Source organism: Lepidochelys olivacea, assembly GCF_965140295.1.
Source record: "Lepidochelys olivacea isolate rLepOli2 genome assembly, chromosome: 14".
Taxonomy (NCBI): Eukaryota; Metazoa; Chordata; order Testudines; family Cheloniidae; genus Lepidochelys; species Lepidochelys olivacea.
Window position 1 is genome coordinate 37,947,669 of NC_140424.1, and position 70,011 is coordinate 38,017,679.

The 70,011-nt window shown below is 49.6% G+C and overlaps 3 protein-coding genes across 3 annotated transcripts in view; 1 reads left to right on the plus strand and 2 right to left on the minus strand.

The window, feature by feature from the left end:
- Positions 1-26,511: 26,511 nt before the first annotated feature.
- Positions 26,512-36,969, minus strand: LOC311530865 (uncharacterized protein). Its single transcript, XM_084647847.1, has 5 exons — positions 36,728-36,969; positions 35,634-35,773; positions 32,782-32,908; positions 31,666-31,779; positions 26,512-31,296 (listed from the first exon to the last, which is right to left on the minus strand). Exons 2-5 carry the CDS (start codon positions 35,739-35,741, stop codon positions 30,179-30,181), a joined length of 1,467 nt encoding a protein of 488 aa, XP_084503973.1. The 5' UTR covers positions 35,742-35,773; positions 36,728-36,969; the 3' UTR covers positions 26,512-30,178.
- A 5,732-nt stretch (positions 36,970-42,701) lies between these two features.
- TRIM41 (tripartite motif containing 41) lies at positions 42,702-56,348 on the plus strand. Its single transcript, XM_084647776.1, has 6 exons — positions 42,702-43,579; positions 46,556-46,651; positions 48,807-49,037; positions 49,867-49,889; positions 51,828-51,955; positions 54,418-56,348. Exons 1-6 carry the CDS (start codon positions 42,704-42,706, stop codon positions 54,933-54,935), a joined length of 1,872 nt encoding a protein of 623 aa, XP_084503902.1. The 5' UTR covers positions 42,702-42,703; the 3' UTR covers positions 54,936-56,348.
- A 7,654-nt stretch (positions 56,349-64,002) lies between these two features.
- The window catches only part of RACK1 (receptor for activated C kinase 1), a 7,994-nt gene continuing 1,985 nt past the window's right edge, over positions 64,003-70,011 (minus strand). Inside the window, exons 2-8 of the mRNA XM_084647940.1 lie at positions 69,802-69,973; positions 68,406-68,553; positions 67,473-67,568; positions 66,880-66,990; positions 65,682-65,822; positions 64,943-65,053; positions 64,003-64,136 (exon numbers count right to left, since the gene is read on the minus strand). Coding sequence (XP_084504066.1) covers positions 64,071-64,136; positions 64,943-65,053; positions 65,682-65,822; positions 66,880-66,990; positions 67,473-67,568; positions 68,406-68,553; positions 69,802-69,973 — 845 coding nt within the window. The 3' untranslated portion in view covers positions 64,003-64,070. The remainder of the gene's footprint in view (positions 64,137-64,942; positions 65,054-65,681; positions 65,823-66,879; positions 66,991-67,472; positions 67,569-68,405; positions 68,554-69,801; positions 69,974-70,011) is intronic.

The window sequence follows — 70,011 nt, forward strand, 5'->3', positions numbered from 1 at the left end:
CATTGTACAGTTGATGACCCTTGATGGCCATCAAACAGGCTAGGCAGTGCTGATGGCAGTCAGTCTGGGGGTGTCACCCAGAAACACAGCACAAGTTGGAAATACAGCTATACCCTACACATCTATAACTCACACTACAAAGGTGATACAAACATATAAAGAAGATGATCATACTTGGCAAATTCTAACATTTTCACAGATACCTCACATGGCATATCCGCTCAGATTCCTTGCAATTTTATAATATTGGCATCAACACTATCATATAAAGTGCCCCCCATATTCCATACAGCATCACAAATGGAAAATCTCGTTTCATCAAAACCAGAAAAATAGCATTCCTCTGGGAAACTGGACATTTCCCACTGGGAAATCCCCAAGCGGGGGAAAGCTAGTGGGAATCTACTTTCCAACTTGATTTCCAGCTGGAAAAAGTTGGGAAACAGTCAGAAAATGTGAGAAAATAGGATTCTCTTACTCTCCCCTTCTTTTTCTAATAGTCCCATGGGAAAGTGGAATTTTCCACTGGGAAAACTTCCCAAAGGACATATGCCCCTGAAAATTCCTCTGAGAACTCAATACAGGGGTAGCTGTGTGAATTCTATGGCCTATATAAAGCAGGAGATCAGACTAGATGATCAAATGGTCCCTTCTAGCCTTAAAATCTAGGAAACAAATTCCCATTTTCCAAACAGGTCTCGTAACTTCACCGCTAGCTAGGCCTGGCTAATGGATGTGGCCCTTTAGCCCAAGCGGGAGGTGCTTATGCTTTTGGATAGAGGTCAGGGGGTTCAGTCCTCACAGATGCTCAAATTCCCTACAGAGCTTTAAAAATTCCAATCTCTGTGTCCGCATGTACCATTGCTGCTCAGAAACCGAACTTGAGACTTCTGGAGCTAAAAGCAAGAATTGGTACGGCCTGATCTAAAGGAGAAAAGGGGGCTGCATTTGATAGTAAAGTTTTATTTATAAAAGTTTTAATAAACGATGAATAGCTGTTAGAAGCATGTAACAGACATGATTAGTATGTGCTATAGGTGCATCGATTGAAGGTTATAAGCATGTCCGTAGGAGTCAATATCAATGGTTATAAGCAATCTGTTGACCTGTCTAAATGGGGGGGGGGGGTCGCATACTTCTTTGCTTCTGTAGGCTGAGTTTATTGCACATACCAGAGACCTCTTGCCTCCCTCCAGTTCACTCTCCTTTCCCCTCTATTTCAGCGACTCCCTGTAACTTTCCTCCCTTCCCCGGTTAGTCTTTGTTCTGTCCTGGAGATGAGTCATTTGGGGTAGCAACATGTTAAACTCCACTGGGAGAAGGAGCAGGGATGTTGTTATGCTGGAAGGTGTTGGGGGTGCCATCAACCTGTTGTTTGGTCTATAGACATTTGCAGAGGTGGTTGAAGCTGTGGCTAGGTGAATCAGATGGAAGGGGCTCCCCGTGTCCCCTATTTTTCCCTTTCTTGTTTTCTGATTTTGTTCCCCCAAAATCAATAGGATTGTGACCACTGACATCTAGAACATTCCCATGTATGTTGGAATTGATCAGCTGCGGTGTTCAGACGTTACCACATTATGAAAGATAAACGGAGAAATGTAGTTGAGTGTCAGGCTTTTGAACGCCCAGCCAACGATTGAGTGACCATTTCTTGAAATGCTCTGTTAATCCTGTATTAATCTGTAATAAATGTCACCATGATAAAAAGTGTAACCAGGCAATCTCCATTTCCGCCAAGGCTACAGTGAACTCAAAACATCTATATCCCATCTAGCCAATAGAGGGGGACAGAGAGCCACTTTTTGTGAGCGAGGGGTACAATTGCATGAGAGCCAGTCTCAATTTCAAGGAATATTTCTTACTGTAACCCTTCTGCCAGGTGGAGTCAGCAGCAGCCACGACTGGGTTCTATACCTAGGGGTTCCTTTCCATCAATCCAACACAGAACCGGCTCGAGCCCCCACCCAGTAACCTGGGGCAATTACACACCACCCCTGGGCATTTCCAAGAAGCAGAACTTCCCCTCTTGCAAGCACAGAGTCTGAGCGTAGAAAAGAAACTTTTCATAAAAGGAGGGAAGTCACCCGGCATTAATTAGGGAAAACACCGCAAACAGGATTCATAAACATAAAACCGTAGGCAAAAGACATTGGGTAGTGTCCTTTTGCCTCAGGTTCTTAAATCCATCAACCAAAAGTTCCTTTAATGCGCCCCTCCCATCTCCTTCCACCACACCCCATTCATAGTTGTTGTCCTTAATCAGTGAAGATCCAAAGTTCAGAGGTCATCTTCAGGAGCTCTGGGGGGTGGTCTGCCAACCTGGGGCGGGGGGAGCACCTTGCTTTGAAATCTGATCTTTTGTGTGTTTTTACCGTATACTATACAGATTTCATGGGAGAGACCAGCGTTTCTCAAAGCCTTCAGAGCTGGGTGGGCAGAGAGTGGCAGCTGCTGACCAAGGGCCCATCTCTGCGGGCAGCCATGCAGAAGTGAGGGTGGCTATACCACACCCACTCCACTACAATAACCTTGTGACCCCCCCACAGCCCTTTTTTGGGTCAGGACCACCACAATTACAACACCATGACATTTCACGTTTAAATGGTTGAAATCGTGACGTTTACTATTTTTAAAATCCTATGGCCATGAAATTGATCAAAATGGATCATGAATTTGGTAGGGCCCTAGTTATCAATGATTTTAGCTCTGTTGGTGTGTAACGACTCCCCATTGAATATTACTCAGCTTTGTTATTACATAGTAGAGAAAGGAAAGGGCAAATGATGTCTCTTACCTGACCTTTTATTCCAGTGGGCTTTGGCTTAGCACCCATGTCCCCTGCGTAGTGAGTGCCATTTAGTTGAGGGTGAGGCCTTCAATCAGGGTATGCCAAGCACAGTTCTGCTGCCCTTGATTCACACAACAGGAAGAACAACCCTTTCGTGCCCCTGCCCCCAGTAAGAAAGTGACTTGTGATCCAACACCAGCCAAAAGTGATCATTCGGGCAAAGCAGTACCATCATGCCGAGCACCTAGGCAGGGTGGGTGTGCCCATGCAAACAAGGTCGGCTCCTGAAGTCCTCTTCCCCAGCTCAGCACTAGATGTCAGGGGAGAGCTCATTTCAGGCCCTGCTTAGATTACCAGTAATTATTCACAAATGGCTGGATTTGCAAAATTGCTCAGCACCCAACTTCTTCCATTTAGGCACCTAATAGGAAGTGCGAAGTTATTCAAAAGTTCTCAGCAGCCAACAAAGAAAGGCCTTTGTTGTTGTTGTTGAACCTTCTGTATTGCTTGGTGGAAGGGACCTGACCAATGAAATTCCTGTTTGTCTCCAAGTTTCCTCTGCGGTGTGTAAGATATTCTATTCCTTTGGGTTCTTATACTGACCCACCACCATGGTGTCCTGGCCTGAGAATCTCCTCATTTCTCAATCTAAGGGAAGCATAGTGTCCCGTATTCATAAAATCATCTGTGTAGGATTTTAGACCACTCCATCCTATCAAAATTAGACACCAGATAAAGGAATTTCGTTTTTGGGTCATCAGTAACTCTGCTTGCCTTGGTTGCCAGCCATTAAAAGGTCGTTGGGTCTTCCATTGTCTCTCCAGCTCCCTGAAAGTGGGGGTGCCACCAGCACCCAAACCATGTCCCTGCCCCCCCATGCCACCCCTTCCCCAGAGGCCTTGCCACCAGCATGCTTCTCTCCGCCCCCTCTCTCCAATCGCTCACCCTTACGGCCCCATAAAAGTGGGACCCAACCACTTTTAAAAGTGATGGGGCCATGCCCTCTGCCCCCCCCCCCCCGCCCCCATGTTCTAGCACAACTGCTGAGCAGTTTTCAAACTTTTTGAGCTGAGTCCCCCCACCCACCCCTGTGAGTTACAGTTTTTGGTTGTGCCCCCACCCACAATCCCTGACAGGCTGGGTGGCCTGCTGAGGTGAGTTGGCGGTGAAGGTGACGCTCCCCCCCCCGGGCTCTGCCGCATGGAGCTGGCTCAAGCCCTGCACCCTCCCCACCCCCCAAATATAGAAGTCAAACTGCGCCTATGAAAAAACTAAAGTTTTCCAGTGCCTATGTAGCCCCTGGCTATGGGCAAATGCATACAAGCACCACAGTCACTGAGGAGGGTTGAACAAAGGACCTTCAGCACTGAAAATACAGCCCGTGCTACTGTTAATAAGTAGCAGGTGTGGCAAATTGCCAGTATGATTATCATAGAATTATAGAATATCAGGGTTGAAAGGGACCTCAGGAGGTCATCTAGTCCAACCCCCTGCTCAAAGCAGGACTAATCCCCAACTAAATCATCAAAGCCAGGGCTTTGTCAAGCTGACCTTAAAAACTTCGAAGGAAGGAGATTCCACCACCTCCCTAGGTAACGCATTCCAGTGTTTCACCACCCTTCTAGTGAAAAAGTTTTTCCTAATATCCAACCTAAACCTCCCCCACTGCAACTTCAGACCATTACTCCTTGTCCTGTCCCCTTCTACCACTGAGAATAGTCTAGAACCATCCTCTCTGGAACCACCTCTCAGGCAGTTGAAAGCAGCTATCAAATCCCCCCTCATTCTTCTCTTCTGCAGACTAAACAATCCCAGTTCCCTCAGCCTCTCCTCATAACTCGTGTGTTCCAGTCCCCTAATCATTTTTGTTGCCCTCCGCTGGACGTTCCCTGTGTCAGGATCCTGAACTTGACCATCTCATGGTCACTGCCAGGTTCCCATCCACTTTTGCTTCCCCTACTAATTGTTCCCGGTTTGTGAGCTGCAGGCCAAGAAGAGCTCTGCCCCTAGTTGGTTCCTCCAGCACTTGCACCAGGAAATTGTCCCCTACACTTTCCAAAAACTTCCTGAATTGTCTGTGCACCACTGTATTGCTCTCCCAGCAGATATCAGGGTGATTGAAGTCTCCCATGAGAACCAGAGCCTGCGATCTAGTAATTTCCGTGAGTTGCCGGAAGAAAGCCTCATCCACCTCATCCCCCTGGTCCAGTGGTCTATAGCAGACTCCCACCACGACATCACCCTTGTTGCTCACACAGAAACTCTCAGGTTTTTCTGCAGTTTCATACTTGAGCTCTGAGCAGTCATAGTGCTCTCTTACATACAGTGCAACTCCCCCACCTTTTCTGCCCTGCCTGTCCTTCCTGAACAGTTTATACCCATCCATGACAGTACTCCAGTCATGTGAGTTATCCCACCAAGTCTCTGTTATTCCAGTCACATCATAATTCTTTGATTGTGCCAGGACTTCCAGTTCTCCCTGCTTGTTTCCCAGGCTTCTTGCATTTGTGTATAGGTTGTCATAAATATAAAGGGAAGGGTAAACCCCTTTAAAATCCCTCCTGGCCAGAGGAAAAATCCTCTCACCTGTAAAGGATTAAGAAGCTAAAGGTAACCTCGCTGGCACCTGATGAAAATGACCAATGAGGAGACAAGATACTTTCAAAAGCTGGGAGGAGGGAGAAAAACAAAGGGTCTGTGTCTGTCTGTATGCTGCTTTTGCCGGGGATAGAACAGGAATGGAGTCTTAGAACTTTTAGTAAGTAATCTAGCTAGGTATGTGTTAGATTATGATTTCTTTAAATGGCTGAGAAAGGCACTGTGCTGAATAGAATGACTATTCCTGTCTGTGTGTCTTTTTTGTAACTTAAGGTTTTGCCTAGAGGGATTCTCTATGTTTTGAATCTAATTACCCTGTAAAGTATCTACCATCCTGATTTTACAGAGGGGATTTCTTTACTTCTATTAAAAGTCTTCTTGTAAGAAAACTGAATGGTTTTTCATTGTTCTAAGATCCAAGGGTTTGGGTCTATGGTCTCCTATGCAAACTGGTGAGGATTTTTACCAAACCTTTCCCAGGAAGTGGGGTGCAAGGGTTGGGAGGATTTTGGGGGGGAAAGACGTGTCCAAACTACATTTCCCAGTAAACCCAGTTAAAGTTTGGTGGTGGCAGTGGAAATTCCAAGGACAAAGGATAAAATTAATTTGTACCTTGGGGAAGTTTAACCTAAGCTGGTGAAAGTAAGTTTAGGAGGTTTTCATGCAGGTCCCCACATCTGTACCCTAGAGTTCAGAGTGGGGAGGAAACTTGACATAGGCACTTGAGACAACTCGCTGATCATCCCTTTTTCTCAGTATGAGGCAGGAGCCCTGCCCTCTCGTGCGCTCCGGCTCGTGCTTCCTCCCGGTATTCCACTTCCCCACTTACCTCAGGGCTTTGGTCTCCTTCCCCCGGTGAACCTAGTTTAAAGCCCTCCTCACTAGGTTAGCCAGCCTGCTCGCAAAGATGCTCTTCCCTCTCTTCGTTAGGTGGAGCCCGTCTCTGCCTAGCACTCCTCCTTCTTGGAACACCATCCCATGGGCAAAGAATCCAAAGCCTTCTCTCTGACACCACCTGCGTAGCCATTCGTTGACTTCCATGATCTCTACTCAGGCCTTTTCCTTCCACGGGGAGGATGGACGAGAACACCACTTGCACCTCAAATTCCTTTATCCTTCTTCGCAGAGCCACGTAGTCTGCAGTGCTCTGCTCAAGGTCATTCTTGGCAGTATCATTGGTGCCCACGTGGAGAAGCAGGAAGGGGTAGCGATCTGAGGGCTTGATGGGTCTCGGCAGTCTCTCCGTCACATCATGAATCCTAGCTCCTGGCAAGCAGCAGACTTCTCGGTTTTCCCAGTCGGGGCAGCAGATAGATGACTCAGTCCCCCTGAGGAGAGAGTCCCCGACCACCACCACCCGCTCCAAAACTTACTCGCTTCACCCAACGTGGGGCTCGAACCCACGACCCTGAGATTAAGAGTCTCATGCTCTACCGACTGAGCTAGCCGGGCTCATGATGGGTGTTATGCTTCCTCTTCTTGGGGGAGGTTCAGGGCGCAGTTTCCTGCCCCTGAACTAGGGTATCTACTGTTCCACTAGTAACCCAGAGAAGGGTAGTGGAGAGGGAGGGACCCCAGCCCACCCTCTACTCCGGGTCCCAACCCAAGGGCCCTAGGGATAATGGTAAACCACTTGAACTAGTGCTTCCTTCCCCTGGGCTACTTCCGTCTCCTGCTCTTCAGCTTGTGGGGCTTCCTGCCCTATCTCTCTGTACAAGCCGGGTGTCTCTTTACCTAGGGTCTTGGTCTTTTAGCCAGCCACGGCACTTCTCCAAACTCTCCTCTACTTCAACTCCTCCAAACTGCACTCTGCTCCAACTTCTTTCTCTGGCTGATGGAAGCAGGGGGGTTTTATCAGGTGACTAGCTTCAGGTGCTCTAATTGGCTTCAGGTGCTTTTAGTTAATCTATAGAAACCTTTCTTCCCCCCTACTGGGTATAAGGCTTCTCCTCATCCTGGGACTATATCACTCTCCTGCTGCCTTCTGGCCATGCTGTATCACACAGGCTACTAGGGCTGGGTTGCAGATGATATTTAGATGCCTAAAGATGCAGCTAGGAGTCCAGTGGGCTTTCCAAAGTGCCCAGGGGCCTAACACCAGTTGATTTCTAGGTCCTTAAGTATCTTTAAAATCTGGACCTTAGTTGCTAAGGACACGTCTATGTAGGGTTAGCAGATAGCAACTGTGAAAAAACAGGATGGGGGTGTGGGCCTGTACAAGAAAAAGTCCCAAAAAACGGGTCTGTCCCTTGAGAAACGGGATGGATGGTCACCCTACGTCTATACAGAGAAATTGACTGGAATCGCTCGTCTGGAATCACTTCCTGCGTGGAAACTCTGTTTTGGGAATAAGAGAACCATTTTGTGTGTCTGGATGTGAAATTCATTTTTTTGTTTGTTTGTTTGTTTTTATGTAAAACTGAAACCAATAAAACAGCATGTTAGGATATAGACATTCAGGCCTGTCTGTAAAGGCCTACACTCTAAGAATTTAGGTGTATTCTTATCACTTGGCTAGTTCTAGTGGTATAAAAGAAAGAATCAAAATCACTGCCTGCGGGTGGAAGGGCCTTCTCTTACTGTGACAGTCTGAGGCCCTGTGCTCAGGCGAAGGCCTTTGGCTAAGCAGCAGAGGCAGCCATAAGCCGGGAAGCGACCGGTCACCTCCTCACATTCCAACCTCCTCACATTGAAAGAAGGTGCTATTGGGCTGTTAAGAATACAATCCTCTCCTGATAGTGCCTATCACCTCCAGAGAAAGGGAAGTGCCTAGAAAATGTAAAAGGAAACTTAATTTGATAGCATCCCGTCTGGCAAGAACTCACTTATCAATAGCTGGGATGGGAAATCCTCACTTCTGTATTGTTTTGTCATTATAGTTCCCACTTTGCTATTGTTTGTCTGTATAATCTCTGTCTGGTTCTATGATTGTTTCTGTCTGCTGTATAATTAATTTTGCTGGGTGTAAACTAATTAAGGTGGTGGGATATAATTGGTTACATAATCATGTTACAATATGTTAGGATTAGTTAGTTAAATTTCGGTAAAATGATTGGTTGAGGTATAGCTAAGCAGAACTCAAGTTTTATTATATAGTCTGCAGTCAATCAGGAAGTGAGTTGCTGTGTGTGTGTGGGGGGGGATGGGAACAGGGAATGGGGCTGGGGAAATTGGAATCATGTTTGGCTAAGGGCAGGAATGGGAACAGGGACACAGGTGTAAGGCTCTGTGGTGTCAGAGCTAGGAAGAGGGACACTAAGGAAGGAAACTGGAATCATGCTTGCTGGAAGTTCACCTCAATAAACATTGAATTGTTTGCACCTTTGGACTTCGGGTATTGTGGCTCTCTATTCATGCGAGAAGGACCAGGGAAGTAAGTGCGTGAAGAAATAAGCCTCCTTACACAGCACATAAAGGTAAATGAGTTACAGCTTGTGTATGATTCTGAATCCAACACACTGCAGAGGTTCGCCAACAGAATTATACAGTTTTACAACTCATCAAAGCTGCAAGACCAGCCGATACAAAACCAAACGGTACCACGTAGACGTAACACAGTAGGGTGGGTGTTACAACCATAAAATACAAGACACTCTTAAACAGGAAAACCAGAGAAGGAGGGGACTAGGGAGGGTACGTGGAATGGAGGTCAGGCATTCTTTCAGTAGTCTCAATGGTTTTTTAACCAAATGTATCCCAAAATCGAGTCCAAATGTCTTCAAATTCATGTAATTGAGCTGGTGATGTTGTCTGCCAACCGTGGGTGCCGACCTCAGGGCATACTGTTAAAAACAAGGCAGATACCCCAAGCTGGCAGTGTATTCTATAATTAGATTTCACCAAGCCGATAACAAATGTGAACTTCTGGATCGCTATAAAAGTCTTACCATGGTGTCACAGACAGTCCCATTAGACTGTCTAGACCAGCAGTTCTCAAACTGTGGGTTGGGACCCCAAAGTGGGTCATGACCCCATTTTAATGGGGTTACCAAGGCTGGCTTAGGCTTGCTGGGGCCCAGGGCTAAAGCCAAAGCCCAAAGCTGCGGGCTTCAGCCCTGGGAAGCAGGGCTAAGGTTACAGGCCCCCTGCCTAGGGCTGAAGCCCTTGGGCTTCAGCTTTGGGCCCCCAGCCTGGGGCAGTGGAGATTTGGCTTTTCTCCCCACCCCACACCCAGGGTGGTGGGGCTAGGGCGAGCTAAGGTTTTGGTCCCCACTCCTGGGGTCCTGTAGTAATTTTTGTTGTCAGAAGGGGGTTGCAATGCAATGAAGTTTGACAACCCTTGATCTAGACTATGTTGCTACCCAGACAAACTGGACTTAGTAATAAATGGTCACTTATACCAAAAATCATACCTTATTTGGGTTGCTTCCAGTCCCAAGAGACCAGTCACTTACCCCAGATCTCACACTTACCCCAGATCTCACACCAAAGATGACACTGGTAGCCAATCCTGTAATAAACTATCTAAAGATTTATTAACGAGGAAAAAGGAATAGGTTATGCTATGCAATGTCTGTGCTTAACCCAAGAAAATTTAGCACAAGGGGTGACCTTGGTAAATGCTGTGCAAAGTGCACAAGACCCTGACAATGCTTTAAAGAAAACCAATGAGGGGACAAACGGGGACAAAAGAGAATGGTGAGGGGACAAACGTGATGTAAAACTTGGTAGCAGTAAATGAAAATCTCTATTGAAAAGGGCTTGATGACTCTCTATGTTTCTGTTAGGACTGTGGGGCACTTAAATAAGATAAAAGTTATGATGGGATATCTTGGTTTGTTTTCAAGAAGCTGTATGTCTTTTGAAGAAAAATAGTTTGTAAGAACCCAGCTATTGTGCCTTTGGGAAGAGACCTATTTACAGCAAAAATCTGGAATGCATGTAGAAGAATCTGGGGGGCAGGTGGGGGACAAAACAAAACAAAAACCCCAAATGTGTTTAAAATAAAGTAAAAAAGCTCCTATATTCCGTATAAAACAGGGATGTTTGAGACATAGGTTTGAGTACAGTAGAGTTTTGGGATGGTATAAAAAACTCTGAGCTTTTTGGAGACTGGTTTCAGAGTAGCAGCCGTGTTAGTCTATATTCGCAAAAAGAAGAGGAGTACTTGTGGCACCTTAGAGACTAACCAATTTATTTGAGGGTTTAAGCTTTCATGAGCTACAGCATCCAGTGAAGTGAGCTGTAGCTCACGAAAGCTTATGCTCAAATGAATTGGTTAGTCTCTAGGGTGTCACAAGTCCTCCTCTTCTTTTTGCGAATACAGATTAACACGGCTGCTACTCTGAAACCTGGCAAATAAATTGGTTAGTCTCTAAGGTGCCACAAGTCCTCCTTTTCTTTTTGGAGACTGTTTGATAACAGAAACTATCTTGAATTGACCAGAAAGGCTGCTGCTGGACTGCAAGAGGAGGTATGTGCTGTTTGTTTTTTAACTCTGAAAATATATATTATATAATGTTACTGTGTCCAGACTGTCCTTACTAATAATGATACATGTCTTCATTACAGTGTGAGCTGTTTAGCATGGAAATAGCAACTTCAAGCTGTATTTCACCAGGACAAGGTAACACCCCATTTTAACTATAGAGTGCTTAATACTGTTTAACAAACAAAAACCAAATAAGTATTTAATAGCTTGTATAGGTGTTTCGTGCATTTGGGGAATAATACTAACTAAAATTTTGCTTGTTCTTTAACCCAAAGACCCCAGAACACATGGAGGAAAACAGAATAACCATGTGCCAGCATCCCTTTACCTTATGGGGGAAGGTACATTTCTGCACTTTGCTTTTATATGTGTGTGTTTTAAAACAAGTCTTTAAAAAAGCTGTTTTTGATGTTTAAACTGTTATTTGTGATTGAGGGCATATGCAGTAAATAGGTGTGGGTTGCTTGAAAAGCATTTTATTGTTTAAAAATACTATGTTTTTTAAGGGTGTGTGTGTGTGTGTGTGTTTAAAACGGTTAAAATAGTTGGGTTTGATGTTTAAATTGTTGTTTTTGATTTAGGGGTATATGCAGGAGATAGGTATGGGGGGGTGTTTAAAGTATTTTGTTGCAAACTGTTTGGTTTTGACTATTTTAAACTACTGGGGTATTTCCTCTGGAAAATGTGGTGTTTTTAAAATGGGTTTAAAAAAAAATTAAACCTGTTTGTGATTTAGGGGTATATGCAAGACATAGTTGTGGCGTGGGGTTTTAAAGGTATTTTATTTCACACTTTGTTTTGGGGTGCATGGTGAAAACATGTGCTTGTATTAAAAATGTCTGTCTAGGTTTTGGAGAAACACTAGTGGTAGAAATGAATCAAAACATGGGGTGGTACAGCCTGAAATGGATTTTGGTGAGAGAGATTGTAAAGCAGAGGAGGAATGTTCAGGGAGAGATGGGGGCAGAGAGAGAGCTCCACACAGCCTTGCTCTGCTACCCGCTCTGCCCCGGCTGCACCCCTAGCCGCAGCCCCGACTCATGGCCCCTGCCCAGCTGCAGCCCTGCTCCCTGCCCCAGATCCACCCCCAGCTGCTCCCCCAGCCTTGGCCCCCTTATCGCTGTCCACACCACCCACTCTGCGAGCTGCAGCCCTGCTCCCAGCCCCAGCTCCGGTGTGTGGGGGGTGTTGTGTGCAGACAGAGGTAATGGGGGGCTCGACACTGAAAAGTTTGGGGACCACTTTGTAGAGTTCAGTTTTGTGGTTTTGGTGAATTTTGTAAAATATTTATTTGCTGCTCAATTGGAACATCTGTGTTTTCCTAATCAGGCCTGGGCAGCTCTCCTGACGATGCCATAGTCAGAGCTAGAGGGACACCTCCAGCAGAACCGCCAAAGAACCAGGAATGTGTTCTGAGACCTTCACCAACAACGCCAATGCAAAACAGCAGAAGGGCGCAGACGAAGCATCGGGTCAGTCCAAAGCTCCGATACGTCGGGCTGAAGGACAAAACACAAGACTCCGGAAAAAAGCAACAACGCAAGCACAAGTCCAGCTCCTCCGCGGTCGACACCACACCAAGCCCTGAGAAAACGGTGAGTGAAAACACACACCTTCACAAACCCGGAGCGTGAGCGTGTGAATAAAAATCCAAGGACTGAAAGCTCCTGCGATGCAGAGGTCTCTCCTTATGCAGTATCCAAAAATTGTTATGAACTGTTCTTCTACCTCAATAAGTCTAGGCACAGCTTTTGGGTATTTGGAAAAAATTTGGGAAAAACATGACGCTTCGTTGCTGATGGCCACTGTGTCCTCAGGGGTTCTCAAGGAAAGGACAATGGGAAACTACATCAAAAATTCAAAAGCTCTTGTGGGTGACTTTGAAAAACACTTCCGTTTTCCAGAGGGTGGTTCTGAGCAGATGCAACTAGCAGTGGAAAGGGGCACGGGCAAAGGGGGCATCCTTGAGGATACACATCAGCTGAGGGGTAAGGAAACAGTGGGGGTCAACGTTTGGGGGATCAATGGACGGCCGACAGAAGGGCCAGGGTCATTGTAAACATTTTTTAAAAGACTAAAGAGGTGAAAAAAAACAAAAAGAAATGATCCCTAGTGGAGACCCTCAAATTGTCGTGTCTGAGGAGGGGGAGATGGAATCCAGCCCCAGGCTCCTGCAGGGTGGTGGTGACTCTTACACAGAGTCTGATTTAGAAGATTCCCCAGAAGGCTCTCTGGACGGGTCCCCCTCTACTTCTGACAAGCCTCACGGTGGCCCCTTGGAGTCTGACTCTCCAATAGCATCGGATGTAGAAAGCACACCAGATGGTTCCATAGAGGAACCCACAAATAACCCTGCAAATGCAGATGAAGACCCCCGAACAGATGTTAGTCCTGGGGGAATTCTGTGCCACTGTGCAATGCAGAATTTGCACAGAATTAATGTTCTGCCCAGAATTTCCTTTTCCCGGGCAGAACTTCTGCTACAGGGCTTCTGGCCACCACTAGGAGCCGCTGGACGTGGCAGAGCCAAGATCCCCAGCTCACAAATAGAAGACACTGCTGTGGGGAGGGGGACTGAGCTGGAGGGTTCCTGGCATGCCCTGAAGGAAGGACGTGGAGTGCAGTAAACTACATATATGCTCAAAACCCAGCATCAGGCTGTTTCTCCCACTGGATCCCTGGGTTCTGAGTGAAGAGGGGATGCAGGTGTCTGGGCCTGGGAGGGCCCTGTGGCTGGGCTCAGGGGGTGGGGGGGAAGGTGTCTAGGTAGGGGGGCGCCTCATGGCTGGGCTCTTGAGGGGAGGGGGTGTGGTGGGTGTCTGGGCTGGGGGGCCCCATGGCTGGGCTCAGAGGGAGGAGGTGTGGGTGTCTGGCTAGAGAGGGCCCTGCAGCTGGGCTCTAGGGGAGAGGGGGCAGGGGTGTCTGGGCTGGGGGGCACCCCATAACTGGGCTTTAGGGGTGGAGGGGGTAGAGAGGACTGGGTTGACGTAGGGGTTTCTTTAACTCTGTACTGCTGATGGAATCTTTTTTGTTGTCTGTATTGTTGACATACTTGTTGACAGGTATTTTGAAATAAACTACCAAAATAAATGAAATAGGCATGATTATATTGTGTTATTTTGACAGATAAAATATGCAGAATTTTAAAATATTGTGTGCAGAATCTTTTATTTTTTGGCACAGAATTCCCCCAGGAGAAATCAGATGCGTATATGGCACGAGTGAGAAGTTGACCACAGGAACTACCTAGATTTAGGGGGTTGGTATATTGTGAAGAATTTTGTTGTGTCAATCTCGAGTGAATACATTCAACCCGGCAGGTCGCTGAAGCTGTACACAGTTAGTTCTCGTTCACGTTAATGCTACTGATCACAACTGTCAACCAGTGCAGTTCTGTGCTACAGTCACAGGACGGGGCTTCAAAAATATACCCATGGCCAGCTACAAAGGAAGGAAGATGGGGAGTGGGAAGAAATACAGTTGAGGCAACAGTGAAGCTGGGTCTTTCTGAAGGAATCAGTGCTAAATAGACAGTGGCCCTGGCGCTACAAAGACCCACACACGTGGTTAACTTTATACACTTTGAATAATCCCATGGCCGTCAGTGAAGCTCTCATTGTGCAAATTGAGCATATGCTTAACTCTTTGCAGGATCTCAGCCAATATTATTAAATTAGCATGCAATCCTGCAACCACTTACACGGGTGTTCAACTTTGCTACCATGAAGACCCGTGGCATGTGCATAAGTATTTGCAGGCTTGGGGCCCAAGGTACCAAGTGCTACACCGGGTAATGTGTATTCTGGATCAGGCCTTTATTCATTATATTTTATGTTATATTATTATACTCATTCAGTAGCCTTTTTTTTAAAAAAACAACAACATATTTTATTTCCACTTTGTTAATTTATTTGTTTTTGCTACTTTATTTAATTTAGTTTATCAAGTTGGTTGGCCATTAAAAAAAATTGGTGGGGAAAAAAAAATCAAAATTGTTGCCCTTTCACCAGCTTTGAAAGGGAACAATTTAAAATACTAAAAAATGGTTTTCATTTCATGAAAACAGGCTTTTTTCGGTAAACCAAAGCGTTTCGTACCCCTTTCATTAATGCCTATGATACTAAAGGTTGAAAAAATAAATGGCAAATGAATAAAAACTGGAAAAAAATCAACCTTTTTGCATTTTTTATCCATTTTTCACAGCAGTCCACTTTGCAATTAAAAACCTTTGTTCAAAAATGTTTCTGCCCATTCAAGTGTTATCCTTGTTTTACTTTATTGTTCCCTGTTATGTAATATATTTATATTTTATTTTCCTTAATGACATTATGTTATCTGCTATGCTGTGCATCTGTTAAACCCCAGGATCAGCATCCACAGGATCAGCATCCAAATAATCTGATCTAACTGCATCCAATCACAGAGGCCACAGTTTATTCAGCTGTGGTCACGCTCCTGTCAAAATAGAATGTCTGACAGCTCCCTACTCTGCTTCTTTTCCCTTTAAAGTCACTGGAAAGCCTCTCAGGAGCGTCAATGGTGCAAGATGAAGCCCTCGGTGGGGGCAGATCTGGGTGCTACCAGTTGCTGAATGGCTTTCAATTTCACCTGTCACCTGAGCTGAGAAAGGCAATGAATTAGAGCTCCCTACAGTTCGTCTCCTCTCACACCGGGCGGGGTGGTAAAATAGACACAGTGTGAATCTGGTACTGGGGGGGGGAACTCCCTGAAAGTGACAAGACGCTGAAACTCTCCTCCTGTCCTTAGAGGACTAGAACAGAGTGGGGGACAGTGATCTCAGCAAGGGGGCGGGGGAACAGGATAATGATCAGAGGGAATGGGAAGGTGGCTGAAGCGACTTAAAAGAAGGTGCTCATTTCTCAGACTTTCCCCACTGTAATGACACGTGTTTTTTCTCCACTGATCAAAGCCTAGGGGCTATTCTCCCCAGATCAAAACAGGGCCCTAATTTTAAATGCACGGTTTTGTATGCAGGGGGCTCATCTAGAAAAAATTCTTTAGGGAAAGGGGGGAAAAAAGAGACTGCGCCCAACGTGGGGCTCGAACCCACGACCCTGAGATTAAGAGTCTCATGCTCTACCGACTGAGCTAGCCGGGCACTTGTTATAAGACATGGGTTTTAGCAGGAACTACTCAGAAAGCGCTGTGTCATGTCTCTTGATTTGCTGCAGACTGGAGTTTGCCTTTTCTCCCAACTGACCGCCTGGAAAACACGCCTGGACACAAGACCCTCTCCAGGATTCACCCTAGACTCTTAATCTAGTTCCTTCCGTATTTGCAGTTTGCTAAAGAAGGCATGAAAGTTGCGTTCCCGCTGGTATGCAGGCCACATTTCAGGCGCTTTATAAAACATCCTGACTCAGTCCTGGCAGAAAACCCAACAAGAAGGCAGGATCTGGCAGGACCCAGGCACAATAACTGGGGAAACAGCGGGGGAAACCCCCTGAAAAGTGCACACGGGTGTGCATCTGAACGCCTGAGAATTCAATGCCTGGCTGTACAGGGAAGGATTTAGTCAAGAACAGGGTGAAGATGGATGGGGCTAACACAGTGCAAACCCATGGAGTGATTCAGTCATAGTCCAGAATTACCTTGTTCCTGTTTGCAAGGGTGTTAAACTACACAAGAGGGGCCTTAGTCCAGAATAAGAATGTCCACACATTCTTAGGAAGGAATAGCTGCTCCTGACTGACACCGCATGTAGACAAACTCTAACTGGAGTGGGGAGAACACATGGGTCTTGGTGCAGGAAAAAATAAATGTTGAACTCACATGGACCCACGACAGGGAAAATAATGGTGAAAACACGTGGATCCCAGTGCAGGGGAAATAATGGTGAAAATACACTGATCCCAGTACATGGGAAATAATGGTGAAAACACATGGATCCCAGTGCAGGGGAAATAATGGTGAAAACACGTGGATCCCAGTGCAGGGGAAATAATGGTGAAAATACACTGATCCCAGTACATGGGAAATAATGGTGAAAACACGTGGATCCCACAGTGCAGGGGAAATAATGGTGAAAACACATGGATCTGAGTGTAGAGGAAATAATGGTGAAAACACATGAATCCCAGTGCAGGGGAAATAATGGAGAAAACATGTGGATCCCAGTGCAGGGGAAATAATGGTGAAAATACACTGATCCCAGTACATGGAAAATAATGGTGAAAACACATGGATCCCAGTGCAGGGGAAATAATGGTGAAAACACGTGGATCCCAGTGCAGGGGAAATAATGGTGAAAACACATGGATCCCCCTGTAGGGAAGTGAGTATGAAAAAAAAAAATCGGTGTCCAGAAAGACTCAGGAAGTCACGGTGAAAATACCTGGCAAGGTAAAGCGGAAAACTGGTTGAGTGCAGAATTTGGCCACACTAAAGGTAATCCAGCAAACTAGGCGGAGAGTTAAAACCCCCCATACACCCACAAAACACACAGGCAGTGATTTCGCAAACCGCGAGAACTTTCATAAGAACATTTTCTCCCTGTTTGAATGAGCTTATCAATAACCAGGCAGCCCTTTCCTTCAACTCGACTCCATGCCTTTTATTTCCGTTCCAGTTTAATACATAATCTAAAGGCAAAGAAAACGCTGGTCAATACCCAAGGTCAGGTTACTTCTCTGTTATTGTTACCCACAGCATAGCACTCATTTCCTCCCTAAACAACCATCATAATCCTTAATGTGACATAAATCCCATTGACAGGCAATTGAGCAATTCTGGACAAAATCAAACATACCTAGATATTAGATCAAGTTGCAGACCATTATTTCATTATTATTAGTCTGCTGTGCTTTAGGTGACTTAGGGACATGCTGATTAAAGATCTGACATGAACTTTCCTTATGCAAGAAAAATGAAGGTGGAGAAATATGGCAATTTCCTACCGATGAAGGTGCCCAAAGAGAGACTGCAAAACAGAGACAAACACCTACAAGATCTCTATCAAGCATTCTTACAAGTACAATACCCACCTGCGGAAGTGATTGATAGAGCCAGAAGAGTTCCCAGAAGTCACCTACTACAGGACAGGCCTAACAAAGAAAATAACAGAACGCCACTAGCCGTCACCTTCAGCCCCCAACTAAAACCCCTCCAACGCATTATTAAGGATCTACAACCTATCCTGAAGGATGACCCAACACTCTCACAAATCTTGGGAGACAGGCCAGTCCTTGCCTACAGACAGCCCCCCAACCTGAAGCAAATACTCACCAACAACCACATACCACACAACAGAACCACTAACCCAGGAACCTATCCTTGCAACAAAGCCTGTTGCCAGCTGTTCCCACATATCTATTCAGGGGACACCATCACAGGGCCTAATCACATCAGCCACACTATCAGAGGCTCGTTCACCTGCACATCCACCAATGTGATATATGCCATCATGTGCCAGCAATGCCCCTCTGCCATGTACACTGGTCAAACTGGACAGTCTCTATGTAAAAGAATAAATGGACACAAATCAGATGTCAAGAATTATAACATTCATAAACCAGTCGGAGAACACTTCAGTCTCTCTGGTCACGCAATTACAGACATGAAGGTCGCTATCTTAAAACAAAAAAACTTCAAATCCAGACTCCAGCGAGAAACTGCTGAATTGGAATTCATTTGCAAATTGGATACTATTAATTTAGGCTTAAATAGAGACTGGGAGTGGCTAAATCATTATGCAAGGTAGCCTATTTCCCCTTGTTTTTTCCTACCACCCCCCCCCCCCACGTTCTGGTTAAACTTGGATTTGTGCTGGAAATGGCCCACCTTGATTATCATGCACATTGTAGGGAGAGTGGTCACTTTGGATGAACTATTACCAATTACCAGAAGGCGAGTGAGTTTGTGTGGGGGGGGGGGGTGAGAAAATCTGGATTTGTGCTGGATTATCATGCACATTGATCACCTTGATTATCATGCACATTGTAAGGAGAGTGGTCACTTTGGATAAGCTATTACCAACAAGAGAGTGAGTTTGTGTGTGTGTGTTTTTGGGGGTGAGAAAACCTGGATTTGTGCTGGAAATGGCCCACCTTGATTTTCATACACATTGTCAGGAGAGTGATCACTTTAGATAAGCTGTTACCAGCAGGAGAGTGGGGTGGGAGGAGGTATTGTTTCATGGTCTCTGTGTATATAATGTCTTCTGCAGTTTCCACAGTAGGCATCCGATAAAGTGAGCTGTAGCTCACGAAAGCTCATGCTCAAATAAATTGGTTAGTCTCTAAGGTGCCACAAGTCCTCCTTTTCTTTTTGCGAATACAGACTAACACGGCTGTTACTCTGAAACCAAAACAAAACAGGTTCTCTGGGAGGGGTGTGGTGAAAAGGAATAAGCTGTTTCTGCCCGGTTTCGAACCGGGGACCTTTCGCGTGTGAGGCGAACGTGATAACCACTACACTACAGAAACCAGCTGGTTGCATTTTTCTTCCTAGCGGCTACAGCCATTGGTGCGAGAGTGGCAGGCCTGTTCCTGCCAAGTGCTGATGCTTTCCTGCTGCTGGATATCACACAGGCAGCTGTTTAACCGGCGCCTCCCACAGAGGCTGCTTTATCTCCCCCTGTGTAACATTCCCTTTCATTCACACCCCTGCATGCAGCGTGGCTGCTAAACAAAGACCAGGGTCCAGCCAGATATGGGCAACACTTAGATCTGGAAAAGTGCAGGGGGCAGAAAGTTTTGTATAGACACTTTTGGCGGATCAGAATTGAGACACATACGTGAGCCTCCTCGGGGTCCAGGCATAACACACGCAAACACACGAGGCAAGAAAAATGCACTCAGGATAATGCTAAGAACTCCAGCATCCAGATACCCTCAGTGTAAAGCAACCCTGCCCCGAAGGAATCTAAGGATCAACTCTGTATAGCTGGTTTTAAATGATAAGAGACATGTAATACACCGAGGGCTGATGGGGTTGAAAGTTAATGGACAGGACTTGTAAAGAGGGAAGATTAAGAATTGAATTATTTACGGTATCAGCTTCATGACAATTCAAAGTGATTACATGTTAAAGACTAAGGGGAAAGTATATTCAAATTAATCCTTTCGGTTTTAAAATAGGGGTTTTGTGTGGCTGATCACTGGGGAGACCACTGCTGTACGGAATAAAACTCATTTCCTACTGGGATACAAGCCCCTGGCTTTGAAAAAGTAACACGCGAGTATAGGGATTGACAGCTACCGCTTTTCTCGTCCCTATTTAGCGTCTGCTAAACTAAAAGCAGTTTCAGTATTTAACCAAATATACCATTTTTCGTTTATTTCCCATGTACCTCTGGTGAATCAGAAGACACTTCAGCAAATCAGAACAAAAATGTTTTATTAGAGGATAAAATGTGTTAAATATGCCGGCATTATTAAATCTTATTTTTCTCTATTTTTTTACGTGTGTTCACTTGTTGCCTTTGACAAGTTTGTGTCTAGTCAGTTAGTTTAGTCAGTTTCTCCCATCCTGAAAGGACATTTGTAAAACAGACACCAGAAGGGGCACCCAATAAACCCTTATTTAAAAAAAAAAAAGAAAGAAAAAAGTTTAGGTTATGCCATTTAATGGCTGTTCCCTTAAACACTGGGTTAAAAAATTGTGTCAGTTTCAAATAAAATTAACTTCAGCCTCCCTTTAAGAACTTAACACAAATCTGCTCTATAAAAATGTATAAAAATGAGACAGTATAAAGGACAGGGCAGTGCACATCCATCTAAATCAAAGGGGTGTTTTTGTTTGTCTGAAATCATAGAATCATAGAATATCAGGGTTGGAAGGGAGCTCAGGAGGTCATCTAGTCCAACCCCCTGCTCAAGGCAGGACCGATTCCCAACTAAATCATCCCAGCCAGGGCTTTGCCAAGCCTGACCCTAAAAACCTCTAAGGAAGGAGATTCCACCACCTCCCTAGGTAACCCACTCCAGTGTTAGGCCAAAGTCAGCCTTGGGGCAAATCTACTGAAGCTGTGGGCCAAATGTGTTTCAAACACTTTACAAAAATAATAAAGCAATTTTTAAACATATTCTTATTTTAGGTTCTGCTGTTTCAAATATAAAATTGATTGACTGTATAATAAATGCACAGGAGAAAAGCACAATCCCTACACTCCACCTATTTTCCATTTTGCTGGATAGAAAAATCATATTTACTAATTTTGTCTCTGAACTTTTTTTGTGTGATTCAATTATCCATCAGCTGTTTGTCCGTCTCCAGAGCAATCCCCCTTAATAATCAACCCAGTCGACCGAGACAAAAGATGATAGGGAATTGCAGCTGGTCTGTTTTTCTGTCCTAGCTGAGACAGAAAAAGAATGAAGAGGCGATCAGAATAATATCTTTTGATTGTAAGAAAGAGGGTGGTCTTACTCCTGGAGCAGGAACTGGCATCTGACGTGTCCCTCTCGCTCTCTTTAAAAAACAGGAAGAGGGTTGGAACAGCCATTTTTAGAGACAATACATTTCTTTCCAGGGAAGAAGAAATGGTTACAACACCTTGCACTAACTTTTGAAAAACTTACTCGCTTCGCCCAACGTGGGGCTCGAACCCACGACCCTGAGATTAAGAGTCTCATGCTCTACCGACTGAGCTAGCCGGGCTGCTTATGTAATAGTCTCCTTTAAGCAAGTAGAATAGAGCTGGAGCTCTGTTTCTTCAGTCCAAATTTCTAGTCCTGTGTTGCAATAACCCCAGGGAACCTTCCTAAGATCCATCCGGCTACTTTTCCAGAGTTAACCACCTTCTGGGAACCCCCAGAATGCCAAGCCACAGGATGCAAAATTATAGACACAAAGAGCAGGGGGAATTCAGAACAGAAGATAAGAAGAAAGGAAACAAGAAACTTCAAGCAAAACATAAGAAACAAAAGGAAGTATTTCATCACAGAACGCACAGTCAGCCTGTGGAACTCTTTGCCCGAGGTTGTCATGAAGGGCAAGACTATAACAGGATTCAAAAAAGAACTAGATAAATTCATGGAGGACAGGTCCATCAATGGCTATTAGCCAGGGTGGACAGGCATGGTGTCCCTAGCCTCTGTTTGCCAGAAGCTGGGAATGGACAACGAGGGATGGATCACTTGATGATTACCTGTCCTGTTCATTCCTTCTGGGGCACCTGACATTGGCCACTGTCGGAAGACAGGATACTGGGCTAGATGGACCATCGGTCTGACCCAGTATGGCCGTTTTTACGTTCTTATGAAAGGCCACACTGGGTCAAACCAATATTCCATCTAGCCCAATATCCTGTCTTCCGAGCAGGGGCAGTGTAGCCTGATGAAAAGAGGAGGACCAGAGGCCTCCCCCCCTCCATGGCACCACCCCTTCTGCCCAAGGCCCTGGCCCCAGCCAAGCAGAGTGGGCCGGGAGCTGCAGACCCTCCACCCATGGGGATGGGAGTGCCAAGAGCAGCTTTTGGCCCATGTCCCTGCAGTGCAGGCCCCCCGGCCCAGGGCAGGTGGAGGGTTCGCAGCCCCCAACAGCTACCAGCGTGGCTCCTATCCCAACCTGGCTCTGGTTGGGGCCTCAGAGCTGCAGCCCGGGCCTGGCCATGGTGAGAGCTGTGCAGCAGGGCAGCTGTGAGGAGCCACCGATCCTCCACCTTCCCTGGGTGGGGGACCTGGAGGATGAGGAAATGGGTCAGGGGCTACTCTCGGCCTCCTCCCCGCCCCAGGCAGGTGGAGGGTCCATGGTGTGATGCCCCCCACTACCAGGGTTCCCCGGCCGGGCTCCAGCTGCGGCCTGGCTGGGGAGGTGTGTGTCAGGGGGCCATGGCGAAAAGTGGATTTGCCAGGCCCATCCACTTTCAAAAAGTGTGAGGGCCATAGCCCCCTCTCACACTGTGTCACTGAGACAGGAAGGGAATATTCCATTAGGACCCCACGGAATGGGCTCCTCTAGGCTCTGACATCCCAGTCTTTATGAGCTAGGAGGCTAAAGTGTGAGTAGGGGGGAAAGGAGGCTAGAAAGGCGTTGATCTGCCTGTATGGTGACTGTTCTTTGTGATCCTGGAGGACTTTAGCATTGTCCTAGATCAGAGACTGAGATGGGGAGGCCTGGTGACAGGCAGGAGAAGGCGAGGACTGGAGAGGAAAACCTTTGGGTTGAGACAGTGGGGGTAGGGGATCTAGCAGGGGATTGTGAATATTAATCTCCACATTCCAGAACTATGGTTCAGAATTCTACAGCTCATCTGGATCCTAGTTCATTTTTCTGAGGCACAGAATCATTGTATTAAAGCATGCTAGGTTTCTGCATTGATCTCTTGTCTTCTTTAGTGCTCATGTATGATTTTTGTTTAATGAGGAAATTCCCAGACACAAAGTATACTAGTGTGGAATTAAGGTTGAGAGTAGAGGGAAGGGATTTCCCCTTGCTAGTTATCACAAAACTCAGCAGGGTTCTACCAAATGACTCCTAGAATATTCCTGGGAGGAAAGGCCAGGCAGAGAAATGCCATCAAATTGAGGGCCGGGTGGCAGGGCCTCACAGACTCAGCCAGTTATCCCCGAATCAAGTTTTAAAAACCCAGGAAATTCAAAGAGAATTTTAAACTGAAAGGAAAAAAGAAAAGAAAGAAAGATGTACTAAGGAAAGTATGGAATAATCCAGGGTGACTTCAAAATCAGTTTACTCCATTTGAGCTCCACCACTCATTTGTGCCACACAGTTATTTCTGGAGAAGCATCCAAGAATTCCTGACTGCTGAGAGCCCTTGTCGGACTACAGGAAGATTGGGGGAGGAAGGGTCAAAGGGTCAGATCAGCTTAAGACAGGGAAGTCCCAATTCGAGATCGCAGCTCCGTCTCACAGCTCCCACAGCCAGAGAATCCCCAGGAGTTGGCTTCACTGAAAGTCTCCTCTCTGGTCCCACAATGCACCCTTCTGCCCTCCCCCCACTAAACCCCCAAAATGGGTCCTGGCCAGGACTCTACAGTTACTCCCTCTGGAAATGATCCCCTTACGTCCACTGCTAATAACCCCCTCATGAAACTGTAACCCACACACCTCCTGGGTGTGGTGTTCTGTCCCATCTAGCGGCACCGAGACCACTTAGAGACAGAGAGATTACTGAGTCTGCTCTACAGCCTTACCTAAGGGCCATAGGCGTAGAGGCTCGTACACTAAGCTCCAGAAGCCCCAGGTTCAATTCTACCTGCCAACGAGTGGGGTCTGTCAGTGTTACAAAACCAGCAGAGATTTCCCTTCCTTCCTCTTTCATTTGTCTCTGCCCAAGTATTTCCCTCCCATTGGCCATTCTCTGCACCAAGAAAGGTTCTTTCCCCCTCCCGCGAGTGCAGACACAAAGAGCAGTGCCAGGTAACTGGCCTTATTAGCCACCAGAGGCTCTAGAAATGGAGACTAGCTTTCAGCTCCCACCCACGGACAGTGCTGATCTTGGTAGGTGCTAGCCCACTTTGAAGCTCTTTGTGTATCTACAAAGGATGAAGCTGACACAAGAATCCGCTTCCACACCAGAGTGCAAAAAGCACCAAGGAGTACTGAGGAATAGAGCACGGACCTGAAGCTCTACAGTGGGCCCCATTAGCAATGCCCTGATGAGAGGCAGGCAGGTGACAGGCTGCAAAGATGGGAAGGTCCCATGAACATTTGCAGAGGGGCTGTGAGCCGATGCCAGAGGCAGAACAGCATGGGGGCCAGAGCAGGCAAACTGGCCAGTGGAGGCTTCGAGGAAGAAGAACAGTGAATTTGGAACATAAGCCTGGACCCACAAAGGTCCTTAAGTGCCTCAGTCCCAGTTTTAGGCTCCACACAATTCCTCTTTGTGAACCCCACCCCTTTCCCAACTTCCCTGCTTCCAACAGTGGCTAATGCCAGGTGCCTCAGAGGGAATGAATAGAACAGGTAATCATCCAGCGATCCATCCCGTCGCCCACTCCCAGCTTCTGGCAGTCAGAGGTTTAGCTTAAAACAGCAAAGAGCAGGGGCAAAGACTCAACATATAATATGCTCGCTTTTTAATCTTTATTTACCTACATTCCATTCATTTTCCTTTGCCTCAAAGGGAAAGGGGAAAGAAAATGACCTAGGGGTTGAGATATTTGCTTTGGAAAAGAAAGAGATTTTATGCAGGATCCTCCCTCTCCCCCCTCTGTATGTCCAGCTCTTTCCTAAAATTGGCACACTCTCCCTTATGGGAGTTTAGATGGAAAGGGACAGCTGCCAGGTCTGGGATCTCCCAGACTCCAGCCAGGGTCACGCTGCAAACAGCTGGGAGCACGATCGCTTTTGCTGCCCTGTCACAATTTGCTGCATCTGCCTTTCCCCATCCTCTGGTCCAGGGGTACCATATCATGATGGGTGGCGGGCTTTCCCATCATAATTTGCTTTCTCTCACCTTTCTCCATCTTCTTGTCTGGGACAGCAAATTATGATGGACAGGGTTCCGCCTATTATAATTTGCTACCTCTGCCTTTGCCTATTACCTTGGACAGGGGCTAGCAAATAGCATATGCCTTAATCCACCCCTGACTACGCTTGATCTCCTCCAAGGTTGGGGGTCTGGCAGGGAGAGGAGTGGGGGGAGCAATTCAGGAGCTGTTGTGTCCCTGCTCAGAGAGAGGAGGCTGCACTCCATCTGTCTCTGTTTTTTGTCCTGGGTCATGAGCTGCTGCCTCCTCCACTGGGGTTTGGGAGCCCACACTGAGCAGCTGCTTGTCCCCCAGCAGGGTCTGTGCTGGGGAGAGACCTTCATCAAAGGCCCCTTTGTGCTGTGCCCAGCCCAGGTGGGACATTCACTGAGCCACAGCAAGAGATCGACTCTGCAGTCTGGGGTTGGGGCACCTGCCTGGGAGGGCCCCTTTCCGTCGGACTGCTGCAAAGTGTCACAGGTTTCGCAGGAGAGACTGAGGGACCCCCTCACATCAGCATCTCTCATCGCCTAGCTTAGGCAGCTCCCTGCCTAACATGCTGGCTTTTGTAAATCCCATCCTTAGATGCCTCAGTTTCCCCATGCACGGTACAGGGAGCTTAGCTGACTAATTCAGCCTTTCCAGACCCCAAGGTTGTTTCAGTGATTTTCTAGACACCTAAAAGTTAGGTATTGCAACATCACAGTCCCTTCAGCCCTCCAGGGCTCAGTGGAAGCCATGCACCAGACATTCGACAAATGCTCACTGGTTGAAGCAGAGTGGGCTAGGGACCAGATGCCTGGAGAGCCCCATGCATCCACCATTACCCCTCAGAATTTTCCGACGTTCACCGAACTCAGCAGCCTTCTCCTGAGGGCTGCCAGGAACATTCCCTGAAACGTTAGAACTGATTGGGTGCAGCGATCGAAAGTTATTGTGTTGCGTCCAAACGGACAAATGCCATCACGCTGAGCGCAGGGCCTCACTTTGTGCGGCCAAAAATAAATCGGAAAACCTGGCTCTCAGATAGCACTTTTCATCAGTGGATTTCAACGTGCTTTAAAGCAGTGGCTCTCAACCTTTCCAGATGATTGTCCCCCTTTCAGGAGGCTGATTTGTCTTGTGTATCCCCAAGTTTCACCTCACTTAAAAACTAGCTTACAAAATTAGACATAAAAATACAAAAGTGTCGCAGCCACTAGTACTGAACAATTGCTTCCTTTCTCATCATTACCATGTAATTATAAAATGAATCAATTGGAATATAAATATTGTATTTACATTTCAGTGTATAGCATATAGAGCAGTACAAATAAGTCATGGTCTGTGTGAAATTTTCGTTTGTACTGACGTCACTAGTGTTTTTTATGTAGCCTGTTTCAAAACTGGGCAAATATCTAGATGAGTTGATGTACCCCCCAGAACACCTCTGCGTACCCCCAGGGATATGTGTACCCTTGGTTGAGAACCACTGTTTTAAAGAACAGGTTATCATCATTCCTCTCCATAGCTGCTTCACCAAGGTTCAAAAAAATGCCTCCCCAGCCTGACTGACTCTTCTTCCGCAGGAGGCGGGTGAATGGGACAGGACAGCCAGTGGGGATTTTCCCTGCGGATGATGGATTTTCGCCTTAGAAGACTCTGAAATCCCACAGAGCTGGCTGCTTTGGCATCTGCAGTCTGTGGTGCTCAGGAAAAGAGAAATAACACCTCCAAGAGGCTTCCATGAAAGCCCATTTTGATTAATATTCACGACAAGAGATGCTGAGAGGTTGAGAAACTATGTTCTGCTTTATCATTTCCAAATGAGAAATACAAGCTAAACCCACCTCCCCAGCCAGGGCCCGGAGCCCGGCTCAGCACAGTCCACTTCTGTCCCAGGCCAGCACTGTGCTGCTCCCGCAGGCACCAGGGAAAGAGAAACAAGTTAAAACTGGTAGAAAAGCGCAGACAATCTGCGAGCGATGCCGAGATCCAGTCACAAGAGTAAATGCTCCGAGAACAGGAAACCTCAGTTCAAGGGATGCAGTGTGGGGCGAGCGGGGCACAGAGGGGTTCTCTCATCTGCACCCAGGACTCTGCGGCGGATGGGGAGGGGAGGAACTAAAATTTCAGGGTCCTCCTCTCTCTCTGGCCTCATTGATGGGGGTCAGCCTGGCTTCTGGGGAGCTCAGGCCTCGTGACTTCCCCAGCTTCCTTCTTACATCTGCCTAGTCTCGTTCTTTCAGCAACGATGAGACGCTGCCCTCTCCCCACCTCTCTTCTCTTGGGGCATCATTCCTAGCCCTTTAGATTTCAGGGGCATCTTCCCATGGCACTCATAGGACATTTTGTGTCTCTCTCTAGCACAGCTGCAGCAAGTTCACAGTTATCAGTATTGGCGGTCTGGCTCTCAAGAGCGAAATGTGCAGTCTTCCAGCTCTGTACCCCTCACCTCCCACTCCATCCCCCTCCTGACTCTATCTCGCATCGTTGCAGGGATCAGGCAGTAACTTCCTTCTCCATTTCAGTCTCTGCCTCTGGGAGTGTAAATCTGGCGCTCACCCTCTGTTTGTGCCCATACATATTGACAATTGGCATTGTTCAAACCACATGAAAATCTCACGACGGGATAGAGGTGAAAATAGGAAAGGACTATTCTGGCAAATGGTCATTTGCCACATCACGTCCCCAATACACCTGAGCTACATCCTGTCAAACCAAACTAATATCAAAGTACATGACCCAACACCTTCAGGAAAGAAAACCCCACGATACAGGGGGGCTATGAAGCACTTTCACATTCAGAAAGCAAAATCTTGATTCACAATCAGGAGAGCAAATTTACTCATTTTCTTCTGAGCTGGCTAACCCTGCTTCACTCAGCGCCTCCTCGCTATTCGGTTGTGTTAGTTACAACATTTTGCCATCATCCTAACGAAACAGGAAAAAAAAACAAAAACAAAAACCTTCCCCTTGACAAATGATCTGTACTTGGCTCTGAAAAGCCCAGAAGCCACTTTACCAATAGATGGAAACAGGGATTTAAGCTCAGAAACCTCAGTTTGTGCTTTGGGGTTCATCTGAATCCTCCCCCACCCTGGCCCAGGTCGGTGACACTTTCACCTCCAGAAGTCTGGTTTAGGATCCAAGTGTGATTCCTGTGCACGGAGAGCCAGGGGCACTGTAGTAAGTGACACTTTGGGAGCTGGAGGAGTAGAATGGGGAGAGGATAAAATTCTCCAAAGGTTGGACAGAGACTGCTGCGTCAAGGATGGAGCATGACAGTGACGGGGGAAGGAGGGAATCCCTCGGACTCACCCCATCGCTCTCAAATAGCACAGCACCTAAAACACTACCCTTTACTATCCTTGCTCCTACTCTTCTAGACTCCATTTAATTCTCGTCTGTAAGAGAGAAAATGTACAAAAAGAAATGCTTGCCAGCACGGCCTGGATCAAGGTGAGACTAGCTGGGAGCGAGAGAATCTACCCCCAAAGGGGGAACTCAGTGACTCTAACAGTCACTCTGCTAATTGTGCATAAGATGAAGTGAGCTGTAGCTCAGGAAAGCTTACGCTCAAATAAATTGGTTAGTCTCTAAGATGCCACAAGTCCTCCTTTTCTTTCTGTGAATACAGACTAACACAGCTGCTACCCTGAAATCTGCTAACGGTGAGGATCAGAAGGAATTAGATGCTCTGGGTGAATCTAGGGTAGGATGAATGGGGGAGGGTCAGAGGAGACGAGCTGGCTGATCCTGACCACGTTTCCTACCACAGACGGACGCTCAGAGGCTGATGCTGCCAAGGCAGAGGTGGTATCTCCAGGCCTCCCACAAAAGGCCCTGTGGGAATCAGTCCCACTTAGTGGTGCTGTCTGAACGCAGAGAAGGGGCAGAGGGGTGAGTGATGAGAGGCAGCACCTCTCTACCCCTGTGCTCTCCCTCGCCTCTTATCCCATGATCCCCAAACATTCGATAGCCCAGCACCCAGCTCCCCCTGCTTCCCAGCTCCAACCATTCCATCCTCAGTCCCTTCCCCATAACCCATCGTCCTGGTCCCTTAACGATTGGCGCCCCAGAGCCCAGCGCCTTGGGGAATTTGGGGAGGGAGGAGTTACCAGCCTCCAGGGACACTCCCCCTGCAGGGAACAGCTCCAGGTAAGTGGGGGAGCCCAGCCCAGGGGCTGGTGAAAGATGGGGGATGGAGACAGGGGTCTAGAGTGAAGGTGAGGCCTGGCCCAAGTGCCCTGCTCCTCATCTCCATGGCAGGGGGATCCCATCTGGGAGGGGAAGGGAGAGGGGGGAACTTCAGCCAGGCAGAAGGAGTGGCTGGAGGAGTTTCTCTCTCTCCCTTCCCCCACCTGTGGCCCATCAGCTCAGCATTCAGGGCTGCGGCAGGGAGGAGGGGCTGATGAGGGCTCCTCCTCCTCTGCTTGGGGTTTGCTTAGACCAGGCAGAGCCAGAGGGTCACTGACCAGCTGCTGCTCAGCTGCTGCTGGATCCTCACCCCAGTGATGGGCAGCTGGATCCTTGGGAGCCAAATGCCCCTGATGTGTGTGGGAACGAGGAAATGGGTTTGTCACCATGGCCAGTCCTAGTTAGGCCCCTGAAAGAAATTCTCCCATGTGGGGAGGAGTCTCTGATGTCTGACATGGTGTTGGCTCCACTTGGAGCATTTGCCTTGCTAAGGACATCTCAGTGGTTTCTTCCCTGCACGGATTTGCTGCTGCCAGATACTAAGGGAAGCCTGCCCCACATTCAAGGTTTTTCTCTCTCATGTGGGTTCTCCAGCATTAAGTAAGGCCTGAGCTGTCATTGAAGCTTTTCCCACAGTCCAAGCACTTATGGGGTTTCTCTATTTTGTGGATTGTCTGATGCGTAACGAGGGCTGATCTCTGAATCGAACTTTTCCCTCAACAGAGACATTTCTGGGGTCTCTCTCCCATGCTGGGGGTCTCCTGATGTGTATTAAGGGTTGACTTCCTATTAAAACATGTCCCACTTATAGGCTCTCTCCCCCTCATGAATTCCCTGATGTTTAGTGAGGTTTGAGCTATGACTGAAGCTTTTCCCACAGTCCAGGCATTTATAGGGTTTCTCTCCCGTGTGGATTCTCTGATGCGTAATAACGGCTGAACTGACGTTAAACCGTTTCCCACAGTGGAGGCATTTGTAGGGTTTATCCCCCGTGTGGGTTCTCTGATGTGTAACAAGGTTTGAGCTCTGACTAAAGCTTTTCCCACAGTCCAGGCATTTATGGGGTTTCTCTCCCGTGTGGGTTCTTTGATGTGCAAGAAGAGCTGATCGCAGATTGAAACATTTCCCACAGTCCAGGCATTTATAGGGTCTCTCTCCTGTGTGGGTTCTCCCATGTTTAATAAGAGACGAGCTGTCGCTAAAACTTTTTCCACACACGAGGCAGTTATAGGGTCGCTCTCCTGTGTGGGTTCTCCGATGTTTAGTGAGGCTGGAACTCTGACTGAAGCTTTTCCCACAATCTAAGCATTTATAAGGTTTCTCTCCCGTGTGGATTCTCTGATGTCTAATAACAGCTGATCTCACATTGAAGCTTTTCCCACAGTCCAGGCACTTATAGGGTTTCTCTCCCGTGTGAGTTCTCTGATGTGCAATAAGGGCCGATCTCACATTGAAACTTTTCCCACACTCCAGGCATTTATAGGGTCTTTCTCCCGTGTGCAGTCTCTGATGTGTAATAAGGTGTGAGCTCTGACGGAAACTTTTCCCGCAGTCCAAGCATTTATAGGGCTTCTCTCCCGTGTGGTTTTTCCAATGCGTAATAAGGTTCGTTCTCACACTGAAGCTTTTCCCACAGTCGAGGCATTTGTAGGGTTTCTCATCCTTGGGATTTGTCTGCTGGGCGGTGGTTTCCTTGGGATCTGTGCATCCTCCCCCACCTTGAATTGATGCATCCACTTTCTTCCTTGGCTGGTTTCCCAGCTGCCTCTCTGACCCACCCCGATTTCCCCAGGCTTCTCCCTGTTCCAAGCCCTGGGGAAAATTCCCTTCAGCTCCTCTCAAAAAGGCCCTCTCTGGTTCCACCTGCCAAGTCACCTCCTTGTTCTCACTCACAGTCTCATCACCTGCTGGGAGAGAGAGAATCCAGACAGGAGTCACTGCCTGTGCCGGGGAGAAGGGACCAAAAGGGGAACAGCAAAGAGGGAAAACACCACACAGTGACTGTTGGGGAGCTGGAGACATTGGATTCTGCCTCCACATCCCACCCAAACACTCCTAGGGGAGTAAAGCTGGGGAGGAAACTGCTTACAGCTAAAGGATGGGTGGGAAGCTGTGAGTGATATCTGTCATGGTGAGGCACGACCCGTTGATTACAGCCCTGACCTGGGTGAGACGGGGCAGACCTGGGGGAGTTCGTTCACAGCACATCTTTGGGAGTCTCAGCTTTTTCCTTCACTCACCACACAGTTTCTATGTCAATTTCACTGACTCCTCACCTGTGTGGGTGACTCGCGGGACCTCCTTTTTCTCAGAGGCCTGGAGATCCGGGACCCACGCCTCTTCCCCTCGTTCCAGCCGGGCGATCAGGTCAGGTTTGGGAATGGGAAATCCTGCTCGGGGGGTGAAATCAGACAAGATCAGGGTGTATGGAATACTGGGAGAGTATCTGTCACAAGGAACATTTCCGGAATTTAACCTGGCCCCACACTGTGCTGGGAGCATGAATAATAATAATTTCCAGGGTCTGTGCACTCTGGGGGATTTGCTGATGCAGACACAGCTCTGGGGTTAAACCCCTGCCTAGTTCTAAACCTCCAGAGCCCTCCCCATGGATGGAACTAGTCTACCACCAAGACTCAATTAGCATAAACCTGGAAACTGAAGTCAATGAGCAGTTATCCAGTTCAGACTCATCAATGTAATCAAAAAGCTGCACTGCAGTAACCTCTTTGCACCTCATGGTGAATAGTGATAGTTTTGGGGTTGCCTGTTATTGATACCAGGGATCTAGATTGCATAATATGAGGTGAGAGACATTTTTTCCTGCCTTAGTCTCACACCCCCAATGTCAAAATCCTTGGTTCCCGAGTCAGCCTCAGAGCAACAGCACCTGCTCACAAGATGTATACTGTTATGTGCACCACGGGCTGGAGGCTTTTGAAGCAGATGGGCTCAACAGGCAGCTGAATTTTTAAAAAAACACGAATGGCAAAGGAATGCAGTTTAATCTCAAAGTAGGTGATGGGGCAGGAGGGTCAGTTTCAATTCAGTGCATTTCCCAGATGCTTGGAGGAGCCTCTTAGGTCAAGTTCGGTCTCCTGGGAAAGGAGACCAACAAGGATTCTGCATGTGAGTTATAGTTAACAGAGCCAGGACAATACATGCCTTCTGCCCCCTTGAAAGCTGGAGGGATCGGGATGAATTAGCATGTCCATTGGGTTTACGACTCCCTGACCACTTTGGAGGGGATGGGGATGCAAGCCTCTCTCACACTGGAGCTGTGAACTATGGGACCCATTCCCCTCTAATCTAACTGACCAGGAAGAACCTGACCAGATTCAGACACACAGACCCCACGGCTTCTAATAACCGAGGGGACGGGAATCCCTTACCCAGCGAGGTCACAGTCTCGTAATTCTCCTGCATGACGTCCCTGTAAAGGGCTCTCTGGGCGGGGTCCAGCAGAGCCCCCTGCCCCTGGGTGAAATACACAGCTACCTCCTCGAAGGTCACCGGCATCTGAAACAACAAGAGTCCCCCCACTCAGCACCTGCTGCCCCAGCCACTATTTCACTAGTCACACAGGAGGAAGGCAAAAACCCAGAAGTTCTCGGAGGACTAAAGTAGCAGAATTCCAAGCCCACCGTGCTCAGAGCAGCCAGGAGGCTTCAGGGGGTGGGGAGAAGGTGAGAGCTCCTTGTCCCCCCAGCAGATGGAGGAAGGCACAGACTTCTTATTTCCCACTCGCCTGCCAGCCACAGGCTGATACGGGAAGCAGAGCTCTGAGCAGGGGACAGGGACAGGGTCAGGAACCCCAATGGCTTCCTTTCCATATTTGGGGGGAAACCAGACGGTACAGCCTCATCATATACACTCTCTCCATTCCACTAGTATCTCATGGGGATGTTTAACAGAAGCCACTAAAGCTAGGCATTTTTTAATTAGCAGATCCAGATAACTTGCATCCAAGAGTTTTACAAGAGCTGGCTGAGGAGCTTGCTAGACTGTTAATGTTGATTTTTTAATAAGTCTTCAAGTGCTGAGGAAGTTCGAGAAGATTGGAAGAAAGCTAATGTTGTGCCAATTTTTAAAAGGGTAAACAGGATGACATGGGTAATTATAGGCCTGTCAGCCTAACACTGAGCCCAGGCAAGATAATGGAGGAGCTGATGCAGGAACTTGATTAATAAAGAATTAAAGGAGTGTAATGTAATTAATGCAATTCAACATGGGTTTATGGAAAATAAATCCTTTCAAACTAACTTGATATCATTTTTTGATGAGATCACAAGCTTGGTTGTCAAGGGTAATAGTGTTGACATAATATACTTACACTTCTGTAAGGCGTTTGACTTGATACCACATGACATTTTGAATCAAAATCTCAAATGATACACAATTAATATGGCACACATTAAATGGATTAAAAACTGGCTAACTGATAGGTCTCAAAATGTCATTTTACAAGGGGAATCAACATCAAGGGGGTGTTTCAAGTGGGGGGCCACAGTGATTGGTTCTTCGCTCTACGTTATTTAACATTTCTAAGAAATAACTTGGAAGAAAACAAAATCATAACTAAACAGGTTTGCAGAGGGCAGAAAAATTGGGGGATTGGTAAACAGTGAAGAAGCCAGGTCTCTGATTCAGATCAATTTGGATCACTTGGTAAACTGGGTGCAAGCAAAAAATATGCATTTGAATATGACTAAATGTACACGTATACAGCTCGGAACAAAGATGGTAGGCCATGCTTCCAGGATGGGGGATGCCGTTCTGGGAAGCAGAGACTCTATGGGAGCCATGGTGGATAATTTGCTGAACATGAGTTCCCAGTATGACGCTGTGGCCAAAAGAGCGAATGCGATCCTTGGATGTATAAACAGAGGAATCTTGCGTAGGCGTTAGAGAGGTTATTTTACCTCTGTGTTTGTCACTGGTGCAGGCACTGCTGGAATCCTGTGTCCAGTTCTGGTACTGACAGTTCAAAAAGGATGTTGACAAATTGCAGAGGGTTCAGAGAAGAGCCAGGAGAATGATCAAAGGATTAGAAAACCTGCCTTATTGTGATAGACTCAAGGAGTTCTATCTGTTTAGGTGAACAAAGAGAAGATTATGGAGTGAGTTGATTGCAGTCTACAGAGGGAACAAATATTTAATAAAGGGCTCATCAGTCTAGCAGAGAAAGATATAACACAATCCAAGGGCTGGGAGCTGAAGCTAAACAAATTCAGACAGGAAATAAAGCGTACATTTTATAATGGTGAGAGTAATTCACTATTGGAAAAATTTACCAATTCTCCATCACAGACAAGTTTTTAATCAAGATCAGATGTTATTCATCTGCTCTAGGAGTTATTTTGGGGAAGTTCTCAGGCCTGGTTTATACAGTGGGTCAGACTAGATGATGAAAACAGTCCCTGGAATCTATGGACCTATCAAAATACCACAGTAGCCTCTGGCCAGTGGGTTCAGGCTCTGGCACTGGGAGTCTGGTCACTTTTCCCAGCCCTGCCCCGGGGGGGTGTTTCCTGTTTCAGAAATGGGGGAATGTTTCTCCCCCACCCCCACCAATGGGCCTGTTCAGAAAATCAGGCCCAGGTTGATCATGTCCCAGCAGCTTTATCACGCCCTGTCCCCTCCCTGCCTCACCCAGTGTGTTTACTGCCCCTCCCCCTCTACAACAAATCCCCCCTGCAGCTCCCTGAAAATCTCCTCCCTGAGCTGGCTCCATCACAGCCATTTACTTTCCCTATCCCCTGGAAGACGGGAGGATCTGGAGCAAAACATGGACGTAATTCTTCAGGCTGTCAGGGCGAGAGGGGCCATTGGGGAGGTTACAGAAGGGGCTTGAGTCTATTTCACACCCCGATTCCCCCAGGCTCCCTCCCTGCAGACAGATGCTCTGGACTCTGCCACGCTGGGAAAACCCTCAGTTACTTTATTACAACACAGACCCAGCCCCTCCCACCAGCACTGAACCCCCACGAGACACTTTTAAATCCCCCACCCCGTAACAGATCGTCTGAGCCATACACTAGAAAAGAGCAGAATCAAAGGAGCTGCATTGGTGGATTCCCCCTGACATTGGCCCCAAGGGCAGTGCATCCAGCAGCTCGGCCAGGGCAGGAACTTTCCCTTTGTCAGCTCCTCACCTTGTTCCCAGGAGAATCAGGCTGCCCAGGGGGATGCAGGGAATGGATCCGGCCAGGGCTGGGAGCTGAGAACCTCCCTCCTCACTTACCGCTCCTGCTGCCCCTTTCAGTCTCTTCTCTTTCCCTTTCTGTCTCCTTCCTTTTCTCTCCTCCCCTCTGCCTCGGACAACTGGTGACTGTCCTGTTCTTCTGGGCATTTGTTCTCCAGTACACAGATCAGCTACTTCGTCTAAAACACAAGAACAGCCACACTGGATCAGACCAAAGGTCCATCTAGCCCACTGTCTTGTCTTGACAGTGGCCAACGCCAGGCTCCCCAGAGGGAATGAACAGAGCAGGTGATCATCTGATCCATCCCCTGTCGCCCATTCCCACCTTCTGGCAAAACAGAGGCTAGGGACACCATCCCTACCAGCCTGGCTAATAGCCATTGATGGACCTGTCCTGCAAGAACTTATCTAGTTCTTTTTTGAACCCTGTTATAGTCTTGGCCAGCACAACATCCTCTGGCAAAGAGTTCCACAGGTTGACTGTGCGTTGCGTGAAGAAACGCTTCCTTTTGTTTGTTTTAAACCTGCTGCTTATTAACTTAATTCGGTGACCCCTAGTTCTTGTGTTATGAGAAGGAGTAAATAACACTTCCTGATTTACTGTCTCCACACCAGTCTACTAGAAGGAGTGTGAGCCTGGGAGTGTCACCGAAGGCAGCAGCTCTGGGACTCGCTCCCCATCTACCACAAACTCACCAGCAGGTCCCTGAAAGGGGCCCTTTGTGCAGAGTCACTTTCCTGCCAGGCCCCAGACCTTTCCCCCGGGTCTCTCCCCTCATCTGCAGGCTCCGGCACCGGAGAAAGTCCCCACCAGGCTGGACAACTCTTAAAGCCCCCCTCAGCCGCCTCTTAAAGCCACCTCCCCCTGCCCCCATCCCATCCCCCTCCTGCCCCTGGCCTCACACACCCCTGTTCCCCCCGCCCCTCTTCAGCCCCCTCCCGCTCACAACCCCAGGTGTCACTGTCCCAGCCCCCAGCCCGGCGCGGGCTCCCCCCGCCCCGCGCACACCGGGGGCTGCGGCAGCTTTCCCGGGCCCGGGGCAGGGAATCGCAGCCGGCTCCGCGGGGAGCAGCCCGGGGCCAAACCCGCCCCCTGCAGCCCGGGGGTGACGGGGGGGGCGGGTCTCTCTTACCTTCCCTCCGAGCGGGGCCGCCCGGGGCAGGGGCCGGGCCGGGAAGGGGCCCTGGCCGGGCTGGGGGCTCTGCCCTGGGAGAGGCTCCCGGGGAGCAGCGGGCAGGGCCCGGCTGGAGGTTCCCCTCTCCCGGCTGCAGCCCGGGCTCCGGGCTCCCAGCACCAGCCGCCGGGGCGCGGGGATCTCGCCGGGAGCCAGAGTCCCCGCAGCGGCTGCGAGTCACTTCCTGCGGCCGGGCCTGAGCCCCGCGATCCTCCCCCCAGAGCCGCCCCCCAGCCGCTCCTGGGTCCTAGCGATCAACCCACCGCGCTGCAGGCCCCTGCCCCAGATCCTGCCCCCTGGGGACCCCACCAGCCTGGGCGCGGGCAGCTTCTCCCCACATTAGACGGCATCGTGCATAGAAGCCACCGTGTCAGTGACTAGATAAAGGAGACGTCAATGTCCCGGGGAGGGGGGAGAAGGGCGGGGGACTTCTATGGAGATTGTTCCTGTCTATGGGGGCACAGAAGTGATGGGGGTGCTGGTCCTAGAGAGGCTGCCCAGAGCTTGGAGCTGCAGGCAGCATGCTTCTCGATGACACTGACTGTATGTGACCACTCTGGTAACAGATGGGCACAGGGAGCAGGTGGTCAGAGCTGGTCTCTTGTCTGCACACCAGACTCCCTGGCTACCAGCCCTAGGCCGGAGCTACCAGCTCTGCTCCCCTAGCTCAGGTCATGGAGCTGTCAGTGCTTTGTCGCCAGGTTCCTGGAGTTATTTGTAGGGCCGGATTAAGCCATCCCTGGGCCCAAACCCCCTCATGTCCCCCCACCCAGGGGCAGGCACCAAAGGAACTTTTTCCCTGAAAACGTAGGCACTGGGTGAGTTTAGGAGCCTAGATGATTTGACAGGAGTTGTGGGAATAGTTGTGGAGCCAAAACTTGAGACTTAGGCCCCGAAACCCAAATTTAGGCATCTAAGGAGCTTTGTGAATCTTGCCTGGGGTCTCTATAATGTGGGCGTAACGTGCAGTTGTGTGCACCTGGCTTCTTCAGTGCTGCATAAGAATGTCAGCATCCTCCATCCTTCTTCTCAAAACACTTCTCAGCGCTGTCAGCACATGGGCATGCTCTTGCACTGAGCAGCCGCTGATATCACAGGGCTGTCTTAAGCAGATATGTTTATAACATTTCCCCCCCTTGATGTCTGATCAGCTTATCGGTCAGGTGAGTAAAGAGGGAGCGGCCTGCCAGGTGGTTTGCCTACAATGAAAACATCCTACACAGCTTCAGAAACAAAGTACAGAGCATATCTCATAAGGACAATCACAGCCTATTTCTGGGTGTTTCTGGGCCGGGTGATGGGCCCTGCACTGTGCCCATGGGCTGAGATGCAACACTACAATGTGTTAAGTGAGCTGAAAATATTTTTATTACAGCCTCTCAGGCTGTGTCGTAACACCTAGGCAGATATCGCAGTCATTAATATTACCATGAAAATGTCAGAAAGGTGTCAGAGACAATGCTGTGTTTGTGAGAAAAATTCCCCAGGGAGTACATAGTAACAGGTATGCTTTATATGACATGTGATTAGTGAGCAGCTAGAGGCTGAGATCAAAGAGGAATTTTACAGTTAGAGCACCAAAAATGTGGATCGATTGGTTAATTCTATTGGGACAAGAATTTCTATACATCGCTTATAGAGGGGATCCCTGTACAGCCAAGCCAACACCATCTGTGCGCACAAGAGGATCTACCATGATGACACTATCCAGCCTTCATTCTCCTGGTCATAACAGATACCCTGACCAGTAGAGAGAAGAGGCAAGATCATCTTAAATTTCAACCGTAAACCATTTATTGCAATTTTGTCAGGCCAAAATTGAGATCTGGGAAATATCGTAGTGACTTTTCCACACAGGGCAACACTCAGGGAAATTAAGATGAGTGCCCCATTGCTTCACTCCTTCTTTTTGAAAAATCAAATGTGGGTTATACCTGGACTATTCAAAAAATTGTAAGCGTTCTGGACACATCAAAGGTCTGATGAATAATAGTGTTTTTGGGAAGGACTCTTGCAATCTTTTATGGTTGCCATGACTGCTATAGTCATAACTAACGTGACTTTACTTCTGAACAAGATCATCCATATGGGTTTACGGCGCAATAACTTCACACTTTTAGCATCACACCATGTAGACAAGCCCTGAATAAGGGGAATTGAAGGGCTTGAAGCCTCTGTTAATTCCTTTAGTTTAAAATTTGGGTTTTTTTTATTTCCATTACATCCACATGAATGGGGCGGGAGGGGGACATTCAGATGCAAATACCTCTGCTCGGGAAAGAGAAGCGTTCACTGCATAATCAGCATCAGCCTTGAAGTCATATGATCCCAAAGAATAAACTGGGTAAAAAGAACAAAAAATTAGCATTAAAACCTCATACTGCTGTCTGCCATACAAACAGGATGTGTTACACTCGAAACACTGTGAGAGGTGACTGCTGAAACTACTAGTAACTATTTATATTTTCAATGATTATTTGCTATGAAAACAGAAATGAATGAACACACAGACAACCATCTGCACCATGTTAATGACGGGAAATGATGAAGTGCTAAGAGTCATCAAAATAGCATTTGTAAAAGTCACCAATTTAAAGGAGTGAAACTCCATGAACAGTGGATTAACAAAAAATCCCAGTCCAACTCAGGTAATCAGAACACCAGGTAAAACAAATTTGTGAGCTCCTCGGAGGCTTTATGCAGACAGATACATTGATCAGGGATTCTTTAACACTAAAATCATGTATGACTATTGCAATTTTTGTCAGTGGGTGGATGTAAAATATTTTACTGGATCAAATCTCCTTTTGCTGCTCAATACATCATGTCAGATAGGGAACAGCTGTCTTGTCTTGGCATTGGGATGCTGTGCTTTTAAGAACATAGGCCTGTACACCAGCAGACCCTGTTCTTCAAGTGTTCCTTCCATTCGCTGGGTTGCCCTTTAATTCACTCAAAGTTCTTTGTTCTACTTAAGTCTCTTGAAGCTGGTCAAACCAGTTTCTGCAGCCCACTGGGAGACAAAGGCAACATCTTATGGTTAGTCCTGGCCATTTGCTGAGGATTTCTTATCTGTGTATTGCCCATCTTTCTGGGGAGTGTCCTGATCACTCGATTATTGAATTAACCCAACATCTGCAACCAGTAAACCTCTCTACAGTACTCAGAGCATGTCGAATTCATAGACTATTACATGCAGCTTCAAATCCATCATGCTCTTCCTTTTGCTTTGACCTCTTTATTTCCCCTGCTCTCTCACTCCTCTAACTTGGGGGATTTAGTCCCCATTTCTCCTTCTACTCCACCCCCTTTTCCTACAGGCTCCTGCCCCTTCCCCATGAGGAACCTTCACATAAGTTCTTCCTCTGCACAGTTCCCACCCACCATTAGGGTCCTTCACTGAAACCCCTCCCTCCTCCATACACAAACCACACCCACTCAATTAGACCCCTCCCTCAACCAGCCCTTTCCCCATCCAGTCCCTCCCCTCTGTTAATCCCCTCTCACCTCCCCATACAAGCCCCTTACCCTCCACTAGACCCCTCCCCCACTATCCCCACCCCCTCTGGCTGGGGAGAGAGATTCCCCTTGGATACCTCCCAGGCCAGTGAGATGGGGGCTAGATAATCCAGCTCCCCATTGCAGGCACCAGATAGACTACAAGGTGAGGGGCACAGAGCATCTCCCACCTGCTTCCGCTTGTGAGATACTTGGGAGAGGCGGGTACTCAGCCAGCTCTGCCCCAAGACCATGTGGTGGAACCTGCTGTCACCTGTGGAGGTGGGCCAACCTGTATTGTACCCTGATCCCACAGCCCACTGGGGATATAAGTTGGAAGCTCCTTCATGGAGTTGTTAGCACGGATGTGATGCTGACACAGTTTACAGAGTCCTCCCACAGTTGTTCTTTCTGTGGCAAGGAGATCCTGCTGCACGAGTATTTGCAGCAGGCCTGGTTGCAGACCCTTTTTCATCTCCTCCAGAACCTCCTGCCAAGGTCCTGACTGCACTTTTCCTCACACCTCTTTATTTGTTCACCCCCTATCCGCGGCCCCATACCGTCTTGGGGGCCTTCTCCTCGCCCTGGCTAAAATGGCCATCTAACCATTGAGGACGAGAAGGTTGGGCAGGGGTGGGTGTACTTTGTGACTGCGGGGCTGACCTACGTTTACTCGTCTGTTCCAGTCTCCAGGCAGAGTTCCTGTGGCTGGCATCCCCCAGCTCCCTGGACTCTTTCAAAGACCAATGGGCGCTCTCCGGACTCCCCTGCTCGGCAGCCCCCTCTGGATCCCTAATTCTGAACCTTGTACCCACACGCTTTTCCTGTTTTCACATTTGTTGACCTCTTCCCAGACTCAGGGGATCCCTCCGTTGTCCCCCGACACCTCACCCCGCTGCCCTGTAGAAGGGTGTGGTGGATGGATCCCCTTTGGGGAGATCTGCCTTGGACACAGGCCCAATGCCAAGTAGGGGGGACCTGCAGCCACCTACGGGGGGAGGGAAGCCCTGGCAGGCCAGCCTCCACTGCGCCCTGATCCCATGGCCCACCGGGGATGTGATTCCTTCAGCAGGGTTCACAGAGTCCCCAATGCCTGCCCCGTAGGCGGTGAGAGGGAGACCCTAGTGCTTCGGACCGCGGCCCCCCCAGACGCCTTCACCAGCCCCTCCCACCACCAGCGTCCCCCCACTCTCAGCTCCTTCGTTCTCGTGGCCCCACGACACCCTCGTCGGCCCGACCCAGTGCCCGCCACCAGGCCAGGGGCCGACAGCTCTGCAGGGCTGCAACCGCAGGGGCTGCTTCCAACCTTCCCCCGCAAGCCCCAGGGCTGCCTCTGACCTCCCCCACTAAGTGCCCCCCGCCCCCGTCATGGCCCCAGTGGCTCCTCCCACTCCACTGAGGGCGGGGCCTATGCCAGCCCCGCCCCCAGAACGTCAGCTCCCGCCCCCTTTGACCATAGAGACTAGAGGGAGGCAGAAGCCAGAGCGTCACACCCCTCCCGCAGAGAGGCCATAGAGAAAAGGCCCTTTCCAGGAGATAGCGCGTCCCACCCGTTCACTTCCGGTCTTTTTTTAAATTCCATAGAGAGGCGCTGGGTGCAGATAGAGCGTCCTGCAGGCAGCGCAGAGTGGCGCGTCCGCGAGGTTAGGTCGCCTCGCAGGGCCTGCCGCACAAAGAACTTGTCACCACAGAGGGCAGGAGCTACAGTGTCTCGCGGGCACTTCCGCTTAAATGTCCTTATACCATAGACAGTGAGAGAGGGGGATGGAGCGTCTCGCACGCACTTCCAGTCACGTGCCGGTCTACTCTCGTGCTGGGGAGAGGGGGGTGGGGAGAGAGCGCGGCCGGCGGGCACTTCCGCTCGAAAGACCGCTTCCCTCTCGAGGGGCGAGAGAGCGTCTTGACGCCACTTCCGGTCACATGACCACGTACCGTCGCATGGGGGAGCCCGTCTGTGGGGGATAGATTGTCTCGCAGCCACTTCCGGTGAAGGGGAGGAGGGGAAGAAAAAAAAAAAAAAAAAAAAGCTCGCACACCATAGAGAGCGGTGGCCGGGGAGGGTAGAGCGTCCTTCGCCACACTTGGCTGGCTGGGGCAGCTGTCAGCTGGGCCCCGGGGGAGCAGGAGGCTCCGGGGGCTCAGAGCCCTGAGGGGGGCAGGGCCCAAGTGGGGGGAGGGGGGCAGGGCCCTGAGTGGGGGGCAGGAGCTGGAGGGAGGAGACGGAAGAAGCTCAGGGCCTTGCTGGTGTCTGGGGCAAAGGGAGGCCTAGGATAAGGGGGGGGGAGATCAGGTTCCAGGGGGGCCCTCAAGTTCCGGGGGGGGGCGGCTCAGAGCAGGGCTGGGGGCTCAGGACCGGGGGGGCTCAGGGCAGGGGGCTCAGGACCCCGGGGGGAAGCTGAGGGTGGGGGCTGCAGGCTCTGTTGGTGCAGGGGGTCCATGGCGGTGGCTGGGGAATGCGGCTCCATGGGGGGCCGGGGTGGGCGGCCCAACGCGGTGGAGACGCTGCAGGAGGAGGCCGTCTGCGCCATCTGCCTCGACTACTTCACCGACCCCGTCTCCATTGGCTGCGGCCACAACTTCTGCCGCGTCTGCATCACTCAGCTCTGGGGAGGCGAGGAGGAGGGCGACGGCCAGGCCGCGTATGAGGCCGTGGGGGACGACGTGGGGATGGGCGGCGAGGAGGACGATGTGGATGAGCTGGACGATGATGACAACATAGAGTACAATGAGGAGGAAGAGGGGGATGGGGACAACGGGGCCGAGGAGGAAGACGATATGTGGAGTGAGGAGGATGAGGACACTGATCTATGGGACGACCCAGGGGAGGATGACATGTGGGAGGACGAGGTAGGAGATGAACTTTTCTTCGAGGAGGACGATTACGATGAGGAGGTGATGGAGGAAGAGGATCTGGAGGAGGAAGAAGAAGAGCCGCTGCCACCGCCTCCGCCAGCAGCAGTGGTCACGCGGCCTCGACACCCCACAACCTTCACCTGCCCCCAGTGCCGCAAGACCTTCCCCCAGAGGAACTTCCGGCCCAACCTCCAGCTGGCCAATATGGTGCACATCATCCGACAGATGCACCCACACCCACAGCGACTCGCATCACCGGCTGCTGGGACTTCAGCATCTGGGGGTGCGGCAGGAGTAGCAGGGGAGCTGGAGAAACGAGCTCTGTGTGAGAAACACCAGGAACCCCTCAAGCTCTTCTGCGAGGTGGACGAGCAGGCCATCTGCGTGGTGTGTCGGGAGTCCCGGAGCCATAAGCACCACAGCGTTGTCCCGCTGGAGGAGGTGGTGCAGGATTACAAGGTATGCAGTTGGCAGCGTTGGGTTTGGTAAAGGCTAGCTAGAGGCTGGTGGGTTGTGTTGAGTTGGTTCCTGTCTGATGGTAGTTGAGCATGCATGGATCAGCGTTCACGTCACGTCCATCAGTACCCGGCCCGAGCCAGGGAAGCTAATGGTCCAACCAGCAGACCAAATTCGACTACCCCAGGCACGTTGTGCCTGAAGTTGGGGGCTAGTTGGCTGGGAAGTTTTGGCTTGACCAGGTGGTTTGAATAGGGGAGATCTGCTTCATTTGCAGAGGATTGCGTTGGCAGTGATGGCTTTGGTAAAGCTAGTTAGTGGCTGGAGGTACTGCTTTGCTTCAGTGAGGGAGTTGGGTTCACTTGGTGACTGATGGTGTTGGGGTGGGGGGCATTGAGTGGTTGGCTGGGAGTTGCTGGCTTGATCAGGTGTTCACGCAGCTGGGTGTGGTGACGAGTTGGTTTGATCCGCAATGGGATGGGGTTGGCCGAATTGAGTCATTTGGTAAGGCTGGTCAGAGGCTGCTGGTGTTGGATTGCATTGGGATGGGATAGATGGGAGCTGTTTGGTTGTTTTCCGGCTCCCACAGGTGTGTTTTCTGGGCCCTTCTCAGGTCATAGGCAGCTTACACTGTAAGGCCTCCCTTGTGGGAGGAGCTCTATGCAGGCGTTTCCCGGAGTCAGCGCTGCTGTGAGTAGCTCCTGAGTCCCACTGAGTGAGTGGAGCTGAGAGCAGGGTCTGACCTCTTGATGGGGGATAACAAGCAGCAAGACTGGGAGAGGATCAGACCAATAAGACTATCAGTTACTCAGGCTCAGATCATCACAGGCATTTAGATACTGACTTCAGTGGGACTTAGCCGTCTAAATACCTCTGACACTCTGAACCTCAATTGAAAAGCTTATTTCTGTGATCATTGACTCTTCTGGGCATTGTAGAAAAAGGAAGTCTTTAGAGAGATGCTGTCAGCTTAAAACTCTGCCTGGAAATGTGGCAACTGCTAGTGTCACAAGGGTGATCTGACCTTTTCAATGGTGTGAGCCAGATGCTAGTTCTGGGTCACCTCCACGGTCCCTGTACAGAGGTCATGCTGGGACGAGGACCCCATTCAGCAGAGCGTGCCACCCCCCCCCCCCCTGCTGGCATGACTGCGGTGGGGGCAGGCCCATACAGCCCGGGTGACCCCTTCCAGCTGGAATGCAGGCGGACGACCGTGCAGAGCAATGAGCTCTGGACTGCAGGCTGCAGGGCTCTACCAGGAACCACAGCAGCTAAAGCAGCAGCATGTTGGGCTGACGCTTCCAGCCCAGGCAGCTCTTCCAGTATGGCTGTGCTGCCCCCAGCCCTGCCCACTGGGACGGGCACCAGGCTCACCAGCAGCTGTCCCTGGTTGCGCAAGTCTGTGCAAGTGGCTTGCATGCTCCCAGACAGGAGTACTGTCCACACAGTGGTCTGTATTCCTGGTAGAGCCCTGCAGCTCTGCGGATATCTGCTTTATATCCATGGATATCCGCATCTGCGGATCTAAATTTTGTATCCAGGCAGGGCTCTAACCGTAAGCTTTTTGGGGCAGGGGCTGCCTCTTTGTTCTATTTGTCAGCACCTAGCGCAGTGGTGTCCTGATCCCTGGCTAGAGCTCCTAGGTGCTGCCACTGTTAAAATCATAAATACTTATAAAAGTTACAGCTAACACCCTGGTCCTGCAAAGAGTGACTAGCCCCTGTTGAGTTCAGGGGGGCTACATATCTGTGTAAAATTACCCTCATAAGCATTTGCAGGATCAAGGCCCAATATTCCTGTAAATAGAAGAGATCCAGGGAGGTGTTTTATCTCTTTTCTCAGTTTTTCCTGTTTGCAATGGACAGCACTGTGTGGATTACCAGTTCCATGGCTGGCCCTCTGTATAATTAGTCCATTCCCTGTTTGTTGGGGGACTTTTCCACAGCAACGGGAAAGGAAAAAACAAAACCAGGAAAATGTTATCAAAACATCTGGGTTGAAGCAGAGTAGGGAGAGTTTTTAAACGGACCTCAGACTTGCTTTTTTAACAAGGCTTAAAGTGCGTTTGCAGTGTTTGTTGTAGCTGTGTCGGTCCCAGGATATTAGAGAGACAAGGAGGGTGAGGTCATATCTTTTACTGGGCCAACTTGTGTTCCATCAGAGTGATATAACTGTGATGTAGGTATAGACCTGGCCTACACTAAAAAGTTCAGTCGACCCAGCTACATCGCTCAGGGGTCTGAAAAATCCACCCCCCTGAGCAATGTGGGTAAGCCGACCTGACCCCTGGTGTAGGCAGTGCTCAGTTGATGGAATTCTTCCTTCAACCTAGCTACCTCCTCTGAAGAAGTGGAGGACCTATGCTGACGGGCGAACCCCTCCCATCAGCGTAGGCAGTGTCTACGCCGAAGCGCTGCGCTGGAGCGTTTCAAGTGTAGACAAGCCCTAAGTGCGTGCAACCGCAGCTCAAGTTTCAACCTGTTGCAATGTTACTGTCCCGCCCTCGCCCTCTCTAGTCCTCCAGCAAAACCAGAATAGTTCAGGCTGGAGTCTCTACAGATTTCCTGAGTCTGGATATTGCAGCAGCGCCTGGAAGCTCCAGCTGATGGCAGCCCTGTTGTTCTTGGCTCTGTACGTGCAGGTGGGGGAGTTTCAGAGAGCTTACAGTGTAAACACAGGACAGACCAGGGAAGGATTGTCACGTTTTACACAGGGGGAGCCAAGGCCCAGCGAAATCGAGTGGCTTGCTCTAGGTCACACAGGGACTTTGTGACAGAGCCAGGAATTGACCCCAGGTTTCCTGCTATGCTGCTTCTACCGTTAGACCATGCTGCCTCCTGGTCCATTGAAGCCAGACTAGATGGCCACTCTTGACATTAAAACCCATGAGCCCAGTAAGGGAAAACACATATAGAAAAGACAGATTTGGTGATAAACTTGTCAGGGGTGGGGAGGATGTTTATTGTCTTTTCTTTGTAGATGAAACTCCAGGGCCACCTGGATCCGCTGAAGAAGAAGCTGGATGCGGTTCTGAAACAGAAATCAAGCGAAGAGGAGAAAATTACTGAGCTGAAGGCAGGTGCCAGGCTCCCCCTCCCCACCACCTTTGCTCTCCACCCCGACCAGGGATTGCATGGTTAAGGGGGGTTCTCAACTTGAAGGTCAGGTGATGAGAGGTTATGTCCATCCTGCCCTTCCCATGTTGCCGCATATCTCCTTGGTGTCTCCTCCTCTTCCCTCTCTGCAGCCACTCCTAAGTCTCACCTCCCTTGGGGCTCCTATCTCCTTCCCTATTCCAGCTGCTCAGACATCAGCACTGAAATAGTTAGTGAAGTGTCGTCACTGACCTGTCAGAGCTGATGCCCCAGAAAGGCGGACGGGGAGTTCGCTCTCCTCTGAGCTATTGGTTCAGGCTCTCTGCAGACTCAGGCAGATGTCACTCACGCTCGGCTCACGTTCAGTGGGTTTTCTTGACAACCGCAAGGGCTAGAGCCTTTTTTTTTCTTTTCTTTTTTAATGGAAGCTGAGATACTGGCCAACCAGACCACGTAATGCAGACTGTGGTACAGCAGCAGTGTTGGTAGAGTTAACATGTGACTCGCTTATTGTTTGACAGATGGCTTTTCTAAGTGCCCTAAAATCCACCCACAGACTCAGCTTTTCTTGAAATTTGCTGTGCTGTCTGAGGGTGGTGGGGTAGGGTTAGTGATCAAAATTTGGAGTCATTTGATCGCAGGATTCCTGATACACAGCCTCCCCAAGAGTCATGTGATATCAAAGTCCTCTGGTTCGCCTAAGGCAGTGGTTCCCAAACTTTTTAGTAAGGCGACCCACCAACTGTTTGTTTCTTTTTGTATCCCATCTTCCCTCCTGCTCCCCACTCTCCCAGCCCCATTGCTCTGGCCTTCCAGCCCTGCCCCATTCTGGAGAGGAGAGGGACAGTGAGAGGGCGACCTATCTGGACCCTTCCCATGACCCACAGTTTGGGAAAAATTGATCTGAGAAGGTTTTTTTGCATACTTAAATAAACCATGTGAGCTGGATCCCCGCATATCTGGCATCCCCGTTGTAGATAGCTATACCTTATCTATAGCATGTTGCCAAAGATAACAGTGCCCTGTGTTTCCACATAAACGCCTTCTACGGGTTCTGTAGCTGTGTCTGCACTAGGAAACTTTACTGCAGAGCCCTGCAGGGGGACTATTTTTTTAATCCTGCTCCTGTCCCGCAACATCCACTCATGCATTGTTGCAAAAACTCCTGCTGCAAAAAAAATCCTGCAAGAGAGACAGATTCCACCTTGCTCCTTTGAAAAAATAAAAGTCAGTTAATATATTATAAATGGAATTCAGACACAATTTTTACCACTAAAAGAATAAAATAAATCTTGCTTAAACCATGTTTAAAAAAAAATGCTTTAACTCCTGTTATAATAGACATCAAATCTCTTTCTATCCCTGGCTTAAATTTAAGTCTTAAAACCTTTATTTAAAAAAGAAAAGAAAAACTTGCTTTATGTGGCTGAAATTCTGTTTATAAGAACATAAGAGCGGCCAGACTGGGTCAGACCAAAGGTCCATCTAGCCCAGTATCCTGTCTTCCGACAGTGGCCAATGCCAGGTGCCCCAGAGGAAATGAACAGAACAGGTGATCATCAAGTGATCCATCCCCTGTCACCCATTCCCAGCTTCTGGCAAATTGATGAAAGATTGTTTTCCTGCAAATCACCACCGTCTGGGTTTTTTTGCCCACCCAATCCTGTCTGCAACAAAGTACATTTTACACGCTGTTATGGCAGCGGGTCCTGTAAGACCCGTGGGATCCCAGACCCACTGCAGGGCTCTACCTGGAAGATTCCCACCTAGCCGGAGCCCAGTGCGGATTAGGCTTTGGCAGCCAGACTGAGCTTTGCCATTGTTAGCAGGTTTAACAGGCCAAGAGCTGCCCAGCCTGTTGCTATAAGTAGCTCTGTTGGCCTGGTGTTAGACATGCCCTAGGGGATTTTATCCCACTGCTCTTTGGCAAGGACAGATTATAGTGTTGGCTTCGCTCTGATGACGCTGTCCAAATATTCCCCTGCAGGGGCAGCGATGCCCTAGGACAGGTCATTTAACAGGGGTTGAAGCTGGGACTTTGGGGCCAGCTGCCCAGGCTGGATAAGCAGTGGGTGGCCCAGGCAGGCAGGAGGTGGGGGAGGAGCTGTGTCTAACCCTTCCCCTCCCTGCTCCAGAACAAGATGAAGCTGGAGATCAAGGAGTTCGAGTCGGACTTCGAGCTGCTGCACCAGTTCCTGATCGGGGAACAGGTGCTGCTACTGCACCAGCTGGAGGAGCGCTACGAGGCGCTGCTGGCCCGCCAGAGCAGCAACATAAGCCAGCTGGAGGAGCAGGGCGCCACCCTCGGGCGCCTCATCACTGAGGCTGAGGACAAGAGCAGGCAGGACGGGCTGCAGCTGCTCAAGGTGAGAGCCCCCAGCACACAATCTGATGTCTGACCCCCACACCCTCCCAGCCCTGGTCTGTCACCCCCAGCCCCTTTCCAGATCACCCGACACCCCATTCCGCACCACAAAAGCATCTTTCTCCAGCCAGGGACATCTATTCGAGCCACAGCTCAGCAAGGGACTTGAGGGCAGAGCCGCCCAGAGGGTGACCTTTCCTGGCAACTTCCAAGGTGTTTTGTTCCCCGCTGGAATGAAAACGAAATCTTTGGACCCTTTTCACAGCCTGGGAGAGTGTTTGCATGCAGGGAAGGTTGAGAGGGGGGCGCCGGCTGGCAGGGGGACCAAGCTTCAAGTCTCTGATTTGGGTTATGATCTGGAACAAAAAACGGCCCTGACTCAGAGCAGGGGGACTTGAACCAGTTCTGCTCCCAAGTCCCAGGCCAGCGCTACATTTTCTGTCCCTTTGTCCCCAAGGGACACTTCATTGAAACCGATACATCCCCGGCTTCAAAACAACATGTTCCAGTGAAATTAAATTGCGCCGAAAATGTTCCCTACCCAGCTATACTTAGGGGGAGACTTCCAAGGGCACAGATGGTAACACCCACTGAAAAGCACCTCCCTTAACTCCCCTGTATGCCTTAGGCACATACATCAGGGGTGGTTTTCTAACTTCAAGCATGTGATTAGTCCCCCTGACTGCAATGGGGTCACTCCCACGCTCAAAGCAAGAGAGGTGCTCACAGACCTCGCTGAGTCGTGGCTGATCAAAGTCTTTTATGAGCACAGTGGTGTTTGTCACTGGCTTGTTACTAATCTTTTTCTCTTTTCTTCCCACTCTTCTCAGGACATCAAAGACACCTTCATCAGGTCAGTCCTGGGCTAATTCTGTTGATACACCTGTTGCTACAGGAAGGAAACCGACGGCTTTTAAGAGCGTCCTGTTGTAGAAATATGGAAATACTCCATGATGTCACTTGTTGAAACTGACTAGCTGTGGTTAGCACCGAAGGGTACAGCTCTTCTGTAGTGTGTTTCATCAGTAGATCGCAAAGCACGTTGCGAAGGAGGATAGTCTTATTTTCCCCATCTTACAGATGGGGCAACTGAGGCACGGGAGTGGGGGCGGGAGTGACTTACCTAGCAGGGCAGCAGATCCGGGAATAGAGCCAAGGTCTCCTGAGTTTCGCTAGGAGAGTCTATTCACTAGGCCACACTGCTTCCTCTGCAGACTATAAAGCCAACCAGGACACTGCGTTAAGATCTAAACATCTCTGGTGTCCCCACAATGTAGTTACAGTCATGGCAGTTAGACTTCTGTGCAGCCTAGACTTGAACACACTTGGCTTTCTCTATAATATTTATTTGGATTATCCTAGCACTTGGGAGCCCCAGTCATGGACTGGGCCCCTACTGAGCTAGGCACTGTGCAGTCACAGAACAGAAAGACCCAAAGAGAGTGGAAAGTTACCCCAGAGAACCGTTGATCTTAGGCAGTCGTGTCAGATGAATGGATGTGATGTATTTACTAAGCCCTCGTGACGGGTCCTGAGTTAAGCTTTCATTCTAAACCGGATTCCAGCTGTTGTGGCTGCAAAGAGAAACTCTCAAACATGAACCAAAGTGGTATTGTCTTAGGCCCAGTCTATGCTAGCAAAGGGTTTGCCAGTATAGCTATACTAACAAACCTGCCTAGTGGAGATGCAGTTTCGACAGCAAAAGAGTATAGCTTATTTTGGTTCTCCAAACGAAGTACCAGCACAAGGATTGTTATGCTGAGACTTGGTCTACACCAGGGCTTTTGTCGGTACAGAAATGTCCTCAAAAAAATTGCATCCCTAACTGAACTTCCTATACCAGCCAAAATTTCTAGTGTAGATCGGCCTGAAACAGGTCGGGGGACACCTCTCCCCATTTACATCACGCTGTATTAACTCTGGAATCGAACTATGGTGCTTCAAGGAGCAGTCTTCCAAACAGATTTGGTCATAGTTACCAGCGGGTCACACACGGTCTGAACGTGGTAGACCTGATCCACGGACTGTAGTTAAAGACGTTACTTGTGTGTGCAAACTTCTCTGATCTTAGGTACTGTTAGGTCATTTGTGTTAGAGTTAGAGACCCACTGTGTTGGATGTGGTAGTCGTGCGTAATGAGTAAAGCCGGCCGGAAAATGTTTTATGGAAAATTTCAATACCAGAAAACTCAATTTAGAAGTGCTGCCCCAGTGGCTCATGGGAGTTTAGTTCAGCTGCCTTGTACTCCCCTTCTCCTGTATAGGCTGGAGTTCCTGGTTACATTTCATCTCTCATGATGCAGCACAGTGTCTCCTCTTGGAGAGGGGAGGCAGTACACCATGCTCAGGGACTCTCCCGATGCATCATGGGGCATGTAGTCTGCCTGGGACCCCAGCCAGTAGAGGAGAAGGGAGATATGAGGCAATTGAATTACAACTCCCAGGAGGCCCTGCGGCATTTTAAGTCGAATATTTCGATTATGGGGGTGGTCTCTTTTTGAGTGGAAAAAAATCAAAATCTTCTGCAGAAAGAAAAGAACATTGCTTCGTCAAAAACCTACATTTCTGTTGCAAAAGTGTTTTGACAGAAGATTGTCGGCCCGCCCCCATAGAGAGACTTTCTGCCCTTGGAGCTTACAGTCTAAAGAGACAGAGGAGGGAAACTAACTTGCCCAGGGTCGCCTAGCGAGGCAGTGGCAGAGCTGGGGATAGACCTCAGGTCCCCCGAGACCTGTTCAGTGCTCTGCCCACCACACCCAGCCCTTGACTCACTGCTGTATTCCCTTTGCCAGGTGCGAGAGCGTCAAATTCCAGGAGCCGGAGACTGTGCCGGTAGACGTGGGGAAGAAATACCGCAATTACTTCCTGCAGGACGTGGTGATGAGGAAGATGGAGAAGGTCTTCAGGAAAGTCCCTCAAGGTAAAGGAGAACAGCTTTTTCTTCCCTTGGCTAGTGGACTGGGGAAAGCCAGGACTCTGTTTACGCTGACGTCCTGTGTGTGGTGGAGCTGTACAGAGCTGGCAGCTGTAGCATGAGTTTCTCCCACAGGCTGCTTTCACTGAAGTGCATCAGCACTCGCTCACAACTCTGTCCTGACCTACATCCCCCTGCTGTCCCAGCCCTGGGCTCCCCCAGTGCACACGCCTGCTGGTGCTCCTCTATCCCGACCCACAGCCCTCACCTGCTGTCCCAGCCCTGGGCTTTGCCCCCACAAACTCCAGGCTCTGCCAGTTTCCAGCCATCCCAGCTGCTTGGTTTCCCATGCAGCTCCCTATCTCTAGTGGAAATACCTGTCCTGATGCATCCCAAGACCGCATTAGCTTTTTTCATGGCCATATCACATTGGCGGCTCATAGTCAACCTGTGATCAACCAATACTCTGAGGTCCTTCTCCTTCTCTGTTACTTCCAAGTGATGCATCCCCAGCTGATAACAAAAATTCTTATTAATCCCTAAATGCGTGACCTTGCATTTTTCGCTATTAAATTTCATCCTATTACTCCAGTTTACAAGGTCATCCAGATCCTTCTGTATGATATCCCGGTCCTTCTCTGTATTGGCAATACCTCCCGGCTTTGTGTCATCCGCAAACTTTATTAGCACATTCCCACTTTTCGTGCCAAGGTCAGTAATAAAAAGATTAAATAAAATTAGTCCCAAAACCGATCCCTGATGAACTCCACTAGTAACCTTCTTCCAGCCTGACAGTTCACCTTTAAGTGTGACCCGTTGTAGTCTGCCCTTTAACCAGTTCCTTGTCCACCTTTCAATTTTCATGTTGATCCCCATCTTTTCCAATTTAGCTAATAATTCCACATGTGGAACCATATAAAATGCCTTACTGAAATTGAGGTAAACTAGATCCACTGCATTTCCTTTGTCTGAAAAATCTGTTACCTCCTTAAAGAAGGAGATCAGGTTGGTTTGACATGATCTACCTTTTGTAAAACCACATTGTATTTTGTCCCAATTACCATTGACCTCAATGTCCTTAACTTTCTCCTTCAAAATTTTTTCCAAGACCTTGCATACTACAGATGTCAAATTAACAGGCCTGTAGTTACCCGGATCATGTTTTTTTTTCCTTTCTTAAAAATAGGCACTGTGTTAGCAATTTTCCAGTCATACGGTACAGCCCCTGAGTTTACAGATTCCTTAAAAATTCCTGCTAATGGGCTTGCAATTTTGTATGCCAGTTCCTTTAATATATTTGGATGAAAATTATCTGGGCCCCCCGATTTAGTCCCATTAAGCTGTTCAAGTTTGGCTTCTACCTCGGATGTAGTAATATCTACCTCCATAGCCTCATTCCCATTTGTCATCCTACCATTATCCCTAAACTCCTCATTAAAGACTGAGGCAAAGTATTTGTTTAGGTATTGGGCCATGCCTAGATTATCCTTGACCTCCACTCCATCCTCAGTGTTTAGCGGTCCCACTTCTTCTTTCTTTGTTTTCTTCTTATTTATATGACTATAGAACCTTTCTTGGTTTTAATTCCCTTTGCAAGGTCCAATTCTACATGGCTTTTGGCCTTTCTCACTTTATCCCTACATGTTCTGACCTCAATACGGTAGCTTTCCTTGCTGATCCCTCCCATCTTCCACTCCCTGTATGCTTTTTGCTTATTCTTAATCACCTCTCTGAGATGCTTGCTCATCCAGCTTGGTCTACAACTCCTGGCTATGAATTTTTTCCCCTTTCTTGGGATGCAGGCTTCCGATATCTTCTCCAACTTTGACCTGAAGTAATTCCAGGCCTCCTCCGTCTTTAGAGCCACAAGTTCTTCAGTCCAATCCACTTCCCTAACTGATTTCCTTAATTTTTTAAAGTTAGCATTTTTGAAATCAAAAACCCTAGTCGCAGATCTGTTTTTGTTTATCCTTCCATTTAGTTTAAACTGAATTAGCTCATGATCACTTGAACCAAGATTGTCCCCTACAACCATTTCTTCTGGGAGGTCTTCACTACTCACCAAAACCAAATCTAAAATGGCATCCCCTCTTGTCAGTTCAGTAACTACTTGGTGAAGGAATCCATCAGCTATCGCATCCAGAAAAATGAGCCCTATTATTATTACTAGCACTTGTCCTCCAGTCTATAGCTGTGAAGTTAAAGTCTCCCATGATCACACAATTCCCATTAGTATTTACTTCATTAAAAACATTAAAGAAGTCCCTATCCACTGCGCACACACACAGCGAAAGCCAGTCCCTGCCCCAAAGTGCTCACAGTCTGAATAGACAAGACACGGTGGGAAGGGAAACAGAGGCAATATATTCCCAGCTGACCCTGGGCAAGGGATTCCAGGTGTCCTGACGCTCGGGACAGAACTGAGTTCACCCTAACTCTCCTGACTCTGTGTGGGTCTCTTTCCTTAGCCGACGTGACCCTGGACCCTGACACAGCCCACCCGCACCTGAGCCTGTCCCTGGACCGCCGGAGTGTGAAGCTGGGCGAGCGTCGCCAAGACCTACCCGACAATCCCAAGCGCTTCGACTCCGACTACTGTGTGCTGGGTTCTCAGGGCTTCAGCACAGGGCGCCACTACTGGGAGGTGGAGGTTGGGGGCCGGCGGGGCTGGGCGGTGGGGGCGGCCCGGGAGACAGCCCGGCGGAAGGAGAAGACTGGCGGCCCCTACCAGAAGCGGGAGATCTGGTGTGTGGGCGCCAATGGGAAGAAGTACCAGGCGCTGACGGCCACGGAGCAGACAGCACTGCCCCCTGGGGAGAAGCTCCGGCGCTTTGGGGTCTACCTGGACTACGAGCGGGGCCAGCTGTGCTTCTACAATGCCGAGAACATGGCCCACATCCACACCTTCAATGCCACCTTCCGCGAGCGCATCTTCCCCTTCTTCCGCATCCTGGCCAAGGGCACACGCATCAAGATCTGCACCTGACCCGCTTTCCCGGGCCTCCTCCCCCGCTGGGTCCCTCCCACCATTGCACGGATCCTCCCCACCCTGTCCGGCACCGCACAGAGGCCGGGGGGAGGCCGCCTCAGCCAACCTGACATTCCAAAGCCTGCCTCGTCCCTTTGTGTCACTCTGTTTCAAAAGTGTGAGGGCAGGGGAGGGATTGGTTACGGGGATGACGGGTGGGTTTTCACTCCGCTGTCAGGCGATCCCCCATCCTGTCCGATGCATAACGTGTGAATTGCTCTTGATGCACCACTGTAACCAGCCCCCGACCTCTCCCTCTGCTGTAGGGCCCCGGTGCTCCTGCAAAACCCTCGCTTGTGTCTCTGGGCCGAGCAGGTGGAGGTGAGCGATGTCACGGAAGATCTAGGCCTCAGACCTGGAGAGGGAGCTCTGAGCATCTCCAGAAGCACTAGCCCCCTGCTCTGTCCCATAATGAGTCACGCTCCTATGACTAGCCCCAAGGGACTTGGCCACCTGGATCTCATTGAATTTCCTTTGGCCCTGCTGGAAGAATTCCAGCCATCCAACTTCCCCCCTCCCCCACTTCCTGGTGGCATTTGGAGCTAGCTCCAGACCATCTTTTCTCTTCTTCCACAGGCACAAGACCCCATTGCTCTATGCCCAGTACCATAATGCTGCCTTCCCTTCCCTGCTGGTGTTCAGACCAAGATCCAGCCCTGCAAAAACATTGCTCCCCACCCCACCCCCTTGTGTCCAGCCTCCAGAGCCCAGTGCTTTCCACCCAGAACAGTCCCAGTGTCTGTCCTCTAGTTCTTCCTCTCAATGGTCCTCTTGTCTGCAATTCTTGGTCTTGGTCCCCAGGTCTTCTCCAGAACCATCAGGCACCAGGTCTTCTCTAGAACCATCACACGTGCTTCTGAATCTCTCTTCCCCATTGTCATCACCCTTCGTGGCCCTAGACATTGCATTGATTTGTTGACGTCTGAAACAGCTTGTAGTACCAAGGCAAATGGGGCAACTTCCTCCCTAAGCTGAGATGCTACAAGAGAATCACTGGCGAAAATGTCTGGAGGTGCCAAGAATCATGTGAGATGCTTTCATTGCGAGCCCTGTTCTGGGAATCCTAGGCCGCCTCCAGCACTCTCTGAGGGTTGGGTATTTATTTTAATTGTTCTCTGAGCTGTTTTCCACCCCACCCCACCCCACCCCACCCCGTTGCTGTCCAGTTTCCAGCAACCCATCTCTCTCCCCACTAGAAAGACACTGCCCATACCTGCTGTGTGTTGGGGTTTGGTTGGTTGTTTTTCTGTTGATGTTACAAAGCTAGTTTGAAATATTTTTGGCTAAACCAAGAATTAAATGGAGATTTAGTTTTTTGAAATGTTATAATAATAATAATAATTAATAATAAAGAGAGGATTGTACAGTTTAGTCTCTGCCTCTTCAGTCCGGCCTTGGCTGGAGCTGGTGGAAGGATAAAATCTGAAAAGGGGGTTTTGGAAAGGATGTTGAATTTGTTTCAAAGGCTACAAAAGTAATTCTTCTGCTCTACTCCGCACTGATTAGGCCTCAACTGGAGTATTGTGTCCAGTTCTGGGCACCACATTTCAGGAAAGATGTGGACAAATTGAAGAAAGTCCAGAGAAGAACAACAAAAATGATTAAAGGTCTAGAAAACATGACCTGTGAGGGTAGATTGAAAAGATTGGGGTGGTTTAGTTTGGAGAAGAGAAGACGGAGAGGGGGCATAACACTTTTCATGTAGTTCTTACAAGGAGAAGTTGTTACAAGGAGAAGGGAGAAAAATTGTTCTCCTTAACCTCTGAGGATAGGACAAGAAGCAATGGGTTTAAATTGCAACAAGGGAGGTTTAGGTTGGACATTAGGAAAAACTTCCTGTCAGGGTGGTTAAGCACTGGAATAAATTGCCTAGGAAGGTTGTGCAATCTCCATCATTGGAGATTTTAAAGAGCAGGTTAGACAAACACCTGTCAGGGATGGTCTAAATAATACTCAGTCCTGCCATGAGTGCAGGGGACTGACCTAGATGACCTCTCGAGGTCCCTTCCAGTCCTACAATTCTATGAAAATGGAAAGTGCCAGACTGGGTCTGACAAAGGCTTGTCCTGTCTCTGATGCGGGACAGCACTGAGTGCCTCAGAGGAAGGGGCAAGAACCCCATGATGCAGATTTACAAGGCTTGGGCTATACCCTGGCCCTTAACTTAGCGCAGCAGGAACCCTCTAGTGCGCCAGATCCCCAGGGGTCAAGCTCATCCACCAGGGCAGGCCATGCAGCCTCCACAGCTTTTGGGCTGAGTCTTCAAGCTCCAGCAATCAGTGTTTCTCACGGTGGCTCTCAGCAGCAAGTCCAGCTGAGATCAGAGCCCCAGGCAAGCAATGTCAACATTGAGGATCTGCTGTGAGGAGAAGGGATTTTTATTAGTCACCTGGAATACAGCATCAGCAGGTCCTAAGGTTAGCCTGGGCAAGGGAAGCTTAAGACAATTCATACTGGTGGGAACCTTGGACCAAGATGCTCCTGTAGATCCAGGTTCTCTCTTGTCCCTCCAGTCTGTGTCTTAACGTTGCTTCTGGGAACAGTCTTGTATCTCCTGTCTTTGTTCTCCAACTACGGGTTTTTTGCTCTGGGAGGGAAGGAACTTGCTTTAGCAGTTGATGTTTGGTCACTGAGTTTTCCGCACTCTCCTGGGGCGGCGCAGCTGGGGCAGGCTCAGGCTTCAGTCCCCCCTCGTGGGGTTGTATAGTAATTTTTGTTGTCAGAAGGGGGTTGCAGTGCAATGAAGTTTGAGAACCGCTGTCCTAGGGAGAAGGTGAACTCTTTCCCTTCAAAGGGTAGCAATAAAAGTGAGTAGGTACAGAGTCCTACAGATCGTTCATAACAGTATCACAAAGATGTCCACATTTGTCGTGGGGTAATCAGCCCCCTGCCATCAGTCTTTCTGTAGTAATTAGAGATTGGTTTAAGGCCTGTAGTCTCTCTTCCAGCATTTTAGAGTGGTAGCCGTGTTAGTCCGTATCAGCAAAAACAATGAGGAGTCCTTGTGGCACCTTAGAGCCTGACAAATTTATTTGGGCATAAGCTTTCGTGGGCTAAAACGCACTTCATCAGATGCATGGAGTGAAAAATACAGTAAGCAGGATATATATTCTAGCACATGAAAAGATGGGAGTTGCCTTACCAAGTGAGGGGGTTAGTGCTAACGAGCCAATTCAATTAAGGTGGAAGTGAGCATTAGCTGTTCTAACTCTGAATATTCAAGTTATCTGCATAAATAGCCACTCCCTTTTAAAAAAATCTTGCTGAATTCTTGGCTTCAACCACTCCCCGTGGTAACAAATTACATAGTCTAATCCCACGTGGTGTGGAAAAAGTGTGTCCTTTTTATCCGTTGTTCACTGGCCACCTTTCGTTTTCATTGAATGCCTCCTTTGCTCTTGTCTGGTGAGACAGAGAGAACAGAAATTCCTGCTCTCCTTCCTCTAACCAGTCCCATATTGTATAGACTCTCATCATGTCTCTTTTCTAAAGCTATGTCTTTTCAGTCTCTCATCACGGGAGAGTTTTCAGGACACCGTATGAGCCTCATTGCCCTTCTCTGAATCCGTCCCCTCCAATCCTTCAATGAAATGGACCCAAATTTTAAAATGAAATGATCTGCCCTGAATTACTTATGAAGATATTTAACATTTAACACAGAGGTTCTCAACCAAGGGTATATGTACCCCTGGGGGTATGCAGAGGTGTTCCAGGGGGTACATCAACTCCTCTAGATCTTTGCCTAGTTTTACAACAGGCTACATAAAAAGCACTAGCAAAGTCAGGACGAACTAAAATTTCAGACAGACACTGAGTTGTTTATACTGTTCTACAGACTATACACTGAATTGTAAGCACCATATTTATATTCCAATTGATTTATAATTATAGGGTAACAATGAGAAAGGGAGCAATTTTTCAGTCATCGTGTGGCTGTAACACTTTTGTATTTTTATATCTGATTTTGTAAGCAAGTTGTTTTAAGTGAGGTGTAACTTGAGGTACACAAGATAAACCAGCCTCCTGAAAGGGGTATAGTGGTCAGGAAAGCTTGAGAGCCACTGATTTAACAAAAACAAAGGAGGGCAGGGGGGTTGGTCAACAATTTTTTTCATTCAGTGGAAAAACCCATTTTTCAATTGTGTTTGGGGGACAAATATTTTTAACTGAATAATGGAAAAAACCCAAAAAAGTGATGGGGGGGGGGGAACCACAGAAGGAAGCCATTGTATACCAAAGTCGTCCTGTGAAAAATACGAACCCAGCTCTGGTGTTAACCCTTTGCTCTTCATGTCCCTTCTGTGATGACCAAAGTTGTCTCTTTGCCCAGCTACCCCAGCTCTCTCCCCAGGGGAGTCCTCGATGCAGGAAAGTGCTTAAACATTTGCTCACATCCTGACAGCAATGAGATCGAAGCATGTGGTTATCTTACATTTTGCTCAAGTACTTTCCTGAACCAGCCCTTCCATCAGAGAAGAAGTCAAGAGCTGTTGTCCCAGCCGCAGAGCTAGCTGCCTCCCTGACCCTCCTCTGCCTCTCTGAGGGCACTCCCACCGGTGTTGGCCTCATGCCTTTACCTCCCTGGGATGGAATCCTCATGCTTCAGGGTTTCACCTGGCAGTGGTCAGGAAAGGATTTCTCCTCTGCACCCTCCCCAAGGTCTTCTGGGAGGGCTTTTCAAATCTCTTTCCTCTGAAGCATCAGGGGTGACCACGGCTGGAATGGGACAATTAGAGGGAGGTGGGTGGGCCAGGGTGCTGAGATGGCACCAGCCATTCTTGCTCTCTCAGGTGCTTGGCTGGCTGGTTCTTGCGCACATGCCTGGGGTCTCACCGATTGCCACATGTGGGGTGAGGAAGGAATTTGCCCCCCAGGGCAGCTTAGCAGTGATCTTGGGGAGGTTTTTCACTTTTGTGTGCAGCAGGTGGGTGTGGGTCGCTTGTCAGGATTACCTGGGTATATCTCACTTAATCACTTCCCTGCCATTGTGGGGTCCATAGGCACAAATGCACCTTGGTCCCTCCTGGTCCCTGCCTGTGGCACGTAATAGTCTAGTCTCCTGCAGGATGTAATACTGTGGTCTTGTTCCAGGTGTTGGGCTGAGCGGGCCGGTGGCGGTAGCCTGTGATTCAGGATCAGCCGCATCGGGTGGCACCTTCTGCCCTTAAACTTTATTTCTACCACTCCTAGCCTGGATCCCTGGGCTACAGCACCCTGCACGCCAGCTGCGCTTCCTGTTTTGGGCGTTTTGACCAGTAGTAAATGCTGTGACGAATGTAGGGTTTGCTTCCCCCAGCCGGAAGAGAGCAGAGCATAAGAGGAAAAAAATCAAGGCTTTTAAAACCCTCCTGTGGTTATATTACCTAGATGCTTGCCAGCCCTTGGCAGAGCTGCTAGGCAGGACCCTGTTTACTCCAGCCATCTGGGATCTCTGGCTGGGAGGGGGAGACCAGCTGCTCAGTAGCAGCACCCACCAGCCCCCTCATTTCTCAAGAGTGCCTCTTTTCATTCCTCCAAGGGCCTTTGGCTCAGGTTTCCAGGCTTCTGATTCTCCTGCGGTTACAAACAGGGCTCCCCTTCTGAACAAACTGGTCCCAAGCACTCAGTAGGGGGGACATCAAGGTGAATAGTTCTAGCATTGTCCCTCAAGTGTTGGTAGAGAGGCTGGCTGCAGCTCTGGTTTGCTTTCCTGCCTGCCTGCAGACAGGCTCTGAATAGCCATCCCAATATGTAACCCCTTGTGTTCACACAACAACCCCCCCCTTGCAGCAATCAGACCTTACAATGATTCATGCTGGGAGCAGACAGGCTGCTTAAAGCAATGCCCTACCCAGTCCAGTGCTGATACAAGTTTGCCAGGTCTCAGAGGGGCTGATCGGATTCTGGGCCGTGTCTGTGAGGTTGCAAGTGAAAGTCAGCCCCAGCCCCAGCAGCTGTGTTTGCTGCCCTTTCCTCTCCCTTTGCGTGTGCCTGTCTTGTTTTGTCTCCTTTGGAAACAGGATTGGACGTTTAACCGCAACAGCTCCATCCTGATTCCCCTAACTTCTCTTGTGCCCTGTTATGACCATATTTGATACCATCTAAGATGTGGTCATACAAGGGAGTGGTTAAAATGAAAACCTTGTTCAATATTTTACCTTTCAGCTGCTTTAACTAGTTTTCCTTCATTTTCTGTCTCTTTAATAAAAGGTTAAAAGGATTTTTAATGGTGTATTTGACACGGTGCTAAGCAGGTTGGTCTCTGCATACCACATCCCAGACCTTGTTTAACTATTTCATAGTTGCAGTGTTGTTACCGCCAAACTGGTCTCAGGGATTACAAAGTGAGTGAGGTAATATCTTTTATGGGCTCACCTTTGGCAGGTGAGAGAGAGAGAGAGACATGCTTTCCATCTTACACTGAGCTATTCTTCAGGTCTGGAAAAGGTACTCCCTTTTCCAGCCCTGAACCCAAGGTGGAATAGATTGTTAGCATAAGTAGTTAACACACATTCTAAAGCACCATTCAAGGTGAAATGGCCCATTAATACCCCTCCAGTCTTAGGACACAAAGGGGATTAGTGGATTACACATTGCTGTAATACAGTAGTTCTCAAGCAGAAGTACACATACTCCTGGGGGTTTGCAGAGGTCTTCCAGGGGGCACATCGACACATCTAGATAGTTGTAGCCTGACTAGCAAAGTCAGGACAAACTAAAATTTCATACAGACACTGACTTGTTTATACTGTTCTACAGACTATACACTGAAATGTAAACACGTTTATATTCCAAATTGATTAATTTTATTGTATGGTAAAAATGAGAAATACTGAAAAACTGCATAATAGCATGGCTGTGATTCTTGAATGTTCATCTGATTTTGTGAGCAAGTCATTTTTAAGTGAGGTGAAACTTGGGGGTAGGCAAGACAAATCAGACTCCTGAAATGGGGACAGTAGGCTGGAAAGGTTGAGAGCCACCGCTGTAATACATCCTAAATCCAGTGTCTTTATTAAATCCATGCTTTGGTCCCTTACAACATGTTAACTACTCATGCTAAACAATCTGCTCCACCTTGTATTTAGCTGTGATGCTGGGAGTCTCCCAGCCCTGCAGAAGAGCTAGGTGCGGCTCGAAAGCTTGTCTCTTTCATTTAGCAAAGTTGGTCCAATAAGAGAGATCACCACAGCCCCTGTATCTATCATTTAATGTTGGAAAACAACTGGCTTACATTAACCCCTTTAGCCCAAATACACCATCTAAATTAATACAAGTCCCTCCTGTTCCTGGTTCATAGCACAGAACAGTTTAGGCTCCTGAAACCTGGCATATTTATTTTAAGTCTTTGTGTTCAACAGAGTGGGGTCTGGATGAAATTCTCTAACCTGTGGTACACAGGTGGCCACATCAGTTGCTCTATGGTCCTTTCTGGTCTTTGAGTCATGGGTGAATTTCACTCTCGCTGGCTTGGCCTGGATGGATCTAACTCTGCCTGTATTTATTTATCACTTGTATTACAACCCAGGACTGGGGCCCCCTTGTGCGACACACTTCACAGACCCATAGTAAGGACTTGATTACACACCGAAATTGCACTTAAAGTTGGATCAGTTTAAACCTAGTTTACATTAGGGCCTGAAAAGCACAAGTTGTACTAATGGGCACTATGTCCAGATCAGCCCTCGCCCCAGAGATCTTACAAAGGATGGGAGGAGAAAGTGAGGCAGAGAAGGGGAAAATGGGAGGATTGGGAACAGAGGCCTCATGTCCCATCTACCCGCTAAGCCACATGGCTTGATTTGTACCAGTGCACCCGGCTACATCAATCACAGGGGTAGAAGGAACCTAAGAGATCTCTAGGCACGAGGCAGGATTACATCAGAGCACAACTCTAATGTAGACACACTGCACTGATGTGAAGTGGGGCTCACCCATTAGCCACAGCCTATCAAGCAAAAGTATGTATAGGTCACCCCATTACATAAACACCTGAGCACCTCATCTTTTAACACCTTGATCCTCCCAACACCTCAGGGAGGCCAGGCTGAGCTGTTTGCCCCCCACGGGGGAACAGAGACTGAGGCTAAGTCCCAGACTGCTCCACTTAGCACTCAAGCCCTAAGGTAGCTTAGATGGCTAAATTCCGTTCTCAAGAGTAATTGGGGGCCCAGATCATCCCATTGAACATCAATGAGACATAGGTTCCCCAATGCCAAAGTCGTTCTGAAAACGGGACATGGCCCTCGAAGTCACTTGGCACCAGATTTTGAGAAGTTGGGCAGCTGCTGTGATTTTCAAAAGTGCAAGAGCACCTCCCTCCCTGTGAAAGCAGCAGGACTCCGACACTTGAAAATCCCACCAGGTGGAGGGTTCCCAGTTTTGGTTGGACGGATTCCTGGAGATTTCATCACAGCACAGAATCTTTCATTAAAACGAAAGAACGGCCAGACTGGGTCAGACCAATGGTCCATCTGGCCCAGTATCCTGTCTCCCGACAGTGGCCAGTTCCAGGTGCCCCAGAGGGAATGAACAGAGCAGGTGATCATCAAGTGATCCATCCCCTGTCGTTCATTCCCAGCTTCTGGGAATTAAAGACTCATTTTTAATTCCTGGAGACCCCAAGTCTGCCTCTTCCTGCTGAGGCCACCCCCCACAGCTCCGAGACGGGAAAAACTGTGCTCCTCCAGCCCTGGGGCTGTGGCAGAGGGAGATTTTTCTCAAGGGCCCCCTAAACCGCCGCTGCCCCCACCCCTCTGGAGGCATGAGCTTCCGTTGGCACTGCCCATGCCAGGTGTGTAGTTGCAATTTTTAGATGCCTGAAAACCCTCTACCCTTCGGCTTCACAATACCGAATGCAACGCAGGCTAAATACCTTTACAAATCCAGGCCTACAGGACTTGCTCCAGATCTCTGGCAGAGCAAGGATTTGACCCAAGGACCTGAACCTGGGGCTAGGTCCATAGGCACTGGGCCATGCTTCCTTGAAAGTTCAAGCTGCCATAGACAGGCCCCGTATGGCAAAGATGACACCCAAACAATCCCCAACCTCCAAAATGTACTTTTTATTCAATATTTTTACACAAAGGTAGGCTGCGTCCTGCGGGCGGGCTCTCATCTGGTCCCGATGGTGACCTGCCAGACGCGGACCAGGTTATCTGTGTACCCAGCAAACAGGGTCTGGGGAGGAGAGAAAAAGTGGGTCAGTAACGGGGTAGCTACAGCTGGCCTGGGGACAGATCAGCCCCCAGGAGAACAGCCAGACTGAGGGCCCGCGTCTGGGAGGGGCTCAAGCTCCCTCGCCTGATGGCAGTGCCCAGCCGGGAAAGTGGCGACAGGGTTTGTTAGGGGGCAGGGAGAAAGGGCTGGGCCTCAGCCCATCAGCGACATGGCGCTCTGGGAAGGGCCAGGAAGCTGGCGGGTGTGGAGGCTGGGAGGGGCTGAAGGCAAGGGCTCAGGTCTCTTGCAGGGGGAAGGAGCAGCAAAGCTGGAGGATAGGGAGGTGGGTGGAGACAAGAAAGGGGTGATGTTGGAGGGGCTGAATCTCTTGCTAGGAGAAGGTTGGAGGCTGGGAGGGGCTGGGCTCCATGCTGGACAGGGGGCTGGAGTGGATGGACCACGGGAAGGATTGGGATGGTGGCAGGGACAGAGGCAGAGAGGGCTCAGGTCTTCTGGCAGGGAGGAGGACGAAGGCCAGGCCCTGGGAGGTATCAGGGCTGTTGTCAGTGCAAGGAGGGGCTCAGGTACTCATGGGCACATCTGCCCTCCCATGGGGTGTGAGAAGGGGAGTGGCTCACAGGACCACCTTCCCATAGGCTGAGCCAAGAGCACGTCCCTTGGCTGCCTCCGCTCTGTGGGGCCAGTGGTGAGGATCCATAAGGCACCTCCACCCCCACTGAAATATTGGCCCCGGCCCTTTAAGATTCTGCCCTGGCACGGAGTTCCCAACCCCTCCCCCTGGGTGAGGGAGGTTAAAGGGCCATTACCTGTCCATCCGCAGACCAGGCCAGCGAGGTGCACTGCGGCGGCTCGGCTTTGCTGCTGGTGCTGATCACCTCCTGCTTCAGCTCGTCCACGATGATTTTCCCCTCCAGGTCCTGCAGGGGAGAGGGGAGAAGGTCAGAGAAAGGACCCCTGCTGGGACTCACTGACCCAGGACCCCCCCGCCCCAGGAGGGCCATGGCACCCCTTCCCCACTGTGCCCACATCAGGGCAGGTGCTGGGAGCTAGCTCAGAAACAGCCTCTGGGTTTCAGCACGGAGATGCAGTCAGTCGGCATGACGTTTCATCACAGCATGGCCTCTCGGCCTTCACAGCCCCTGTGGGGCTCCAGACGCACAAACCCCACAGCATGGCCTCACCCCACATCTCCTGGGGGCTCCAGACCCCAAGGTATCAGAGCACGGCCTCGCCCCACATACCAGGGGGCTACACAAACAGGCAAGGAAGGCAACTCTCTGGGTATTCCCTATAGAAAAGCATAAGCCCTGTTCCCTATATAAAGGAAGCACACCAGACACGACTTCCAGAGGTGTGCCCTCTACACGCACCCAGTCCCTACTCCCTATAGAAAGGAGACAGAGAATGAATCTCTGTGCTTTACAGAAAGGAGTCACGGGAGATAGGGGAGTGGCCCCTAGAAACCCCAGGCTGTACGCTCTGTATAAAAGGGGGGTGAAGTCCCCTGAAAGGCCCATCCCTGCCCACCAGGGGGCACCCGCTCACCCAGATCTTGATGCTGGGCCCGGTGGCAGCACAGAGCCAGTAGCGGTTGGGGCTGAAGCACAGGGCGTTGATGATGTCACCGCCGTCCAGCGTGTACAGGTGCTTCCCCTCGTTCAGGTCCCACAGCATGGCCTGGCCGTCCTGGGGGAAGAGAGAGCGTCAGACGGAGAAAGAGTCCCTCTCCCACACCCACCCCATAACCAACCAGCCAGCAGCCTGCAACTTGTATCACGGAAATGACGCACCTCGGGGGTCAGGCAGCAAACCTTTAACCAGTGGCACTCCCTGCTGCAGGATAGCACCGAGAAAAAGGGTAACTAATATTTGTTATCGCCTGCTATATACTTCCCTGATGCCCAAGGACAGGCCCTGTACTGAGAGACTCAGAGATGAGGGGAAAGGGAGTAACAAGCTTCTCAGATTCAAAACCAACAAAGTTCCCCTTAGGCAGAGATGGGGCAAAGTTCCCCTTAGGCAGAGATGGGGCCATGAGGACTTGGGCAGGGGCTCAGAGTGGCTGTCCGGTGGCTTTGTGAGACTGTGACAGGTAGAATGAGATTGGAAGCAGCGGTGAAGGGGAACAGGCAGGATCAGGGTGGTTGATCACACAGAGCTTTGATGGTGGTTGCAAGAAACTGGAGTTGGAGCCAATATTGGTCAGGGAGTCAAGGGGAGTTTAGCAGCAGCATGGTGAAGGGATCAATAGCGTGTCTCTGTCTGTGCGGGCACAGAGGATGCTGCTATGAATGACAAGGGAGCTCTCTGTCCCCCAAAAGCTCATAACATCAGTGGAAGGCAAGAGACGACAGGCACATAAAGAGAGAGGAGCACAAGGAAGCAGCCAACTCAGCACAGCGGCTGCCCAACCACTAGAATCCAGTTGAGCTGGAGTGAATCCCCGTCAGCCCAGGGAGAGCTGGACGGGGGCAGCTCAGAAACAGCCTCTGGGTTTCCGCACGCAGACGCAATCAGAAACTCAGCGGATTTCATCACAGCTCAGCCCCGCTCCCACAGGCCAAGAGAGAGACAGACAGACAACATCCCCCAGCCTCCAGGTGGGGGGTAGCTCAGCTGAGATCTATGACCCCTCAAGGCCAACAGAACCCAAGGAGGACAGGGACCTCGATCCAGTCCCACTGTCCATCCCACCCGTGCCTCCCAGTCCTGGATCCTCACTTGAACCGGGCTGGGAACGGACCTTGCCGCCGGAGGCACAGAGGGAGCCGTCGGGAGAGACTGTCACAGTGTTCAGGTAGCCGGTGTGCCCAATGTGGTTGGTCTTCAGCTTGCAGTTGGCCAAGTTCCACACCTGGGGGGTGGGAGAAGAGTACCACGTGATCACCCAGTCTGAGCTCGAGAATCTCCCAGGCCACCGACCCTCTGCAGCCGAAATCCCCCCTTCCCGTCACTTTTTACGGCCCTCAGCAGCCCAGCAATGGAGCGCCTGCTTCTTTGGAGACCAACCCACCCACAGGGTAGGATGCCAGTGTCTTAAGGACAGGACAGCAGGCCGCGGAGACGAGACACGAATCCCTAGTGCTGAAATGCCCCCTCCATCACCCAAAAGCAACCAAGAGATCATCCACCCCCAGTCTATCCCCTGACCCCAGGGCAACCGAGCAGTTGCGGGACAATGCGAATTCCCAGATGTCTGCTCAGATGCTCCAACCCAGCACCACTGGGAGTGGGAACATAAACGATCGCAGCCCAGGCCGAGACCCCATCGATGGTCCATGCCCTTCCCTGCATGAAGAGCCAAACCTCTGCAGCACACCACAGCCTCAAACCCACCTTCACCAGCTTGTCCCAGCCGCAGGAGACGATGATGGGGTTGCTGCTGTTGGGGGAGAAGCGGACGCAGGACACCCACTCCGAGTGGCTCTCGTCCTGGGGAGAGAAAGCGGGGGAAGGCAGGTGATTCAGGGGAGTCAGAACGGCATTGAGGTCAGAACAAGGAGAGAGATTGGAGAGCAGGTATCTCCCACTCTACCCGGAGCTCTGATGTCCACTGCCCACCCATCTCCCTAGACCCTGGAGGGCTCTACCCAACCTGTTCTAGGCTCACTGCCCCTCACCGTTCCCCACCATCCAAGACTCTGCTGACTCCTCATGTGAGCTGCTGCCCAAACCCCTGGCCTTCCAGGGCTTTGCCAGCCCTCCCTGCATCCCATCATAATTGCAGGACATGTCGTCAGGCCCCGAGGGGTCAGCAGACGTGTCAGATCTAATCATTGGGAATGGGAGGGCAGCAGAGAGCCCTGGATTCTTGACAGCTGGGAGCAGGACCAGTTCCCAGCAGGGGACACACGAGGCAATTGCAGAGATGCTTCCAAATCCAGCTTAACTCAGAGGGGTTTCCCCGAAGACCCAGGGGCCATCTTCTCCACCAAGGCCATATAAATCCTCCCCTTCTGCAGAGAGGAAAAGCCCCAGATCCCATCCCCCAGCACTTCTTAGCCAGCTGTTTGCCAACCACCCCCTGCCCTGCAAGACTTCAGAGGCCCTCCCCCCGCCCCCACATCACCACCAGAGCGGCAGGCGAGTAGGCTCACATTCAGAATGCAAGCAGGTTGTTACCATCACCAAATCTGAAGAGAAACAGTGAGGGGCACAGGACAGAGAATCAGGACTCCTGGGTTCTATCCCTGACTCAGGGAGGCAAGCGGGGACTAGAGCAGATGCCTGACCCACCCCCTGGCTCAGCAGCCCCGTCCTATGCCTCACCTGCACTGTGTACTTGCAGACGCCCAGTGTGTTCCAGAGCTTGATGGTTTTGTCTCGGGAGCCCGAGACGATCTGGCGATTGTCGGACGAGAAGGCCACGCTCAGCACGTCCTTGGTGTGGCCCACAAAGCGGCGGGTGGTGGTACCTCTGCAAGGGAAGAGACTAAGTCACCCCCAGCCTGGCTATGGGAACCTCCCCTTGCATCCCACTGAGTCATAAGCACACACCAGGGACAGAAAGCAGCCGGGACGTTAAGCATGAAGGGGAACCCAGGACCCAGCAGCTGCGGAGGTAGCTCAGCCAGATGCAAAGGGATGGATCAGAGGAAGATCCAGGCAGGCTGTTAAACGGAACGAAGGATCGTGAATAATGTGTCTCTTTCAGGGCGACAGGAGGGAAAAAAGCCAAAGGAGAGCGCAACACCTCCCCATCTCTCCCTCTGTCCCATCATAATTGCAGGACATGTCTTCACACCCCTGGGGGGTCAGCAGACATGTCAGGTCTAATCATTGGGACTGGGAGGAGAGGGGGGCACCTCAGAAAACCCTGATGCCCCAACAGTTGGAAGCAGGAGTGTCTTGCCGCTGGGTAGAGCCAATCCAGCCCCCAGCAGGAAATCTCCTCCCCATTCGTGATCTTAGAACCTGGACTCCTCATTTCCCTGCAGCAGCTTCTGCAGCAGTGTAAGACCCCGATCTGATGTCAAACACCTGCAGCCCTCCTGACATTGACTATGAACGAATAAATAAAGGGTCGACACCACTAAGCCTGTATACATGACTGGGGTGTTTCCAGACATCGACAGAGAACACTTGACTTGGAAGGGGAAAGGTGTGTAGGGGAGCAATATTTGGTTTTGCTTTAAGTTGTGAATTTCAATGCCTCATGACCCCACCCCCCAATTGCCTTCCATGACCCCTCCTGGGGGTTGTAACTGCCCATTACAGAAACACTACCCTAGGGCACCACTAAGGGTAGCTACAACAAACCAAGGAGCACTTGTAGCACCTTAGAGACTAACAAATTTATTTGAGCACAAGCTTTCGTGAGCTCCGATGAAGTGATCTGTAAAGCTTATGCTCAAATAAATTTGTTAGTCTCTAAGGTGTCACAAGTACTCCTTTTCTTTTTGCGAATACAGACTAACATGGCTGCTACTCTGAAACCTAACAAGCCAAGGGACTCTGGGGTGGGCAGCCAGTTCCCCTCCCTGGCACACCAGCCCCTCCCCACTAGGGGGAGCTGCCATGGGCAGGGCAGACAGAACACGTGGCTGAGAAGAGCCCGACTGACTCTGCCACCCATGGGATCCTCTCCCCTTTGCGCTCCCACCCTCCTCCGCACAGATGCTAGCTCTGCGAAGGGTGCCCATCTGATGGCCACGGTGTCACTCACGTGGTGAGGTCCCAGAGCCGCAGGGTGCTGTCCCAGGAGCCAGAGAGGGCAAACTGCCCGTCTGAGGAGATGACCACATCGCTAACGAAGTGCGAGTGGCCACGCAGGGCGCGCTGGGGGATCCCGTAGTTGGTCTCATCCCGCGTCAGCTTCCACATGATGATGGTTTTGTCTGCGTGTAGGGAGCAGGGAGAGTCCAAGTCAGCCAGT

Coding starts and splice junctions, on each gene's coding strand:
- LOC311530865 (XM_084647847.1), bottom strand. CDS start 35,741: ATGCCCAGAAGAACAGGACAGTCACCAGTTGTCCGAGGCAGAGGGGAG. Junction 31,780..32,781: donor CGAGACTGTGACCTCGCTGG/GTAAGGGATTCC, acceptor CCCCCCGAGCAG/GATTTCCCATTCCCAAACCT. Junction 31,297..31,665: donor CCCGCGAGTCACCCACACAG/GTGAGGAGTCAG, acceptor TCTCTCTCCCAG/CAGGTGATGAGACTGTGAGT.
- TRIM41 (XM_084647776.1), top strand. CDS start 42,704: ATGGCGGTGGCTGGGGAATGCGGCTCCATGGGGGGCCGGGGTGGGCGG. Junction 49,890..51,827: donor ATCAAAGACACCTTCATCAG/GTCAGTCCTGGG, acceptor TCCCTTTGCCAG/GTGCGAGAGCGTCAAATTCC. Junction 51,956..54,417: donor CTTCAGGAAAGTCCCTCAAG/GTAAAGGAGAAC, acceptor CTCTTTCCTTAG/CCGACGTGACCCTGGACCCT.